At 45.3% G+C, this 72,089-nt stretch overlaps 2 gene segments (V, D, J or C); both read right to left on the reverse strand.

The window, feature by feature from the left end:
- Nucleotides 1–7,280: 7,280 nt before the first annotated feature.
- On the reverse strand, nt 7,281–9,291 carry LOC123816359. The segment is given in 4 exon segments: nt 7,281–7,331; nt 7,418–7,486; nt 8,788–9,098; nt 9,185–9,291. Coding segments are annotated over 4 exon segments (477 nt in total).
- Nucleotides 9,292–26,736: 17,445 nt separating this feature from the next.
- Nucleotides 26,737–45,737, reverse strand: LOC123816360. The segment is given in 3 exon segments: nt 26,737–26,766; nt 45,166–45,476; nt 45,579–45,737. Coding segments are annotated over 3 exon segments (387 nt in total).
- Nucleotides 45,738–72,089: the final 26,352 nt, after the last annotated feature.

The raw sequence follows: 72,089 nt of genomic DNA on the forward strand, positions 1-72,089 counted from the left end.
GTAAGATGCAGAGTTTGTTGGAGGGAAGGGGAGTACTGGGCAGCTGAGGGCAAAGAATGAAAATCTGGAACAACTGTAACAGCATCATCAACAAAATACATTTTCAAAAAAAGTGGAAAAATAAGAGTAAGGAAAGAGAAAACATGAGATATGAAAAAGAGGGAAAATAAAAAAAAACGACAAAATGAAAAATAGAGAGATACTAAAAGATGGATAAAGACACATGGGTGGATCCTCCACACAGACTGATGAGCCTGCTGTGATCCCCCTGGGTGAGCTGTTTGTGCAGTCCACTGCATCTTGCTCCACTGTCACCCAAACTTGACCACTTGTCCAGTCCTGGGCCTCCATAGAGATTCTCTGTTGCAAGCCAATGCCAGATGCTGTCCTCACATGGCCCTGGGCAAGCTGTCAGGGTGGGGTTTCTAGTAGGCCAGTGGATGGGGCCTCTCTAGCCCAAAGCTTAGGTCTGCCTTAGTCTCGCCTTTTGAGTGCCCCACCCTGAATACCTCTCTCTTTGCCCTCAGAACTGGGGTCAATGGGTTGCCCAGTATGGACAGAGGTGGTTCAAACAGTCTTGGGGGTGGTTCTCTAGTGCAGCAGCACTTTCTCTCCATCCAGTGGCTGCAGGAGGCTGAACGTGATGGAGACCCAGGCTCTGATTTCCGAGAATGCAGCTGCAGAGCCCAGAACATGACCAACTGACTCCAGGACAGAAGCCCGCCTGGGATACGTGGTCTGAAAATCCCAGCTCTCTGTTGCCTGCTAAAGGGGATCCAAAAAAAAATCAGGCCCACTTGGCACTACAGTCTCTCCAAATCCCCCAGGGCCCCAAAGGTCAAACGCCACCTCCCTGCCATCTAACAGGCAGGGCTGGTCTAAATATCAGCCCAAGCTTTACCCCTTCACCTTGGAAGACCACAAGACTGGGGTGGACCTAGCAATCCAACATGTGGGGACAGGGCTCCTCACAGGAGTAGGTGCACAGCACAGGTCCTCTTCCTCAAACCTCACAGTCTAGATTACCTGATGTTCTCTGCCACAGTCCTTCCAGAAAATAGAGGAACCCCCAAAGTCATTACTGGGTATAACCAAGCCGATGCCTTCTCTGATTTGGAACTGCCTCCCAGGAGTCACAGATCCTGGCCTTGTAACAATGAGGTCACTGCCTCCCTGGGATGCTATGCTCTGAGTCTCCCAGGTGGACCAAATCCCCACAGGTTCCAAAGCCAGACGTTGAGTGGGCTCCCTTCTTTATCTCTGTTGCTGTGGATTGGGGACCCCTGCATGTATGAGACCCCCTGACTGTCAGGCAAGCAAACTCCCTTCCACAATATCTCTTGGGGTATTCAGTCACTGCATCTGCATTGCAGGGGTATCACCCTCTTTTTTTCTTTTTTTTTTTACTTCCAATCTTCTTCTGTTCTCCTACTTTTAAATTTCAGAGCAGCTGCACTTCAACTGTTTTTTTCATTCTGATTGCTCTGAAGTTTATCTGCAGGTTCTGTCTGGGCTGGGGGGAAGTGGACAGAGCTTCTCACTACTCTGCAGCCATCTTGGAATCTCTTCAAGCTTTTTTATCAGGTAACACCTTTATAACATGAAATGCAACCTTTTAACCAAGTTGTGCTTTCCCTCCCTTCCAGCTTCCCTAATATTGGGGCAGCGAGGATGGGATTGTGAAGGTGTGAGAGGGTAAATGCTCAAATCATGTCTGCTCACTGTGTGAACAAGTGTATGTCCACAGCAGTAATGGCCCTGCATGTCAGCCCCACTGAAATTTCCCAGGGGCATGGGCCTTGAATGATGCTCAGTCATCTAAGGAGACACAGTGACCTCCTGTTAACAGGACAGGATCCAGGCAGCTGGTGGGACACACTCAGGGCACAGATGACAGCATTGTTCACACTTCCCTTTTCTCTGGTCCCTGAGAGTCCTCGATCCACATTGTCCCATTGCAACATGAAATAATGAGCAGAAACTGGGCATTTAAAGATCATTACAGTGTTGTGTTTGTACCTCTAACTTGGCCATCATGAACTCCATTATTTGTAGGATTTTTTTTTCTTTGTACTTGTTGCATTAAATATGATGAGTCCTTATCTTGAAGCCTTGTCTTGAAACCATGGTTGTGCTTTGATTGCATTTCTGGTTTATATGGGGCCTCTCATGGTGAATTTTGTGGAAAATGTGACTGAATGGCAATGTGATTACACTCCTGAACATTCTGATGCCCTCAGGGTCAGAGGGGAGACTGAGGGAGGTCCAAAAATGGGCTAAGAATGATGCTCAAATATAGGCACACCTCACTGCCCTCTCAGACAACAGCCCAATGGCTCACCTCATGTTTCAGAATCTTGGAAAGAGTAAGATGGTCCTACATTTGGTTACACACTCAATTTATATGAAGAAGGAATTACTTTCATTATAAAGAGTTAATCAAAAGTAACATGTTTCACAAATGCATCATTTGATATTACACAAACTTGGAGTGATGATAGACATAAGGCACAATGCTTCACCCTGCAGTTTGCAACCCCCACATGTGCACACACACATACACATGGACTCATGCCCAGTTCATTCACATGTGCACTTTAGCTCCTGCTGTATCCAAGGAATGTAGGAGTGTCATATGCCACAGTGCAAAGGAAATCCACACATATATTAAACACTTCTCCAAAAGAAAACCTTCATGTAATTATTGAAATTAAATGGAAGTTCACTGTAAGTTCATGTCATGTGTGAACAGTAATCATTTTACTTCTTTTCTGATTTGGGTACATTTTATTCAATTTTCTGCCAAAGTGCCCCTACTAGGAATTCTGTGCTGTGCTGAATGCCAGTGGTGCCAGTGGGCATGTTTGACTTGCTCCTGATCTTAGAGAAAAAGTTTCCATTATTTTCACCACGGAAAATGATGTTACCTATTGGCTTTTATACATGGCCTTTATTATATGGAGCAGTTTCCTTCTGTCTTTAGTGTGTTTGTTTTTCTTCCTAGGGATGTGTGCTACATTTTGTCAATTTTTTCTTTCATTTATTAACCACGTGATGTTGAAATGGCGGTATCATCAACAAATGGTAATGGGTTCATTGTATAACCACATGAAAGGAATAAAACAAAACCCTATCATATACCATATATAAAAAATTAACTCAGAGTGGATTAAAGACTTGAATATACAACTAAAAGTATAAAACCCCTAAAAGAAAACACAGAAGAAAACTTGATAGCTTTGTATTTATCAACAATTTAATAAATATGACATAAAATGCAATAAACCAAAAAAAAATAGGAACAATTAGACTTAACTTAAACTCAACATCATATGTGCATGGAAATAACATCATCAACAAGAGAAAAGGCAACCTGTGCAATGGGGGGAATGTTTTCAAGTTATATATCTAATCATGCACTCACATCCAGAATTTAAAATGTAACTCTACAACTTAACATAAAAATCCATATGAAACAGCGAAAATGAACATAAACAAGAGATTAGAAAGGATGGCACGGACATGCTGTCAACAGACAGCATGTACACTAAGCATGAGAATGTGAACTGGTGCAGTTAAAGGAAAGTGATATGGAATTTCCTTAAAAGATAAAAACAGGTGTGCCGTATGACACAGAAATTCCACCCCTGGATGTGCATCAAATGGAACAAAATCACTATATCAACAAGTTATCTGTAGGTGCATATGTGCTTTAGTAGCACATACAAAAGCCATAGGTAAAGAAAGTATGTATAATGGACTATCATTCACTATAAACAGAAGAAAATTGTGCCATTAGTGACAACACAAATAGACCTTGTGGGAATAATGGTCCACAGAGAAGTTAGACACAGAAAAACAAATACTGGGTGATCTCTCTTGCATGAGGATTCTAAAAGAAATCATCACAAATGCCATATTTGTGTCACCAGAGGTAAGGTTTGGAAAGTGAGATAGTCAGATGTTGATGATCTGAAGGCACAAACTTCCAGTCACAGGATAAGTGAGCCCTTGGGATGGACTGGGCAGCAGGATGACTAGATTTTTACAATGCTGTGCATTATATGTGCATTTTGCTAAACAGAATAGATCCTGAAAGTTTTCAGCACAAAGAAACTCCCATTTTCTTTATTTTTCTTCAGCTTTCTTCTCTTCCCTTCCTTTGTGTTGCCCTGTATCTATATGGAATAATAGTTATTAACTCTATTTTTGTGGGAATAATTTCAAATTTTATGTAATCCAGTTACTATATTGTACACCTTAAACATATACAGGGTGGACTAATTATATTTCCACACAACTGAAAGGAAAGTGAGGTGAAAAATGAAAGAGGCATTTCTCAAAGCTGACATACAAATGGGCAACACACATCTGAAAAGATGGTGGACATTAGTGTTAATTAGAGACATGCAAGTGGAAACCACAATGGGATGTTACCTCACATCCATTAGGAAGTTTATAATGAAGAGAAACCAAACAACATAACATGTGTTGGCAAGAATATGGGAAATAGGAGCTCTTCTGCACCCACTAGGAAAAACTGTATGAAGGCTTTTCAAACATTGAAAATAGAGGTGTCATATGGTGCAGCGATTGGACTCCAGGGTGTACATCTAGAGTAATGCCACAGAGAAAGTTAGACAACCATGATCATAGCAGCAGATTCAGAACAGACAATAGGTGGAAGCAACCTAAATGTCCCATAAAGGATGAAGGGATGATCAGAATGTGGTTCATACACACACTGGAGTATCATACAACATTGAGAATGGGAAACCCTGTCAGATGCTTCAGTGTGGATGGACCTTGAGGACTTTCTGATGAGAGAAATGAGACAGTCACAAGAAGACTGGTCTGTATGATTCCACTTACACAAGTTGTCTATCCAGAGTAGGCAGGTTTATTGAAATGGAAAGTAGGATGGCAAGTGCCAGAGGTGGGAGGGGTAACTGGATTTATGTGTGTAAAGTGTCACATTTGCAAGATGAAAGGGTTCTCCACCATGTTGTATGTCAAAGAGAATACACTTAACATAACTGAAGAGTATATTTCACATAAGAAAATGGTATATTTTTCTATTTTCTACCACAACTAAGAATTTTAAAATTAGAAATTAGAAATTAGAAAATTGGACTTCACAATTGTTATGTTGTCCCCACTATATCTGGTTTTTGAGACCTGGCCACTCTCTGTAACAGGTCAGTCCCATCTCAGACAGCACCAGCACACTGCATTTACACTGCACTGTGGTGAGGTTTCTGTTTCTGTCCTCACTTACCTTCTCTCCTTTGCTAAGAAGCAGAGACTGGAGCAGAGAGGGAAGGACACTTGGGGCCACCAGGCAGAGCACAGGGCTCTCCCACATTTTAGCCCAGAGTAAGCTCCCCTGGACATTTCTTTACAACTTTGGTCCCCATCAGTGTGACCATTATTTAATTGTGCACCTTCCTAACTTTATCAATAGGTGAAAATGCAGTTTCGCCATGCTGAACTGTGGTTATGGAAATAAAGAAACTATACTTCTGTATAATGACACGAGAGTCTGAGGTGTGTTTGCTGTGCTGTTTCCTGAGATTAAAGGTGAGTTTGGATAACCTTTCTGAATTGGCCCCTGAAATCATTGTCACAAATGTACAAAGTTGCTCATAATTATGCTTTTCAGATATAGATCTACTTCTGTATTTTCAGAACCACACCACTTCCAAACACATAATTTCATTTATAGTAATTTCTACTATAGGAGGTAAACATAAAATAAAAACTAAGGTCATGAATTAAGTTCACATTGTAGCAATTGTAGCAGGAGAACCATCAGCCCTAGGCATTATGTAGACTGGGCTTTAGTGAGTGGGAAAACCCTGACACATTTTAGAGGAAAGGGTGTGCAACGGCATGAACAGTTTGTGTCACAGCTTGTGTGTGAATGCATGCCATTTTCAATAACGAGTGTATGACTGTGTTATTTCATGTGACTGTGTGACTGACTGGGTTGTGATTGTGTGTGTTACTGTGTGTGACAGTGTGTGGCTCTGTGTGTACAGGTCAAGTACAAAGAGAACAGGAAGGATGCTGGTCACTCTGCTAGCAGATATGTTCACTCTGTGCACATTTTGTTTGACACTGAAGTGTTCAATATGAAATTTATTTACAGTTGGAACCAAGTCATCTGTTTCTTTCTATTAATGCTTTTGATTACTCATGTGCCCTGTCTGACCATTGTGATCATGGATGGGACCTGTTGAATATCAGGGCCAGGGAGGTCAGGTCCCCTGCACTGTTCTTAGGATCCAACACGATCCCAGTGAAAAAACCACCCACAGTGAAGCTTGAAACCCTTGGATCCAGGAGGGAATCTTGCAGGAGATCGATGGTACACATCCCAGTCCTAAGAGTCCCACACCCCACAGTGGTGTTAGCACTGCTTCCTGCAGGGAGAGGGTCTCTTCCTAAGGATGGATGTGAGATGTACTAAGATCCTGTGTTTGGAGCACTGAGCTGGCAGCCCTTTCAGGGATCCATATGGATCCCGAGATGATGGGTCAGGCCCACCATGTCTGAGCCTGATGAGGCCTGACAGCAGATGGAGGGTCCATGGGAACTGGAGTCAGAACAGGTGGGGGCACACCTGGGGTTCAGACACCATGTGCAGTCATGTCCACCTGTCAGATAGGTGCAGAGCTGCACACAGACAAATCACCATCAGGATGCCTGCAGAGTTCAGATTCAGGGAGGGAAATTTAAAAAGACACCAAGGAGCAGCATGTATACTAAGATGTGTCATCAAGCATATTTTTCAGCAGCTGAGCAGTTAGTTGAAAATTAGGAAATGCTATCAAGAAACATTATGCCTTCACTTTTCCATAAAAGCCATGTCAGTACGAAGAGTATAAAAACACTTAGAAACACACATGAAACTATGCATACAAGAAGGTACTCCTCACACAATCAAGAACAGATAAAATTGCTCTTGAAGGTAAATCAAACAGTAACACTGACCCACACACAGATGCACATGTTAACTAACACACTCACACACCTAGAAACAGACACACATAAATAGGATGAGAGGGAAGGTCTATGTGAAGACATTTTTTGAACATGGAGAGGAATTGCAGGCTACTTGAAGAATCCTTTTCCAAGCATTTCTCTGCACCTGCTCACCTGATGGGCCCCAGGCACCCACTGTCATGAGCAACCCCTGGAACCCAAACCCATTCCTGACCCTAAAGAAAGACTTTGGTGTCTAGACTGGCACTGTCTCACTCCATGTGTATGGTACACTACTTTATGACCATGTCCTTGGTGATCTTGGAGATCAGCTTCAGGGAGAGCTGGATCCAGGACATGTCCCTGGGTCAAGATTCTGCTCTATAGGGAAAGTTGTGGTGTGCACTACCCCTGGTCCCATGTGCCCTACTCTGGTAGCCATGCTCTGGGATTCACCAGTCCTGATGCTGACTTGTGCAGCTGACTCCTGACAGGACACCTGGGAAAAAGGGGCACCTTGAGTAAGGGACACCTCACCTTTTAGCCTTTTTACACACATTACCTAAAACTCTCAAAAGTCAGTTCCTGTGAAGGAGAAGATCTGTAAGCATGTTGTGTTAATGACACACTATTGTCCTTGTGCTCACACTCAGCTGACAGAAAGGAAAACACAATCTTTCAAGCGGGTTGTGCTCTCCCTGGGGCCTGATTCTCATTGACATGTGGGAAGGTCTTTGATCTGTGAGCTGTGGGAGACTCAGAACATATATTAAGTCATGCATGGACACATACACCACACACAGACATGTGTCAACACTTTAACATGTGTGTGCACACACATGCACAGAACCACACTTTTCAACACAACTTCAAGCACCTCAGGAAGGATGCCTGTCCCCAGGTCCCTGAGGTGTAGGTGAGACCATGATCCTCAGGGAACCAGAATGGCTGAACCTGGACCCTAGAAAACATCCAGATTTCAGCTGCTGGGACTGGTGAGTGTTCCCTTCTATGACAGGACTCTGCAGAGTGATTAAGTTAGGGATGGCTGAGTTAGAGGTGTTGACCTGGGGATTATCATGAATTCTCCAGTTGGGACATAAATGGAATCATGTGACCTTTTCAAAAGGAAACCAAAGAACATCAGAGTAACAATACTGTGATTGTTGAAACAGAGTTGGGGTGCATTTGCACATCCACCCAGTAAATGAGGGGCAAGAGGGTAACAGGTGGCAGGGAGGACAGGGACCTGAGGGGTGGAGGTGCTGGGGGAAGGTCAGGACCCCTGTAGGATGAGGGGAGCCTGCCAGAAGGAAGGAAATGTGTGAGGACATTGTGTGCATGCCGGGGAACCGAGAGCCTGAGCTCAGCACCCAGGGGCCTGGACAGGGTCTGGACCCCACTTTGTGGGAAATGGTTCCAACCACGTGGAAGACGAGAGCACTCAGGGTGGTTCACTGTCAAGGAAGATAAAGGACACACAGGAGTGTGGTGAAGGAAAGGTCCCAGGTACAGCTGAAATCTCATCTGCAAACAGACAGCATCACTTCTTCCTTTGCTGTCTGCAGTGAGAGTGGGAAATGAGAGCCACACAGAAGGAAGAAGTGTCCCTGGATGCAGCTGAGAGTTTTGAGAGGAAATCCCTGCCCCCAAGCCAAAGCCCCTTCCTTCCTGCCCAGACCCACAGCTGCCCCTGCATTTGTTCTCTGTGGTTGGTATGATCTGAGCACCCCCTGCAGCCCAGCCCTCCTGGCTCCCCTAAGGAGGTTTGTGTCTGGGCTCATGCTGACTTCCCCTCACTGTGTCTCTTGCACAGTAATACACGGCCGTGTCCTCGGCTCTCAGGCTGCTCAGCTCCATGTAGGCTGTGCTCGTGGACTTGTCTGCAGTTATGGTGAGTCTGCCCTGGAACTTCTGCGCATAGTTTGTGCCACCGTTGTTAGGGTAAATTCTCCCCATCCACTCAAGGCCTTGACCTGGGGCCTGCCGCACCCAGCTCATATAGTAGCTAGCAAAAGTGTACCCAGAAGCCTTGCAGGAGACCTTCACTGAGGTCCCAGGCTTCCTCACCTCAGCCCCAGACTGCACCAGCTGCACCTGGGAGTGGACACCTGTGGAAAGGAGGCAGGAAGGGATGAAAATATCTCTTGACAATCCCTGGTCCCCTCCTCAACCCAGGAGCAAAGGAGCCACTTACCTGTAGCCACTGCCACCAGGAAGAGGGCTCTCCAGCTCCAGTCCATGGTGAGGGGCTGTGCAGTCAGGACTTCTTAAGGGGAGAGTGTGGCTGTGGGTGATGCTCTCAGGATACAGACAGACCCACATTTAACCCAGTCTACCTCTTCTCATTTGCATATTCATGAGGCACAGTGTTTCATAGCTGAAGACTTTACCCCACCTGAGAGAACTAGAGGATACAGGGTCCATGCTCAGTGGAAGACTCAGGGTCCAAGTCCCAGTCACTGTTGTAAAATGTGTGTCCCTGTCAGGTCACTGATCTCTGGGGAGTCATCACTTCTCACACTGAGGAACAAGCCCCCACAGCACATGATCCTCATTAAGAACCCACCTTCCAGTGACACAGAGACCTCCTGGACCAGTTCTGGACTCAATGCCTGAATGTCCTTCCTTGAACAGTGTGTCCCCCAAATGCTGCACCCAGTGAGTGAATGAAACCACACCCCTCCCCAGCTCCTTCCAATTCAGATATAAGGAAACTATAGAAATATCCTTATCGAGTGTGGTCCTCATGTTTTATTTGGTTGGATAAATTCTCTGTAGGAATTGGATGTTAATAGTCACCTCATGTGTGAAATATTTTTAAAGATTTTATTTATTCATTTTCAGAGAGGGAAGGGAGGGAGAAAGAGAGAGAGAAAAACATCAACGTGTGGTTGCTGGGAGTCATGGTCTGCAACCCAGGCATGTACCCTCATTGGGAACCGAACCTGCGACACTTTGGTTCACAGCCCACGCTCAATCCACTGAGCTATGCCAGCCAATCATTTGTGAAATATTTTAGATGATTTACTGAAAAGAGGAAGACTGAGACCCTCACTGGAAGTCTTGCCCGAGCTCTCTCTGCACCTGCTCCTGGACAGCAGCCCACAGCGCCTCTTCTTCTCCCTGATGCCCGGACTGTACTCTCAAAGGGAGGGTCCTGTCTGGGCTCATAGGACATGGGATTCTCATCATCTCTAGTCCAGAGTAAAAGGCTTAATCTGACTTTAGGCTGCTCCCTCAGGGACACAAGGTGATTTGACATCTCTGGCCACTGAATTGTCTGCACTAAATCCCAATGACTGGACAGAGAAACCCATAGCCAGGGCTCCTTGAAGCCACCAAGGAGCTTCTTCCTTGGAGCTACATGATGCCCTGACTCAGCCAACTCCCCGGAGCCCTGAACATCAATGGGACTTGGGGTCTCTTATGTCCTCAGGTTCCTGTCTTTGCAGGTCTGATATGAGGATCCCAGCATGTGGCCCTAATCATACTGCCCATCTCCTGCTCAATAAATCACACACACACACACACACACACACACACACACACACACACACACACACACTGTGATAATGTTCATGGTACTGAACCCCAGATCTCCCTTCTCCACACCTCCTGGCACATGCACATGACCCAACCCTGAGCTTAATCTTGTGAGTGACCTGATTTGACAACAGACCAAGAGAAAACACATGTGATGTGAAGACGTGAGATTGCTTGCTCTTGTGAGTTCCTGTTCTCCCTGCACGTGGGACCTGCAGAGTCTGTGGTGAGAAGGGTCCTGGCTTGCCCTAGGGAGGGTCAGATCCAGGGAACTTTGTCCAGTCAGTGTAGGCAACACTGACCCAACATTCCGGGGGGCATCACTGAACTATAGCTCACAGGTCCCCATTCTGAAAGGGTGCAGCCGGGAGACACGAGTCCTGGTCAGAGTAACTGTGGTGCAAGGACTGGTTTGTTTTTGACTTTGCCCCATGTCTTTAGCTCCCCCTGCAGTTCAGCCTTCTTGTTTTTGCACAGGGAGGTGTGTATCTGAGCTCACCCTGACTTTATTTCTCTGAGTCTCTCGCTGAGTAGTACAGGGAGGTGTCTGTCTGCACATTGACAATGTTCTGAATCATCCCTTTAGATGGAGCATCTGTCCGTCACCTAAAGTGTCTCCTGACTTTAGATTCTCCCCAATAAGACCTACCCCCTCCAGCCCTATTTTGTTGAGCCTCTAACATGGATTTAGTATAAAGTCAGTGAATGAACCATAATTTGCCGTATATAATGCACACATTTTTGCCCAAAATTTTTGAGGAAAAAAGAGGGCTGTGCACTATACATGGGTGATAGAAAACCCTTATCTATATAAACATTTTAATTCTTTTATTTGTGCTTATCCATTAAAATAGTAATTCTAGAAATGAATAAAATATCTATATGCAGCTTTGGCTGGCATAGCTCAGGGGATTGATCGTGGGCTGTGAACCAAAGTGCCCCAGGTTCCATTCCCAGTCAAGGTACACGCCTGGTTGGCAGGCCATGACCCCCAGCAACCGCACATTGATGTCTCTCTCTCTCTCTCTATCTCCCTCCCTTCCCTCTCTAAAAATAAATAAATAAAATCTTTTAAAAAATATCTATATGCAAAATAATACTCAGACATATGATAATCAGTTGTGTTTCTAAATATACCAAAATAAAAATGGAAGTAAAATATTGAAATGAAAGTTTTATTCCTGAAAATTTTGGACCAAAACATAGGTGCACAGTATACCCAGCAACATATGGTAAATTACACCATTTACACAAAAATCTCAGTGATGCTGAGGTACAGGAAAAGCTGCAAGGACACAGCCCAGACTGGGCACAACCCTGCCTAAAAATAAGGCTCAGTCCAAGGTCCAGGAATGCTGCTGTCCCAGCCCTCCACTCACACTCAAAAGGAGCTACAAGGATTTCAATCCTAGTGGAAATGCATAAGTTGTTTTTAAAATCACTACTAGGAGTGGAGATGGTCCTACTAGAACACGGATGGTGAAGAAGAATTTTCTCCAGAGATTATGCTGACAGTGGGAACAGCTAGACAACAGTTGAAGGAACACAACCTCCCTTCCACACCCCTGTGCAGCAAATGCATTCAAGACAAGTGCATTCAAGAGCACAGATTCCACACTGTCAGCCCCTGGTCACAGGTTTCCCTTTTCAGGAGAGAAGGTGTCAGCTTCCATCATTCAAGATCAAGCTGCTGGCTGGTGAGTTTGAGCTTCAGTCAGCTGCCGCCAAGTGACAGGACTAGCTCTGTCCAGTTGACCTCAGGCCTGAGATGGAGGCCTTGTCCTGGGCACAGCACCCTTGGGACCCAGGTTCACTGAATTCCTCATCCTGATTTGCTGGCAGGGCTCACCCACCAGAACAGGTGGGTCATGCAGGCAGGAGCTGCCAGGTATTGAGATCTGAGCACTCAGGCATTTGCTGAGTGTGGAGCACAGCCATCTTTGTCCCCACCAGCAGGTGAATAACCCACCTCTAAGTTTTGTCTAGAAAAAGGCTAAAGATCATCCATCAGGTAGAGTTCTAGATCATTCCCCATGGATGTTGATTCCCATGGACATTCCCATGGTCACTGGGTGAGGTGAAAGTCCATTGCAGGCGATGAGTAGTCAGTGGAGTGTGTGATCTGCTGGGACCTTGTGCTTGTGGGGGAACCAAAGACAGAGAGACCTGGATGAGACAGCTGCTGTCAGGACAACAGCAGACCTGGTGGTGGGTGCTGTGCATTCACAACCAGCCTGGAGGTGTTTGTTTCCCTGTGTGGAGCCCTCCATCCCTCTGGACCCTGCTGAGAATGAGGGAACCCTCATTACATGAAGTGCAGCTTCCCACCTGGTAACAGTGAGAAAGGGATGGAAATCCCAGCCTCCCACTGTCCTCCTAGGATGGCCCTGTGAGCACCAGGACACATCCCCTTTGTTCTCTGAGCCTGGAGCATTCCGGGTTGAGTGATCACTGAGATCTACCTTTATTCTGCCCACATCAGCTGATCATTATTTTCACTGCTGAGTAGAAATCCACTCATGGATGTTCCCTAGTTTGCTAATTGTACAATTAGAAGGACTTTTGGGATATTTTGGCTTCTACTAGCACAGATAAAGGGGCCATATATATCCTTATGTGTTACTATTAACATAGAATTTATAGTGGTTCAAACACTTTTCTGTGACATTTTAAGTATAATTTCATAAGAAAATGTGATAAAATTTTTTAAGACAGGAAAAAATATAGGAACTTGGTGAAGAAGAGTTCTATGGACCCTCATGATATTTCCCCTTGTCTATTGTCTGCAGTGAAATCTTCAGAAATCAAATTAACAGAGAAGAAGGCTGTGTGTCTGGATGCAGCTGAGTGTTTCCAGAGGAAATCCCTACTACCAAGAGGAAGCCCCTTCCTTCCCAACCAGGCCCACACCTGCCCCTGGGGCTATTCTCTGTGGTTAGTGAGAGAAGGGCTCCCCCTGTCATCCTGACCAGTCCCTGCAACCAAGCTTTCCTGTCTCCCACAGGGAGATTTGTGCCTGGGCTCACACTGACTTTTCCTCACTGTGTTTCTCACACAGGAATACACAGCTCGGCCCTCAACTGTGAGAGGCAAATAAACTTGCCTCTTGTAGGTGTCCCTGGTGATGCTGAGCCTGGATTTTAGCATTGGGTTGTACTCTGTACTTCCACAGCTCCATATAGCACAGACCCACTCCAGCCCCTTCTCTGGAGCCTGGAGGGTGCATTGCATGTGACAGCTTTTAAAAGAGAACCCAGAGACAGCGCAGGAGAGGGAGAAGGTCTGCGAGGTTTTCATCACTCCTACTCCTGAAGCTACACATGGGGCAAGACACCTGGGGACAAGGTACATCAGTCCTTGTCAATCAGGTACACTCACCACTATGCTATAGACCTATGCCTGAAATCTGAGACACTCACCCAAGAGGGCTGTCACCAGGCACAGGAAGAGACGCAGCAGTTTCATCTTCTTCTGGAGCACAACTCTGTCTTCCCAGAGACCTCAACCCCATGTGAGGAGAGAGCTGTGAGCACCCACACCCCAGGGGAGGATTTACCCTGGAGCTGAGAGAGACATTCACATGTGGGGCAGCCTTTCCTGTAAAGTGGGGAGGGATTTAAGTCAGGTACCCTCGTCATTGTGCAATCTCTGTAGGGACATCACTTGTGATCTCACTCACCATGTGCATCAGGGACAGGGGATCCCCTGGTTTATGAGATGCATTGGAATGGGATTAAAGGACGGCCTCAACTTTCCAAGCATAAGAAGAAAGGATGGACCAGATGAGAAGGTGATACTCAAATTTTCACACACTTTTCAAACTGAAATGAAATATTTCAATAAGCATTCTTCAGATGCTTATTAAATATGAAAACTATAATATACCCATAATGTCCAAATATGTGTATCATAATATAAAAAATAGTATGTACTTTGCCATATAAAAATAATGCAGAATCATTTTCAAAGTCACATTTCTCTTCATTCATCACTGTTTCTTGACCTGAGAAGCTACCTCCAAAGCACAGACAGGTGGGATGTTATTGAACACGATTGCTCTACTCAGTTAAACTATCATTTAGCATCAAACTTCAGACAAAGTGCTTTCCAATCAGGTACCATGTCCATGGATTGGAAGAATTAACATCATCAAAACATCTGTACCAGCAAAAGCAATTTATAGATTCAACACAATCCCTAAAAAGTACCAATGACATTTTCACAGATATAGAAAAACATTTCAAATGTTTATATGTAACCATAAATGACCCTGCATAGCTGCAGTGATTTTCAGAAAGAAGAATAAAGCAGGAGGAGTCACAATACCTGATACCAAACTATATTACAAGGCCATTGTAATCACAACAGCCTGGTGTTGGCACAAGAACAGACACATAGACCAATGGAACAGAACAGAGAGCCCAGAAATAAACCCAAGTCTCAATGGCCAATTAATATTTGACAAAGGGAGCAGAAGTATAAAATGGAGTAAAAATAACCTCTTCAGCAAATGTTGTTGGGAGATCTGGACAGCTACATGCAAAAAAAAAGTCAATTACCAGCTTACACCATAAACAGAAATAAATTCAAGGTGGATAAAAGACTTCAATATAAGTTGTGACACCATAAATGCCCTAGAGGAAAACATTAGCAGTCAAATGTCAGACATTCCATGCAGCAATATTTTCACTGATAAGTTCCCTAGAGCAAGGGACATAAAGGAAAGAATAAACAAATGGGACCTCATCAAATTACAAAGTGTCTGCATGGCTCAAAGAAACAACATTAAAATGAAAAAAGAATGCACCATAAGGGAAAACATATTTGGCAATGATTCCTCGGACAAGGGTCTGATTTTCAAAACATATAAAGAACTCACAAGACTTCACTCCAGGAAGAAAAAAAAAGGCAAAAGACTTGAACATCCACTTCTGCAAAGAGGACATACAGGGCTCAGATACATATGAAAATACACTCAGCATCACTGGCCATCAGAAAAATGTAAAGTAAAACCACAAGGAGATACCACTTCACACCAGTGAGAATGGTCATCATAAACAAAACAACAAACAATTGTCATAGAGGATGTAGAGAAAAGGCAAGCCTACTGCACTGTTGGTGGGAATGCAGACTGGTGCAGCCACTGTGGACAACAGTATGGAATTTCCTCAGAAAGCTTAAAATGGAACTGACTTTTGACCTGGCAATTCCACTGCTGGGATTATATTCTAAGAACCCTGAAACACCAATCCAAAAGAACCTAGGCGTCCCAATGTTCATAGCAACACAATTTACAATGGTCAAGTGTTGGAATCAAGCTAAGTGCCCATTAGTAAATGAATGGATCAAAAACCTGTGGGACATTTATCCAGTGGAATACTCACAGCAGAAAGAAACAAAGACTTCCTACACTTTGCAACAGCATGGATGGAACTGGAGAGCATCATGCTAACTGAAATGAGCCAGATGGTGAGAGACAAATGCCATATGAACTCAGCTTTGAGTGGAACCTAATCACCAAAATGAATAAGCAAGCAAAGTATAGGGAGAGGCATTGAACTTAAGAACAAACTGACAGTAACCAGAGGGGAGGTGGGAGGGGATAGTGGGGGTGGAGGAAGCGGAAATGATTTTCAGGAACATCTATAAAGGAAACATTGAGAAAACCAAGGGGGTGGAAGCAGGGGACAGAGGTGGGAATGGCTGGGGTTGGGGCAAGTGGTGGTGGGTAAATGCAGACAACTCTAAATGAAAAACAATAAAATAAAAAAGGAAGAAAAACAAGAATTTAAGTTGACTAATGTTCAATGTACTGCCACAAAAAAAGCACTTCCATAACATCCCCTCCCCCCAAAATGAATGAAGTTCATTATCACTAAGCCATTATTTTATGAAATGCTAAGGGACTTATTTAAGAAAAACTTTTCCAGCTGGCAGGATGTGTGGAAGATGGTTGAAGAGGTGAGGGGTGTAACTACAAATAGGTAGTTACAGAGTACCCACATGGATGTAAAGCATGGTTCAGGAAATGGATTAGCCAAAGAACTTACAGTCATGATCCATGCACATGAACAATGGTGCAGGGATACTTGATGGAGTGGGGATACTGTGTACAGGTGGCAAAGGGGGGAAGTGGAAAACCGTAACATCATAATGAATAAAATATAATTTACAAAAAACAGTGGACTCCATGGAAACCAAAGCCTCCAGAAGAAGCCCTGACCACTGACACATGAAAAGTGGTGGCGTAAAGGGAGGAAGACAGAGCTCCTGTCCCAGCTGAGTTAATTGATTATGAGCATGAAGCAATAGCCCATAACACAGTACAGGAGGACCCCTGTAGCTGCTGTCCTTTCTGGCAGGTTGGGTGCACCAGAAACTATGGGAATGACAAAGAGCTAGACAAGAGTCCTAATGGGCACACATTCAAATGGCATCCCCGTGGGACTCAGGTGTCAGGATTGCCAAACACTGAATTTAAAATGACTCTGAATATTTGATAGGAGCTGTTAGGAAGAGGTAGGAAGACATCAGGATCATGAAAGTAACTTCAGGTGAGTGATGGAAGCTAGAGTAAATTATTTAATTGACAAGAGGACAAAACTACCTCAAAAATGAACACAACAATGAGCAGGGTCATGAGCTGTCCCCTGGGTTTCAGGACCTCAGATAAATGTCCCCGTAAGAAATCACCTCACCCTGGCAGGATGGCTTTTCCAAAATGACACAGAACAAAAGTGAAATAAATCAATTGCTAGTGACAATGTGGAGAAACAGATCCCTCCCACTCTCTTGATGAGAAAGAAATGAGAATGAACTTATAATTTCCATTTTGCATTTGTGTAATTTTGCCATTGTATAGTGCGTTCCTCGTGTACTATATTATATAGAAAATTTCTTTTACAATTAGAAAAACAGCCAAAATAATTGTGTTTAAGTTTTCAATTTTTAGGCAAATAGACACAAACAAGACTACTTTCTATAATCAGTGACACAGTTAATAAGAACTTGAGTTCTAGTTTTCCTGTCATTAATGAGTTACAATTAGAAACCATTTACTTTCAAGTAAAGACATACAGTGCTAGAACATCTAATAAAGGATCAAATCACTAAGTGCTTACTGAATGCTTCATTCTGGCCCAAAAACTTATTGTTGGATCCTTACAGAGACCCTAAAGATACTAACTCAGGTGGTGTTGACAAGGACGGCCTCCTTGACCAAACCTCAGTCAGCCTTCCCTAGGCCCTCTTCTCAACCATGTTTTGACCTTGGGCTACAGTGTCCATTCTTGTTACACCTGCATTGTCCACTTTTAGCAAGAATCCTGTCTAGAGAGAATTGTCCCTCCATGTTATCTGATCAGCTTGACCTGTCTTTAGCAAGAATCCTGTCAAAATGTTTCAGCAAGAATCACTTTCCCTTGCAATCTCCTTTTAGTAATTTCCATCCACTGACCCCTGCAACCTTCCCCTTGCTTTCAAATACCCACTTTCACTGTTGTATTCAAAATTGAGCCCAGTTCTCTGTTAAGGTCCCTTTTCCTGGACTACAATAGTTCATGATTAAAATCCATCATATAGTAAACAGCATATTTGTTTTTCTATTGCTTTTTTAATACTGCAGGATCAAGCCATGTAGCTTCTAGGTGTTCATTCAATAATAAAAACCATGACTTTGGAAGAGGTACTTGCACTGCCCTTTTTGTTCCAGCATTATTCATGGCAGCCAATGCATAAAAACCACCTCAGTGTCCATCAGTGGATGAGTGGATGAACATGTGCTATGAAATTACAGCTGAGTGTTACTCAGCCTTAAAACAGGAAATCCTACCATAAGCCACCATGTGGCTGAAACTAGGTGACATCATGCTCTGTGAAATAAAGCCATAATGGAAAGGAAAATGTTGCATGATTCCACTTACACTATGAATTTAAATTAGATTTCATTTTCAGCAGCATCTGAAGGCACTCAATACCAAGATGTTGTGAAAGGTAATTTCAGGAGATGCAGAATCAGTGAATTTTTTGCTGCCCTGGAATCCCACGCCAGTGGGAGAACCAAAGACGGAGGATCCTAGAGGAGACAACTTCTGTCAGGACAATGTAAGAACTAGTGATGGATGCTGCATGTTCATAGGAATCTGGAGGTGTTCAGTTCTGTGTGTGGAGCCATCCATCCCTCAGGACCCTCATGAGAGTGAGGGAACCATCAGTCTGCACAGAGTACAGCTTCCCACGTGGGAACAGGGATGAAGGGACAGAAAGCCCAGCCACCCACTGTCATAAATTGATTGTACACTCCAAAAATCATTCAGAGAGCCTTCCCTCCCTGTGTCTGTTGGATCAAACTTTATATAAAACTGGTCAGTCAGAATGGTTTGGCTTAATTTTCACCACCAGCATCTGTGACTCTGTGGGCAAATGACATAGTTCTAACCAACAATACAAGACACTGGTGCATCAGAGGTAAATTTCAGAATCCTCCTTTCTATCATGTTTCATCCATTTTCATGGCTGCCCTTGACCTGAGAAAATGCTGTCACCTCATCCACATGAGATGGGTGACACCTTGGCATGAAGCCATGTGTTGTGGGGATCAGTGTGCAGAACTGGAAGGAGATACTCTCAGGTACATGGATGGTGGCATTAAGCAAGCCTGGCACCAACACTTCCCAGGACTCTTGTTCTTTATGTTGTGATTTTTCTTCTCATGTAGCAAGTTCAAGTTGTCTAATGTCACTTTTCTTGGCAATAGCCTCACATAGTCACTAAAATGATGGGTTGGCCAAATATTATTTTTTTTCCTGTAAGATAGTTCTAGTAGTGCTTATCTTGCTTTATCTTCATTTAATATAACTTTGTTTGATTTTTGTGACATCTGTCATATTCAGCACATGTTCAAAAAAGTTATCAGAATGGGCAAATTTTTTGGTAGCCATTTTTATTTGAAGATGGAAAAATACACAACAGTTTGGCATATTATGAGTCATTATATCAAGAAAGATAAAATCACAACTTAAGTGCAAAAACATTTTATCACTGTATGTGGGTTATGCTGTGAGTAATGAAACATCTCACAAGTGGTTTGCGATGTTTCATGGTGGAGATTTCTCACTGGACAATGTTCCATGGTCAGGTAAACCCATTAAAGTTGATGGTGATGTAACTGACACACCACATAACAATCAAGATCATATTACAGGTGATAACCAGCATACTCAAAATGTACAAATCCATAAGGGCATTGGTGAAATTGAAAAATGAGGTTTTTGGCCAGCACACGGATTTTAAAATTAGTCCATCACCTCTACTCAGCCATACAAAGTGAAATCTTTCCTTCTGTGACAATGTGGATGGACCTAGAGAGTATTATGCTGAGTGAAGTAAGTCAGAGAAAGATACACAAATACAATGTGATCTCAATTACATGCAGAATCTAAAGAACAAAATGAATAAACCTGCAATATGAAAGCAGGCACATAGACACCAAGACCATACTGGGGATTTCTAGGTGGAAAGAGTTGGGAGTCTAGGAGAAAAAAGTAAAGAGATAAAAAATTACAAACTGGAAGTTGCAGAATACAAACAGGGATGTAAAGTACAGTAAAGTCAATAAAATTAATAATAGTGTAAAAATAACTGAGTGGTGTCAGTGGGTGTTGGGTGTATTGGGCCATCACATCACACATTGTATTAATGTCTGACCACTCTGCTGTAGGCTAGAAGCTCATATAAAGTGAAATATAGAATATTAACAGGAATTGAAAAGAAGAAAAGGAAAATTATCCCAAATTCCAGGGAGGCTAAAGCAAGGGTGTGGGGCTGAGTGCAACAGGCAGGAGACAGGGCTGAGTTCCATGACTGTGCTCACACATTTCATCTTTACTGGGGAAATTCAGAATGTCTTGTAGGTGCCTTAGTGACTACCATTGATAACCTCAACCTAGTATTATTCACCTCTGGTTCATACCAGGGCTCCGTTGGGTCCTCTCTGCTCTTCAATTCACTCACCATGTTTGTCAGGGGTAGGGGGTCACCTGGTTTATTAGATGCAATGGAGTGAGATAAAGGGATGGCCTGACCCTTGTGAGCATAAAAATAAATGGTAGACTACATGAGTAGGAGACACTTAGATTCTTGTGCATTTTACAAACAAATTTAAAACATCCCCTTGTTAAAATAGTTTCTGAATCCCAAATCTCTAGTATACCTATAATTATCAAAAATTTACATATATTCACACAAATATCTACTTTGGTAGAAATAATAAAGGAAAATCATACTAAATACCCTGATGACTCATTTCTGAACTTTTATAAGATGCTGGTGAGTTTGCTTGCTGTAGAGTTATTGCTGTTGCTAATTTCTAACATTGGTCCATTCAGCACAGTTTAATTCACAGAGATATTCCACATGCACATTTCTTCATGCTCTTCAGCTCAGCATAAATGCCCTGTGCAACCTCGTCCATGTGTTGACTCACAGAGCAAGGTTCATCCCCTTCATCATCCTCCCAAGGCTGAGGGCAGTGGGCACTGAAAGGGCTGTTCTTTGTGCTTTTAAGACAGAATTCCCGCCCAATGTTTGTCTGTGCACTGAGAGCTCATCACCATCATGAGAGCATGGCAAAAGGGTATGAAAAAAATGTAGAGAATTTTAACTTCCCTGAACACCCTCTGTGCTCAAGATCTTCCCCCTCTTCCCTCAATGGCTTGCCGACTGTGACATCAAGTGACATAGATGCACACAGCACAGTAATGGTTTTTCAGTAAGGGGTTACTCTGATCCAAATGCCATGCTGTACTTATTATGTACAATCTTTCAGAACTTTGAAAACATGGCAAGCTTAGTTAAAATGATCAAACCTAAGTGAACCTTCAAAACTCCATGGCCAATGCTCCTTCTGAGTGGTGTTACTGCCCATGCCTTCAAGCACACATCGGCTATTTCCATGTGACATGGTAACTGGAGGACCAGACATTTATGGATATTACCTCCAGTGAATCCTGGGCCTGGCTCCATGCCGATGTGGTAAATACTGAAATGGTTCATGGACTATATCTACTTCTAATGCTGCCTTCCTGCTGCATATGTTTAAGAGCCTCCTATGACCTTCACCCAAAGAATCTGTCTGTGGAAGAGAAATACTGGATAAAAACTGTCCTTGAACATCACTGGAAGGAAATCCATGCTGTACTTTTTACAACAAATATGACAGCAAATCTCCAGGAATTTAGCCCTTGTGATCATGTTACACTACAATCCTAATTCACCCTGGGTGTGGTAATAAACTACTGTGCACTGGGCCATTGCCAACAACAGACAAGTATTTCTCACAGATCTTCAGGTGCAAAATCCAAGAATAGATGCTGGCACATTTGATGTCTAGTAAGAACCCAGTTCCTAAACATCAGTTTGCTTGCTGTTATGTCAGAGGGTGGGCAGGGAAAAGGAAGTTTCTCTGTCCTCTGTTATAAAGACCTTGATCCCATTCATCAGGTCTCTACCCCAGGATCAAAACTTGCCCCAAGGCCCCACCTCCCTAATATCACCCCATGGGCCTCTGGTGTTAATATTTGAGTTTTCAAGTGACATCAACACCAGCTCATAGCAATAACAAATGAATCAAATCATGACTCCACCCAGATGGGTGGCTACTCCAGTAGAGCTACCCAAATGGAGGTTCCCCATAATCCAGTGGAAGGTTCTCACCTTTGGGAGCAGAACAGGGACCAATGTCCTTCAGAAAAGAACTGAGGACCTTGTAGAGTGGACAGCTCTGACCCTAGACTTTGAAATATTATGTCATATAAATTATTATTACTTTCCCTTATTTCTTAAAAATAACCATTATTGTCATTTTAAGGACTAAAGTAGTTTTCTAATGATAAGTGTAGGCAATTCTGCATTCTCTCTCCTGTTTTCTAGGTGTTCAGTGGAACAAGTAGTCAGGCTGTAGTTTTTGATGTTTGATGCTGACATGTTAAAGTTCACCCCTGTCTGTCCTCCTGTGCACACACATGGGGAATCTGAAGTGAAAGTGGGGAATCTCCCTAGTTTGTTGCAGGTGGGGATAGAAAACACACAGATCCCTCCCATGAACAGGACTCTTTTTGACCATGTCATGGATGAACAGCAAGTACCTGACTCAGGCTCTTTACCTGGTATGATCCCACCCTCCCTGAGTTCCTGAAAAGTCTGCTGTGCACTTAGCAGGCTCATCAATGAATTGAGAAACTTTTATATAGTCCCTCTGTGTGTGTGACACCATCACACTAGACATTCATGCCAAGGAATAGTGGGGGTTTCCTCTACCTCCATATCATGCCAATTCTTATTGGTGTTATGCACATGGAGTCAGCCTCCATCACCACCAGAGCTTTAGTCCTGGGCATTGGGTTCATACACCTCTGGTGCCTGCTGTCCAGCAAGCACATGCCCTGCTGCTGGTTGGCTTGGACTCTGGGAGAGGAGGAGCTGCTGCACTCTTGGGTGCTGCAAACCCTCTGGTTGGAATCAGCTGATGTGGGTCAGAGGGTTTCATGGTTCACTGATGATTCATTAGCAGAGCAGGAAGCACGTGTATGAGACTGACTTTGGAGCATGTGAGAATGTTTTCCTCTGATAACAGCAAGCCTCTGCAATTCAGATTCATAGGAGGTCAGCACAGAATCTTGAAGGGAGGGAGGCTTCGAGAGAGAAAATTCTGTGCGGAGCATCAACCCCACACCTGCCAGGAAACAAGCCCTTAAACTGCATCTGCAGCTGCTCCCAACCTGATCCCTGAGCTGAGTGTGACCTGAAAGTATCCACAGTTGGGAAAAGCTTATAATCATAATTTTATGTTTAGTAATATGTTTGTTTCAAGTTAGTTGTAAATAAGACCCTAATATAAAGGGCAATTTCTTCAGAGGCCCTGTTTTCAGTAACTCAAACACCTGTGACCACTTTTATATGAGTAACTATAGAGGCTGGGTGGGGCCCCTTGTTCCTTGTTCTGCGAGTGTTGCATTTATGTCCAAGGCTTTCCGTGCTAAGTGTCCATTAAGGCACTGAGGCCTGCAGCAGAGACCCCTCACAAATGACATCAGAGACAAGCACACTTTTTGTGCAGGAGATGAAAAACAAAGCAGCAGTACGCCTCTCTATGTTGCAGTGTCATCCAATTACTGAACAGATGATGTGAGAGAATCATGGCTGATCCACATTCTAAGATTCTGGCACTACAGGTCCATTGTCTTCAGAGGCAGCAGAGTGGGAAGGGCCACGTCCATAGGTTTCTCAGAGGCAAGGTCACTGTGCCCCTCAATGGAACCCTCTCCATCTCCAGCCTCCTTGAGATGGCTGGTCCCTGTAGCTTGAGGCTCCTGGGCTCCTGCTCTACATGGAAATTCTGCTATATTCAGGATACAATATTTTCAGACATAGTGTTTGAAAATATATTCTCCACTCTATGCTGATCTTTTCATTCCCTTAATAGTACCTGGGTGGGACAAAGGATTTTGATTTTGGCTACATTTTTTAAAAATATTTCATGTATTTATTTTTAGACAAAGGAGAAGGGAGGGAGAGAAGGAAAGAAACATTAAGTATTGTAGCCTTTTGTGCACCCCCTAGTGGGTACCTGGCCCATAATGCAGGGATATGTCCTTGCTGGGAATCAAACTGCCCACACTTTGGTTTGCAGGCCAGCACTCCATCCACTGAGCCACACCAGTCAGGGCTAATTTTAGCTATATTTAATTCATCAATATCTTACCCCAATGTTTCATCTCCATATTCACTAGACAGCTCACTCTCACCGAGATTAGGTCCTGTATTTCCCTGACATTTGTATGAAGAACACGGTTTCCCTGTGATTGTGGAGAGGAGTAGTGATGCTGATTCACAAACGATGAGAGTCATGTGCAGAGAAGCTCACTGCCCGACAGGTGCTCCACAGACACCAGGGAAACTTCCTTCAGAGTGAGGTCCCACTGGGTGCTCATCTCTTTGATCATAACTAAAAATGCAGGACAGGAATAGCTGGTCACTCTTACCCCACTTTCAGTTGTTTTTCAATTTGCTATTAAAAGGGATGAACATTTTCTCCAGAAGTCATTTTAAATCTGAAGCATCTCATCGAGCATATCTGCCATTGCCACGTCCTGCATCCATAGTCTCCTCTGCACTGATGCACACATGCAGCTTTGTGGGCAACAAGAGACCAGGCATCCGACAGTGGTCCCATGAGATCCTGGTGGGGCTCAAGTATCCCTCTCAGCTGGGACATCATCGCTGCTGCAGTGTGGTAGTGCCTCACGTTTCTCACAGGTGTGTGCACTACTGGTGGTCATATAAAACAACCTGCTGCACTTTGAGTCATGTTACAGCACAGCCTGTGCAGTCACAGTGGTGGCTGATCCATCCAGGTGTGGGGAATGACGCTGTGATGTTCACACAGGATGGGACTGTCCAACTCTGCATTTTTCAGACCCTATTCAGTCCCTGGCTGTGTCAGCCTTGCTGTAAATATAACCCCAATTGAAGCACAGTCCTTCATGAACACCCATTTATTTTGCTTTAATTAATCAAGATGTTCCTTGTACCTGAGCCCCTGCCTCTAAATTATTGGGAGGCCAGTTCCCCTGATTCTTGATGTTGAAAGTTTTATAATCCTGGCAGTCATATTATTATTGTGAAGTAAATCTTTGTTGTATCTTCTTTTTCAACTACTTATAAAATACACATATTTATTACATTCTTACATTTTGTGCTTTTCTGTGAAATTTTTAATGAATCCCTCAAATACAAAACTCACTACAACTTTGGGTGGGAAGTAATATATTGATTTTCTCCGTCTCTGATTTCTGGGTCAGTCCTAGTTCACACTGGCCTCCTCCGAGGTCACATGTAGCCTGTTCCTTTGACCTGGGTTGATCCCTCCAGCAATGACCCTGGGTCTTGTTCATTGTGGGTGTTGACATGTCTCTTCCAACTGGCACAAAGTCCTCAATTTTATCTGAAAATATAAAATGTGTGATGAGCTGGATTTCTGGAAATGCTTGAAAAGGGTTTCAGTGAGAATCTGCATCTTCCTTGGGTCATCAGTGTAAGTCCAGGCTCATGAACCCTCATCAAAGGGTCTCATCCTCACCATCCTCTGTTACCAATGGAAACACAAGCCAGGTCACAGAACCACAGTAGTCGGAGATGCAGAGGACGTGGGGGTGAGGTCAAGCACATCTCATGGATCTGTGCTTCGCTCACCCTGCACCATCCCATTGTCTATAGAGACCCCCAGTGCCAGGCAGGAATGGCCAGTGACTGAGGGTGCCATGGAGTGGAGGACAGTACAGCCCACACCAGGATGAGGCTGACCTTGTTCTCAGTTCCCCACTCAGGAGGGGCCCACTGTCAATGCCACATCCCTCACTGAGGGTTGCACCCTCTCTGTGCTGCTGAAATGAGGCCCTGAGTGTGGAGGGCCAAGCAGGATAATGCGTGCCAAGGGAGCTGGAAGCAGGCCTCGGGTTCAGCACAGCGGCCCTAGCCCACAGAAGACTGCCTGGTAGGTTGTTGTAAGAAAAGAATGACTTGGCTGCTTGCTATATCACTGTACCAAGATGGAGCAGCAAATGTGCTTAAAAATAAAATGTATCTAGGCTTGGGATTTGTCTTTCTCATGCTCTACTTCAAAGCTGGCTCAAGGAATACAGACTGACTTCACCTTTAAACAGTTCCCTCCTCTGCATCCCAGAGAAGGGACTTCACCTGGCCCTGCTTTCACTCTCTCCCTTTATTTCTTAATCCTCATTGCCTTCCCTCGGGACCTGACCGATCTAGCTGTGCTGGTCGCAGCACTGAGGGAGCCAAGACCACAGGGAATGTGAGTTGTGTGAGCAGAAGTGGGAAGAGCTCATGTCCAATGGGTAACATCTGGATTACGTTGGATCATACCAACAAAGAGCAAATTCTTCAGTTCAACATGAAGGATTCCTACCCACTTTTATTTGTCTAACCTGTCAGTAACAGTGTTTCATTTTATTCTTATTCACAAACAAAAATGTTGTCAGGTAACCTTGCTCTGGACTGCTCAGTGTCCCGTTGCCTGTACAAGATGGGCTAACAGCACAGTCCACCCTCTCAATCCAGTATGAACTCTGACATAAAGGTTGAAATACATAGTTCACTGAGCCTTCCTTGCTTAGGAAAACCTGCTTCTCACTCCAGCAGGGCCAGGCCCACTGCACCCTGCAGGAAAAGAGAAGGCGAGGTGATGTGAGGAGACTTGTCTTGTCCTACCTTCACACTCCTCCATGCCTCCTTCCTCAACCCCCTGCTCAGTGACAGAGTCTGTGAAGTGGAAATGTCCTTTGATCCCTCGTGGTGAGTGTGAGAACACGTTCATGATTCCTGTACTCCAGTCCTCACACATTTATCTTCTCATGTGCACAAAACACATCTTTCAACATGTCATTTCAATTCCCTTCAACCAAGACTATGAAGATTGTATGGGGCACAGTGAGTCCATATGACATGGTGCATTTTGCTCATTGTCAGATCCTATGGGCAGAAAAGTGTCTCCCTCAGCAGGAGGAAATGAAAGTCAGCTGTCCATGTGGTGCTATGTCTGCATTGAATTCCTATCCCAGGCCTTGAGCCGTGGCACCTGTCACATCATCTGTGAAGCACAGAAGTGAGAAAGCATCTGTTCCTTTTAGGACTCACTCACAGCCTCCTGGGATCACAAGGGATGGCTGGACCTGCCCATGGTAAGCCATGAGGCCTGTTCCCCTAGGGCATGAGTCTGATGGCCAGCTGCTGTCTCTGTTATGGCTATCACACAGTGGATTCTGTCACTTGGCTACTACAAGGATGTAAGAGGAATATATGGGCTTGAGCCTATCACACCTTGCACAAGCTCCCCCTGACAATTCACCACAGGGCCCCAGGTGGCCACTTCAACAGGGGCACCAAGAAGACTCTTTGATGGCTCCTGTTTCTTGGGGGTTTCTTCCAATGGGCTATGGCAGGCCTTACTCCATGTGCTCCTTATACCTCAGGGTATTCTGTAAGCTTGGGATCCACTTGTTCATCTTTATAGTACCTAGGTTTCCAGTACCATCCTCTTGACCTACGGCCAGGACACTGGGAAACACCCATGTGACCCTCAGACCCGGGCACTGTGACTGTTCATTCCACTCAGGGAAAACAGCATGTGATTCAGCTGACTGGATTGATTTGTTCTTACCTTATGCCCCAGTATATTCCATCACTTACAGCTGTGGCTTGCCATACAAGAGCCTTTCCATCCATCTAAATGTGTTAATGTTACAGAACACAACAAGGGGGGCCTGGGACAATATACTATTATTGAAAGAAGGCCCCGGGTCCGTTATGTCCGCCGCCAGAGGAAAGACATCTCTCAATGCCAGAGATTTGTGAAAAGGAAAGGAAATGTTTATTTAATGCTATACAAACTTAAAGTAGTGACCTAATGTCTTTATCAAAAACCTTAAAGTCCCTTAAAACACCCACAAACACACACAGTCCTTCCTTCCTTCCCCCTTTGCCCAGTCCAGAGTACTGTATCTCAGGAAAGGAAATAGAAGTCCATGGCTCAGGCAGTCCTCTGGTTCTTAGTTAGTACTCCATCTCGACTGGGAGACCTCCCTGGGTTCCCAGCACCCTCGGCTGAGTCGCCAGGATCTCTGCTAAAACCAGGTGGTGGTTCCCCTTCTAAAGCTGTGGGGGTCCCCGCCCTGTCCAGGCCTCGTGGTTCTCCTTCTCTCAGGGATGCGGGAGTCTTCACTCTGCTAAAGATGCATGGTTCTCCTTCCTCAAGCAGCACGGTTCTCCTCCAATGGCTGAGGTCCTCCCTATTCCACTAAAGCTGCATGGTTCTCTCTCCTAAAGCAGCATGGTTCTCTTTCTCAGGGCTGCACATGGTTCTCCCTCAATGGCTGACATCCTGCCTATTCTGCTAAAGCCACATGGTTCTCTCTCTGGGATGCGCATGGTTCTCCCTCCTAATGCAGCACGGTTCTCCCCCCTCTCAGGGATGCGGGAGTCTACACTCTGCTAAAGACGCATGGTTCTCTCTCTCTGGGATGCGGAGTCTTCACTCTGCTAAAGCTGTGTGGCTCTCTCTACAATGGTCATGATCCTCCCTGCACCTCCACAGCCACATGGTTCTCCTTCAGAGCTGTGGGAAGGGAGAGTCCTCACTCTGCTAAAGCTGCATGGTTCTCTCCTCAATGGCCACCAAGTCTGGGTTTTAAATCCCCGTGGCCAATCTTCCTCTGCAACCCCATTTCCGACTCCTCCCACACTCGGCTTCACATGCCAGAATTCATATCCTTCCAGCTTTACTGGGCTGCCATCATGAGTCTGGGCAGGTGTGGCCCCGTGTCCTGGAGCCAATCTTCTCCGAGCTCCCACGCAGGGGCTGTAGCTTGGGGGATCTGTCCCCAGTCATGTCTTGGTGGGGAAGTTACTTCCATTCCCCTGGCTCAGAGATGATCACAGCTATTTAACATATCTAAGGGACCAGCCAAAGGCTACAGATATGTTAAATGACCACACCAGAGGGTAGCTGCAAGGCTGTTGCTATGCAAAACAGCTCTCAATGGCCCTGCTCCATTTGTCCCTTCCCCCAACCCACACCCTGGGTGGGGAGGGGGATGGAGACATCTTAAAATCTCCTGGACACCTTATGTTCTTGACCCCTTTTCAAATGCCTATTTGGGGTCCCCCCTCTTGGCTGCACCCTGTAACATTACCTGTGATACAAGCAGTGGCTTTTATATATTAATTTATGTGTGTGTGTGTGTGTGTGTGTGTGTGTGTGTGTGAGTGTGTGTGTGTGTGTGTGTGTGTGTGTGTATGCATGTATGTACCTATGTATTTTTAGAGAGAGGGGAAGGGAAGGAGAAAGAGAAGGGAAGAAATATGCAGGTGTGGTTGCATCTTGTGTGTCCCCACCAGAGATTTTGCCTGAAACTAAGACATGTGCCCTGACTGGGAATCAAAACAGTAACCCTTTGGTTTTCAGGCTGATGCTCAACCAACCAAGCCAGATCAGCCTGGGCAAACAAGCAGCACCTTCATGATCATTTGGCAGATGTTCAAGAACCAGTAGCCACGTGACAACAGGAGACAACAGAACCCTGTTGGGGACCTCCCTGCCTGGTATCAGAAGCTGTAACCCCCTCCAAGGCTAAGGCTGAGGGAGTGGACTTGGACCATAAGCCAGAAAGGAGACAAAAGCTAATCTCCCTGGCAGGAGCGCTGCTTCTTCTGCTTCATTAATAACTGAACCCCTAAGCTTGGTTGGTTAGCCAATGATGGGTAAGATTCCCCAAGGGGGGAATGACCTAAGACAGGCACAATCACATGGGAGGCCCCCAAGAAAGAACTTTGGGGACCACAGCAAAAGGGGGTGATGGACCCTCGCTCCTCGGCTTTGTTATAGCCTGAGTCCTCATCATCTGGGAGAAAATCTCCTTATCTCTTGGTTGCTTTAGTTCCCTTGCTCCACTTAAGCCTGAAACAATGATAGGGATGTGCAGCTCTTAGCTGAAAAGGGTGGGTTCCCTGGGTGATCAGGCCTAAGAAAGAATATGTAAATTCCTGTAAAACCTTCTTTGTTTAGAATGCTCTCAGTTGAATGAGAAGGGTCCAAGGAAGAAGTAAGTTTGTTCCTTAAAGTTTTACAACTCTTTGACCCTGACTCAAAATAGGCCCTCAGAGTTCCTTGTTATCTATTGTTTGATCCTTACTTCCTGGCAATGAGTAATGAGCTTTTCCTGAATTCTTATGCAAATGAAACCAATAAAAAGCCTCTCCAGAGGCAGATGGGGCACTAGCCCCACCAGAGAGAGTGGCCATTTTGTTCCTACTTCCCCACAGGACCTGGTTGTCTCTGTGTATGGTTTTCTTGCATGTTGACAAGCCATCCACAGCATTCCATGGTCACTGCCTGTTGGTGATTGCATCAGAACCCCATGTTCTCCTGGGTCAACCATGGAGGAAGAGATCTCACAGATCAAGAACATGAACAGCTGCCCTTTGCACTCATCAAGTGGTATACCACAGTGCAAATCATCCCCATTTTAATACAGAGCCATTGTAGTGACAGATGTCCTTAAGGAAGTGCTTGCCTTTCTACTCAGAACTTGATGAATATTTTAGGTTCAAAATTACTTTATGTTCTTCAGTCATACGGGATTCTCCATGCTAGCTAGTATTCTCTACCAGGCATTCCTGCACCACCACATTGGGGAGTTTCTCTTCTAAAATCCCAGCACTTTCTGAGAGTGGACTCATGTACCTTCTTCACATGGTCCAGTCTAAATGAGGCAAAGTGTAGATGCATACTCAGTCATGTCCAAGTGTGGACATTAGTGGCTAAACACACTGATAAGGGCATCAGAGATGAGATTTCAGACACCACTGGTCATTGCTCAGGCTTCTTTTTAAAGGGGTTAGTCATGGAGGAGCTATGTTGATGTTCCATGTGTGGGCTCCTTGTCCTCCAAATCCAGCAGCCTGGCAGGTACTGACTTCTTTCTTAATTCCAGGGACAGACATGAGCATCTATTTTGTTTTTACTCTTGAGAGAGTGTCACAGGTGACTCCGAACTGTGATCAATGAGAAAGTACCATTTCCACAGGACCTTGGACCTGTGCTGGATTTATGAAGCATGCATCAGTTACGTGGACTCCCATGTCATTTAAGTCACTGCATGTTTATCCTGTGTGCTGATCTTTCCATCACGATGTATTATCACACTTGGGACCTGCATCAAGCAAGCATCCTTCTAACAAATTTTCGCCCTAATATATTGAATCAAGTCAGTATCTATTGGTTCAAGATTGGACTTCACAAACTTTCCACTTGAAAGGATATTGCCATTTAGTTTTGTCCAAGATCAAAATGTAGGAAAAAAAATAACATTTGCAAGATCACTCACTGTGTGTCTTGGGTGTCCCCTGTTGTCAGGAGCACACCCTGCATCTCAGCCCTTCTTTCTCCCTAGGGGAGGTTTTTATCAAGGCTCATAGTGACTTCCTCTCACTGTGTATCTCTTGCACAGTAATAAACGGCTGTGTCCTCAGTTTTCAGGCTGTTCATTTGCAGGTACAGCATGTTTTTTCCATTGTTCCACCTCCAGAGGGAGGTGGTGAATCGACCCTTCACAGAGTCAGCATAGTATGTAGTACCACCATTATTATTAATAACTGATACCCATTCCAGCCCCTTTCCTGGAGCGTGGTGGACCCAGTGCATCCAGTAGCTACTGAAGGTGAATCCAGAAGCCATGCAGGAGACTCTCAGAGACCCTCCAGGCTTCACCAAGCCTCCCCAGACTCCACCAGCTGCACATCACACTGGACTCCTGCAAACACAAAGATATGGTCAGAAACCTTCCTCAGGTCCACTGTTTCTCTCAGTCATATCACCTCACATACCCAGTGTCTGTCATTCTCCATAAATTACCTCTCAGAATTGCAACAAGGAAAACCCAGCTAACCCCAAACTCCATAGTGAGAGGTCTGTGTCCTGTCCTGAGCAGGGACTGGGGACACCTGGGATTCCTGTGCTGGGCTCCTGTTCCAGAGCTGCAGGGTCAGGGCTGGGCTGCTTTTCAAGAGCAGAGCAGCCCTATTTACATGCCTTCCTACTATATAGGGAGTTCTGGGTTACACTGGTGACATAGAGGACGATGTTCCATGTGTGAGTTGTCCCAGGACACATGTCTGTTAAGAATTCCTCCCAAGCCTTGGACATTTTGGAGAGTCGACCTGTTACCAAGAGGTTGTGGGTTTGTTCCCAGGTCTGGGCACACATAACTCCTGTTCAGGATGGAAACAGGAAGTACCAATCAATTGGTCTCTCTATTTTCTTTCTTTTTCTATCTCCCTTCCTTTTTCCCTTTGTTTCTCTCTAAATGGAATGAAAAAAAAGTCTACTATTGAGGATAAAAATAATAAAATAATAAATAAAATAATTGCATCCTATATTTTGAGCTTAGCCCTCCCCACTGAGCCAGCTGCTCCAGCAGACAGGTATGTGACTTACAAGAGTAAATTGCCATGAATGGAGAGGGATGTAAAATGAGAGATGCCTTTGAGAGTCACCAGCAATGAACACAGAAAGAGAATTTCACCCTCACAAACATAGAGAGAAATAAAAGTACAGGAGATTCGTGTTCAGGAAACTCGAAGTTTCATCATTACCATTTCTTCTACAAAGTAAGCACAGTATGGACTAGAACAGGGTGTGACATGAGAGCTTGTGGACCTTGTGTTGAAAGGGATTGTGTATGTGTGTATGATTGGGAGACAGAAGTGTGAAGTCCACAGCGAAGCAGGCTGTGCTCCTGGGTCATGTTCCTTCAGTGAATATGCAGCAGTCTTACTGAGTCGTATTTTGTTTCCATTATCTGGACTCTGTGGTGAAACCAGGTTCTAACACTGGGGACACTGAGGAAACTCGGACCTGAGTAGATCTGCTTAGGTGAAGATGTAGGTAGAGATTGTGAAGTAAGTATGTTAAAATTAAAGACATTTCATTATGAAAAACTTGATGCCAAGCTCTTATGTAAAATAAGAGAACCTAAATAAAATTATAATTGATATGATAAACACCATTTTTTACACTGATTACAGAGAGAATAAATCATTTAAACAATCTTCCCTTTCTGGAGCAGGTGGATCTAACTTTCTACAAAACTGGTCAGCTGAGGACCTTCATCCTAACTTTCAGCATCTGGATCTGTGGCTGTGAAGACATGTGATGCATTTCTAATCAGGAATACAGGACATAGGTTTGTCCCTGGTTCATCACAAGTAAATTTCAGGAGATTTGTCTCCTCCCTCTTTCACTTCATTTGTGTCTGTTCATGCATCTCAAAACTGCTGTCACATCATCGACACCCACTGGGTGTCACCTGGACATGAAGTCCCATGTGCATGGATTAGGGTGCACAACTGGGAAGAAACAATCCCAGGTACATGGATGGTGGGATTCAGCAAGCCTGGCTTCAACACTCCCACGGTTCTTGTTCTTTATATGGTCATTTTCATCCTCATATAGCAAGTTCAAGTTGTGTTATGTTACTTTCTTAGAAATACTCTCACATAGTCATCTAGTTATTAGTACATTGGTTTGTCCAAAAAGTTCATTTGGTTTTTCAGTACCATGGCTGTAGTAACTATCATTTGTCTTAACGTCATTTGTTTATTTTTTTTATTTTTTTTAAATTTTATTTGAATTGTTGTTCATGAACAGCTTTTTGTCTTTTACTCCTATTTGAAACATTTTTTTTTAGAATGTATGATTTTCAGGAACAACTATAAAGGGCAAATCCAAGGGCTGATGGAAGCAAGGGAGGTTGGTGGGGATGGCTGGGGTGGTGGGGAGTGGTGGGGAGAAATGCAGAAAATTGTAATTGAACAATAACATAAAATGATCTGTCCATGGTGCACTTAACTTTCATCTTTGGGGGCATATGTGCCTTCCTAGCTGCCTTCCTCTTCACAGTGCCCACCAACATTGAAACCGTGAAGATCACTACAGTTGAGGAAGTGGCAGCTGATGAAAATTAAGCAGCTTTCTGACCCAAGTGAAACTACATGGAACACAGAAGAAATATCAGTAAAAAATCACCACAACCAGCTGTGGGGCAGATGTCCACATTCTCCATATGCACAGGGTCCCTGCCGTACATTATGGGGGATTGAGAGGTGTGGGTGTTTTCCCAGCAGATCTCAGAAATGAAGCTTGAAAACCCCATGATGGTTTCTCTAAAATTTTGTAAGACTTTCAGAGTGGTGCCTGGGCCCAAGACTCTGGTCTGGAGAGGGGACAAAAGTTCCAGCTGGTCTGGACCTGTGACACCTAGCCCCAGGATTAGGGATAGTTGCCACAGATTCTTTTACCTGTGGCAGTTACCACAGCCACGTCCTGACAGGTCCCCAAAGTCCTGTTCCCAAGCACTGAGGGCACCTTCAGACTGTGGGGAGTTGCTCCTTCTCTAACCCACTGGGTTCAGGATGAAGGTGTGCTCCTCCCAGACAAACCGTCATGCTCCCCATGGGAGTGGGCATGGGGATGAGGTAAGAGCAGGGCCCACTGCCCACCTAGTGACACCTGATCCACCCCAGAGAGCCCATGTTCACATGCCGAGGCTGTGATCCTTCAGAGGCATATAGTCTGAAAGGAGGGACTGTGACCATCAGCGTGCCAGGCCCTCTGAGGGGGCCCACACACAGTCATGCCCTCCTCCTCACCTGCACCTTGCAGAGAAGGCCAGAGCCCCTGCAGCCTGAGCCACCTGAGTGCCTGACACTGTCCTCACAACAGGACTGGGGGGCTGGGAGAGCCAGTCTCCATCAGTGTCTAAAGGGGTTCCAACAAAATAATAGTTTCCAGTGCAATGTGATATTAATATTTTTTAAAAGTATAGTTTGTGTTAATATCTATTTTAATTTTTCTAATTTTTAAATGTCATCACTAATGTATTTTCTCATTACCATTATTCCCCTTACACCACCATCCTCCCAGCAATCACTTCACTGTTTCCCATGTCTACAAGTCCTTTTCAAAATTGCACATTTCCTGCACCTCACACTGGACACTTGGAAACACAAAGATGTGGGTCAGGAACTGATGTGTGTACACAGTTTCTCTCAGTCATCTCCATTCACATACTCAGGGTCTCTCCTTCTCCATAGATTACCTCTTAAAACTCTAACAATCAAAACCCAGCTGAGTCCAGACTCCATGGTAAGTTTTCTCTGTTTGCTGCTGACCAGGGACTGGGGACACCTGGGAGTCCTGGGCTCGGCTCCTGTCCCAGAGCTACAGGGTCAGGGCTGGGCTGATTTTCATGAGCAAAGGGGCCCTATTTGCATGTCCTCCTACTATATATGGGGCTCTGGGGTTGGGCAGTGACATGAAGGGCATGATCTCAAAATGTGACATTTCCAAGGGCACATGTCTCTTAAGATTTATCCCTGCCCTGCCTTGCACTGTTTGGCTCAGTTACTTGGAGTGTCATCCTGTAACCAAGATAATTTGCTTTTCATCTCACAATCGAGTGCATATGATTCCTGGTCTGGGTGTGTACAGGAAGCAACTGATTTCTCTCTCTCTGTCTTTGTCTCCATCTCGCTCTCTCTCTCTTCTTTTCCCCTTGTTTTCTTTCAATAAAAGCAATGAAATATGTCTTTTGGTGAAGAGAAAAAATAAGAATAAAAATAAAATAATTATTTCCTACATTTTTTCCTGTGCCCTCTCCAGTGATCCAGCTGCAAAAAGAGATGGGCACAGAACCTAGGAGAGTGAAGTGTCATAAGCAGAGAGGGGTTTAAAATGAGAGATGTCTTTCAGAGTCACCAGTAATGAACTCACCAAGAGAATCCAACCCTCATGTCGAGATGAGATTTGAGTTCAGGAGACAGGGATTTTTCTCCTGAAACCATTTCTGATACAAACTGATCAGAGTAGGAACTAAAAACAGTGTCACCATAGAGCACATGGATCCAGAGTTGGAGGAGGTGGCTCCTCTGTGTGGATCATTGGGAGACAGAAGCATGAACTCTACAGAGAAGCAGACAGTGCTCCCTGATCATGTTCCTTCAGTGGAGTTCAGTGCTGAATGTGCAGCAGCTTTACTGCCTCATTTTTTCCTACACTCTGTGGTGAAAGCAGGTATCAATATTAGAGACAGAGAAGAAACTCACTCATGACCAGATCTGGTTAGGAGATGATGTAGGTAGAGATTGCGGAGTATGTATGTTTAAATTTCAGAAATTTAATTATGTAAAATATTGATTAAAATCCTTGATAGAAAATAACAGATAAGTAAAATGTCATTGATAAGAATGTTATTTTCTTTATTAATTCATTAAAGAGTGAAAAATCATTCAAGTAACCCCCCATTACTGGAGCTGGTGGATCTAAATTTGTATAAACTGTTCATCCTTGGAGGCCCAGCCTTAGGTTCACTGTCAGCATCTGTGTTTGTGCACATGTGATGTATCTGTAATCAGGGAGCAGGAGAGGGAGTAGGTTTGGGCCCCCTGGTGTGTCAATAGTTCATTTCAGAAGAACCATTTTTTCTCTATCACAGTCCCTATCCATGTCTGCACGGAGGTCTTGGTAGTGCTGCCTCCATGGCTGTGCACGATGGGCATCCACTGAACTTGAACCCAATGCAATGAGTGTATCAATGTGTGAATGGGAAAAGGAACTCCATCCATGGGGACACATTAACATGAATGGTGAGTGAAGCTCATCTGACCTGACACACATTCAGGACTCTCATCCCTCCGTGCTGTGATTTCCCTCATTGTTTAATCAGTTTGGTTTCTCACCCTGCTTCTGAAAGAGCCACACATAATATCTGGACTCACTCAGATAACAAAGAAGTGCCTTGAAAATTTATCCATGTTTCAGGTTCCAGGGGAGGCCCACAACTCTGTGTTGTGCATCTCAGACAGACAGGTAGGTGTCATCACAACATTCCAACATTGGGCTCACAATTATTTAGTCTCCATCAGGGGAAATGCAGCACAATCCTTCAATTTATTCAAGACTCGCATGGAGAATCTGAACCTGAAAGCATTTGATGATGGATCACACATCAATATTAATCCTGGAGGTTGGTGACCAGGACTAGTGTAATAGTCCAACCTTAGTCAGCATCCATTCCTCCACCTGATGTAAAAGCAGACCAGACTTCACAGGGCACTGCAGGTGCTGGATGCCATCAACTAGGACAAGAACATGAAAGATACACAGGTCTGAATAGTAGTGCATGGTTTCTATTCTTTACAACAAAGTAGGTTCTCCTGTCTCTGAGAAACCCCATCACTTGAGCAACTGAGGAACTTTGAAAGCATTCATCTGTCCTGGAGATTGGAATAATGTGATGGTGGAACTCAGTACAAAGCATAGTATGGAAGCTAAGAAAACAGTGTAATAACTCATTGTGCCAAACTACCACATGTAACCTGGGTAATCATCCCATCTGAGCCCGGAGGATATATGTAAAGAAATTCAAAGCAGTTGCTATGAAATGTCAGTATTTAGCTCATGATTTTACTTATAAAAATATGGAAGACTTTATAGCTGTTTATGTTACTCAGATATTTGATGTCTGAAGAAAGTTTTTTTTTGAATCAGATCATTTCAAACAAATCCTGTTAACCACCCCCCCCCTATTAAACTGCACATGTGGGATAGGCACACGGGTTTCATCTGCAATCAGCACTGCAGTGACAACTTCCAAAGACAGCGGAGGTTGTTTCCTGCACCTGTGTTCACAGAAACAGCAAATCCTCAGCAGCTGTGAAGATATGACCTGTCCAGAGACCAGGCCTCAAGGGCCCTTTGAAGCATTTGGATGGTTTCATCCAGCTTCACTGTCCTTGGGGCGTGAATATGTTGCATTTCTTGTGCAGGTGTTTCTGTGGTGCCTGGAGGTCATTCCCTGACAAATCCTACTGCCTGTTCAGCTGATAGAAACTGCTTGAGTTTGCATTTTCCCACTTGTACATTCAGGGAAGGAGGTGCTCACAGTACAGCATCCTCACACACCATCTCTGTGCAAGGTGGCCAGAGCTCCTACACTCACAGTCACCACCACTCACAATCTCTGCTAAGACAGAAAACAGCATTTTTACATAAAACTTAATTAAAGCCTCAGAAACCATGAACACTTGAGTCCCAAACTCCTCCCACTACCACTGGTGGCTCAATATTCTCCTCCAAGGACACATCAGTTGTCCTCTGTGACATGGGAAGTGGGAGAACCATGAAGTCAGTGACTTTCACTCACAGCTGGCCTCTGCCCTACTGCATGAGGACAGGATGGTATTATGACAATGGCCTCTATTTTATTCCAACTCCTGAATCTGGTTAGGTTCAGCTGGTTTGATGTGTTATTTGAATTGGTGGCAAGAGTCTCTGAAAGAGACTCTTCCTATTGCTCACCTGAGAATGATGTGTTTTCAACACATTTTCTACCTGAAAGACATCACGGATGACACACAATCGAGAACCCAGATAATTTTGCTGAGGGAAACTGTTAAGGAAGAAGAGACCAGCAGAAAACCAGCCCAAACCTTCAGCTGCACCTGCTCCTGGTACAGGGAAGGTACCCAGACTGCCCCCCTAGTGGTCAAAGCTCCTGTCACAGGAGGGTGTGTGTCTGGGCTCACTCTAACTTCCCTACACCATGTGCCTTGCACAGTAATACACAGTTGTGTGCTCATCTCTCAGGCTGCCCAGCTCCATGCAGGCTGTGCTCAGGGATGTGTCTGTGGTCCAGGTGACTCTGCCCTGCATGATCTGTGCATAGATTGCAGGACTGTATTAAGGGTTAACTTGCCCCATTCATCCAGCTATTTCCCTTGGGCCTGCCACACACAGTGCATACAGCATACCTGGTGAAGGTGTGTCCAGAAGCCTTGCAGGAGACCTTCACTGATGTCACAGGTGTCCTCACCTCAGCACCTAAAGATTACATTTTCTGCAATCTGTTACTTACCCTGAGTTTAAGAAAGACCAAAAACAACAATCAGAGATATATTGCCTGTTATGACCATCATAATAAAGCTCTTCCACAATTCTTAAAAAAAGAAAGAAAACCACGGGCTGAACCTGACAGTGGACACTTATGAACAGCATTCAGGGGTTAGATAAAATCTCACTTCACTGTCCCTGGTCACCTCCTCAAACCTGGAACTTCAAAGCCCCTCACCTCTGGCAACTGCTACCAGGAAGAGGACTCCCCAGATCCAATCCAGGGTGAGGGACTGTACCATCAGGAATGTTATGGATGACAGTGTTTGTGGATTATGCTCAGGACACAGACCTACATTTAACCTAGTCTACCTCTTCTCATTTACCTATGCACAGGGAAGAGTTTTTCATAGCTGAAGACATGACCCCACCTGAGAGAAAGTGGAATACACAGGGGCAATCCTCCAAGGGAGTCTGAGGGCCCAAGTCCTACACAGTGTTGTAGGATATGTGCCCCCTGCTAGGCCTCTGAGCTCTGTGTAGATACAGCTCCTCCCACTAAAAAACAAGCTCCTGCAGAACATGCTCCTCATTGTGAACCCAATGTTGAGAGACATGGAGAGCTCCCAGTTCTGGGCTTTAATGCCTGACTATCTTATTCCTGGATCAGTGTGTCTCCAAAATTCTCCACCTCCTGAGTTAATAAAACCATCCCTGTTCACAGTTTCTCATAGTACAGATATAAAGAAGCCCTGCAGATACCATTGACTGTGGTTCTCATGTGCCAGGGAGTTTGGTGAAAGCCCAGATAGGATATTTACAGTCACCATATGTCCAAATCTTCTTATAGAGGTGTTCATGAAAAGAAAATGCCACAGGTCCTCACAGGAAATAAGAAATCCCTTCCCTGCTCCCCCTGCACCTGCTCCTGGGGCAGCGGCTGTGAGCTTGTGAGACCTGCCCACACCCTGGTGCCAGCTTTGCATTATGCTGGGGAGGTTCCTGTCAGGAATTACAGAGCATGAACTTCTCAGCATCTCTAGTCCAGAATTCAAGGTTGTGCACTGTCTTCCAGGAGCTCACTCAGGGACACTGTGTGCTTTCATTCTGTGGACATAGAGAACTAACTTTAGTAAATCCCACTGACTCTGCAGAACAGCATAGTCAGGACTCTGTGAAGCCACCAGGAAGCCCCTTCCCTGGACCTGACAGATGCACTGACACAACCAACACTCCTGAGTCCTGAATCTCTTGGGGGCTTTGGGAGCCTCTAATGTCCTCAGGTTCCTCTGGTGGAAGGTCCCATCTGAGTGTCCCTGCATGTGGTCCAAATACCACTGCACTTCTACTTCTCAATGAATGACAAATACACACTGTGATGATTTTCATAGAATGCACTTCAGGTCTCCCTTCTCTGCTTTACCTAACACTTGGGTGGTGGCTACAGTGGATTCTAGGCCAGGATGTATCTTCCTAGGTGAGGCCATCTCTTTGTGTGACACCCAAGTATTCTTTTCTATTCTTGGTGCTCCATCCATTTGGTTCTCTTCCCCTCTGACCATATACCCCATGGACCTGAGACTCCACATCCCATGTGAAGACAGACTCACTGCTCAGTGACCCACAGCTGAACCTCTCAGTCCCTGCAGGAATCACCATCTCCTCCTGCACCTGGGTTTCTTCTTCAACCTGCATGGACTTGCCCACACTGGTCAAGGCATCAGGGGTAGAATTCAGACATCACTGCTCATTGCTCAGATTCCCTTTCAAAAGAGAAAGTCTCTAGGGCTGGTCATGGAGGAGCTGTGGGGATGTTCCCCATGTGGGCTCTGAGTTTTCTGCCATGCCTGAAGGACTGAGTTCTCACTTAGTCACAGAGACAGACGAGAAGATGTGTTTCAGACTTTGTATCTGACACAGGTGGTTGCTGTGGAGAAGACTTAGAAAATTCCCATTTTTTAGGACCATGAGTCAATGCTGTGTTTCTCAAGCATGTGTCACTTATGGGTGTCACCAAGTCATTTACATCAGTGCATATTTATCCTCTATGTCAATTTTGATCTCATAATATACAATCACATGGAACCTGCATGAAGCAAGCATTCTTTCTAAGCAAATGTTCACAGTAGTCTAATGAATCAGACAAATCTCTATCATTTCAGTAAATGTCCATCATGAGCTTTTCCACAGGAAGGCGATATGCAGTTGGTAATTGTGCAAAATCAGGTTGGAGGATAATCCCTTGCAAGATCAATCACTAAGGATCCTGGCTGAGGACCAGGGTGCCCAGGGAGGAAGAAAACCTCTGTCCCAGCTCTGAAATCCAGCACACAGGCAGGAAGGGGTTAATTTCCCCTCTTCAGTTTGTTTCAGTCAGTACCTTGGTGGAGTATAGGGTGCCCACCTGCATAGGGAAAACAGTCTGCTTTTCTGAGCCATCATCTCAAAGGTAAGTTCACCTGTAAACATGCTTGGACAAACCCATGCATATCTATGAATAGCCAAATGGATGGGCACCTAGTGATCTAGTCAAACTAACACAAAACAAACAGTCAGAACAGAGCTTTTAGGAGAAGAATCCCAAGGCAGAGATAATATGCATCTGCCCAATGCATGTAGGTAGAGGTGAACCAACTACTTTAGACTCATTATGGTGAATGCTTTCTTAGGTACCTACATGTTGAATGTCAGGTGAAGAGAGAGCACCCTGCCAGAGATGAGGCAAAATCTTAATTAATCTCCTTGTGTCCTGTGCCTGCAGAACATGTGGGCCCTGAGTGCCCCCTCTTGTTTGCTGCCCCACCTGTAAGCAGGTTTTTGTGTGGACTCACACTGACTTCCCCTCACTGTGTCTCTAGCACAGTAATACAGAGCAGAGTCCTCAGCTCTCAGGCTGTTCATTTGCACATGGGCAGTGCTTTGGGAATCATCTCTTGAGATGGTGAATCTGCCTTTCACAGACACAGTATATTATGTTGTGTGACTGTTAGCTTTGTTTCTGATGACCCCTACCCACTATAGTCCCTTTCCTGGAGCCTGGTGGATCCAGCTTATATAGTAGTCACTGAACATGAATCTGGAACCTTCTCAGGACAGTCTCAGAGACCCTCCAGGCTGCCTCAGGTCCCCACCTGACTCCACCTACCACACCTTACATTGGACATCTGTGGGCAAAAGAATTTGCATTAGCAGGGGACACACACACACACACACACACACACACACACACACACACACACAGAATGCCCCAGGTTCTCTGTTACCATGTAAAAGGATCAGGGCAAGACCCATGTCAGCTCAAACTTCATGGTGCTTCCTTATGGGTTATTGGCTTCAGTGATAGCTAACTGCAGAGACCCAGGGGTTGGGACTGATATCACTGAGGTGCAGGGACAGCCACAAATCTAGTTTTATCTGCACGTGGTGATGCCCATTTGCATGCAATTCTACCCTTAGTGACAGAGAAGTCAAGATCCTTGGTGATGGTCCCCACTTGACTAGAGGGAAAAGCACACTTGTTGTGACAGTGGAGAGTTTTAGGAGAGTCTGGTTAATCTGAGTGCTGAAGAGTCATTTTTGTCATTGCTAAGTTCTACCACCTGGCAGTTTAACACAATTTAATTTAAAGCAATATTCCACATGCACAGTGTTTCATGCTACTCAGCTCAGCATAAATTCTTTGTATGACATTGTCCATGTGTCGACACAGAGATGTTCATCCCCATCCTCAGTCTCCCTGGCTGAGGTCAGTGGGCACTACTATTGCTTCTCTCTTGATCTTTCAAGGCAGAATTCCTGCCCATTGTGCATCTGTGCACCCAGAGTCCATCTTTGTGGGGAGAGAGAGTGGGAAGAAGGAACAAACACAGGTGGAGCCTTTCACCTGCCCTGGACACCCTCTGGGCTCAGCCTCTTCACCCTCTCCCCCAATCTCTCAATAACTGTCACATCAAGTGACTGAGGCACAAAAAGCACATTATTAATTATTCAGTAAGGGGTTACTATAATCAAATGCCATGTTGTCATTATTATATACAATCTCTGGGAAGATTGAAAAATGACATGCTTAGTTAAAATCATGAAAACTACATAAATCTGCAGTGCCATTTGGTCAATGCTACACCCAAGTGGCATTCATGCCCTCACCTCCAAGCACACATCAGCCTTGTCCCTGTGACCTGGTGACTAGAAGAAACATGCATTTATGGATTTTACCTCCAGTGAAATGTGGACCTCCATCCATGCTGATGTTGTAAGTATTGAAAGGGTTCATGCATTACACCCACTTCTAGTGCTGCCTTCTCACTACATCTGTTCAATGGTCCCACATGATTTTAGACCAGGGAATTTCTGTTATAAAAAACACCAGAGAAAAACCACCCTTGAATATCACTGGAAGGACACTGATGCTATACTTTTACCAACACGTGTGGCAGCAAATCTCCAGGGAGGCAGCCCCTGTGGTCATGCCACTCTACAATCCTAATACATTCCTGGTCTGTAACAATCTACTGTGAACTGGGTCTTTGGCCCACAACAGAAATTATTTTATCAATAATCTGGTGGTGGGAAATGCAGTAACAGCTGCTGGCAGATAGATGTCAGTTACAGAACAGATTCCTACACAACTGTTTGCTCATTCTAATCTCAGAGGGTGGCTGGGGCAAGGGAGCTTCCCTTGTCCTCTGTTACAATGGAATTGACCCCATTCATAACAGCTCCACCCCCAAACCATCACTTGTCCCAAGGACCCATGTCCTAACACCATCACCTGAGCTTCAGGTTTTAATAATTTGGCAGTTTTGAAGTGACACCAACACCAGCTAATACGAACAACAATAGGACCAAATCATGACTCCACCCAACTGGAAGGCTGCTTCAGTAGAGCTCCCCAAACTGAGGATCCTCATAAATCTCTGGACACTTCTCATCTGTGTCAGCAGAAAATGGACCCAGGCCCTTCAAAACAAGCTGATATCCCTGTAGAGTGGACAGGTTCCACCCTACACTGTGAGCAAAGATGTTCACATAATTTATTATTGTTTTCCCTTATTGCATATATATAACCATTATTCTCATTTTCAATGGACTAAAATTATTTTCTAACTGTAACTATAGGTGGCTCTGTGTTCTCACTCCCACTTCCTAGGTGTTCTGTGAAATAAGGAGCCAGGCTGTAGTGTTTGATGTCTGAGGCTGACATGTTGAGGTTCACCCTTCTCTCTCCTCCTGCACACACATGGGAAATCTGACATGAAAGTCGGGATTGGCCCTATTTTGATGCAGGTGAAAGATGGAAACCACACAAACCTATCCTGTGAGTAGGGCCCTGATCAAGTGTGAATGATAACACCTGGACCAGATCCCTTATCTGACATGATGCAGCCACTCCTGACCTGCTGAAAAGTCCACCCTCCTCTCAATAGACTCCTCAATGAAGGGACAAACATTTCCATAGTCCCTCTGTGTGTGTGATATCATCATTCTGGACATCCACACCATGGTATGGTGGGGGTCCCTCTATGTCCACATCATGTAAACTGCTGTTGATGCCATGGATGTGGAATTAAGTCAAAGACCATCATCCCCAGATTTTTTTTTCCCTCTGGGACTTGGTTCCTACCACTCTGGTTCCCCTGTCCAGTATGCATGTGTCCTGTTACTGGTCAGCTTGGACTCTCAGCTGTGTGGGGATGGGCTGCTTGTGGTTTCCAGCAGAGCCTCTGATTGGATGCAGCTTATTTGGGTCAGGGGGTTTGATGATTCATTGATGTTTCATTAGAATAAGAGAAAAAAAATGTGTGTGACTATCTGACTTTGGAGCATGTGAGAATGGTTTCCTCCTGTGACAACAAGCCTATGTAACTCAGATACTGTATGGGTCAGCACAGAAGCATGAAGGGAGGGGGGCTCCCAGGGGAAAACTGCTGTGTGGAGAGTTAACTCCACACCTGCCAGGAATCCAGCCCTTAAACTGCATCTGCAGCTGCTCCCAAACTGATGACTGTGCTCAGTGTGACCTGAGCGCCCCCTGGTGTCCTGAGGGCCCCAGCCACCTAACCCTCTGGTCTCCAGGGAAGTTTTTGTCTGGGCTCACAATGACGTCCCCTCACTGTGTCTGTGGCACAGTAATACATGGCCGTGTCCTCGGCTTTCAGGTTGTTCATTTGCAGGTAAAGTGTGTTCTTGCCATTGTCTCTGGAGATGGTGAATCGGCCCTTCACAGAGTTGGCGTAGTATGTGCTACTACCACTACTACTAATTACTGAGACCCACTCCAGCCCCTTCCCTGGAGCCTGGGGGACCCAGCTCATTGCAAACCTACTGAAGGTGAACCCAGAGGCCAGGCAGGAGAGTTTGAGGGAACCCCCAGGCTTCGCCAAGCCTCCCCCAGACTCCACCAGCTGCACATCACACTGGACACCTGCAAACACAAAAATGTCAGGTCAGGAAACTCTCACCCTGCACTGTTTCTCTCAGCCATATCCAGTCTCATATTCAGTGTCTCTCATTCTCCATAACTTACCTCTTAGAATAGCAACAAGGAAAATCCAGCTGAGCCCAAACTCCATGGTGAGTGGTTTGTGTTCTGTCCTGACCAGGGACTATGAACACCTGAGAATCCTGGGCTGGGCTCCTGTCCCAGAGCTGCTGGGTCAGGGCTGGGCTGCTTTTCATGCTCAGAGAAGCCCCATTTGCATGCCTTCCTGCTATATATGGAGCCCTGGTGTTGGACGCTGACATGAACTACATGGTCCCAGAGTGTGACATGTCAAAGGATAGAGAAGGTACATGACTAGGAGAGTAAATTCTCATAAAAGAAAGGGATTTAAAATAAGTGATGTCTTTGAAAGTCACCAGTAATGAACATACCAAGAGGATTAAAAATGCTCATGAGCAGAGGGAGAATCAAAGAGCAGGAGGTTGTTGTTCAGGTCACAGGAAGTTAGAATTGACCCTGTTTCCCCTGCAAAGCAATCACAGTATGAACTAAGAACAGAGCATGACCCTAGAGCATGTGGACCCAGTTTTGCAGGAGGTGGAGCATCTGTGTGGGTCATTGGAGGCAGAAGTGTGAACTCTACACAGAAGCAGACAGTGCTCCCAGGTCATGTTCATACAATGGAATGTGGTGCTAAATGTGCAGCAGCCTCACCATCTCCTCTTGTTTTTATTCATCAGACTCTGCAGTAAAACCAGATTCTAATATTTGGACATAGAAGAAACTCAGTCATGACCAGATCTGCTTTGTTGAAGATGTAGGTAGAAATTGGGTAGTAAGCATGTTGATATTTTAGTTATTTGATTATGGAAACATTGATGTAAACCACTAATAGAAAATAACTGATGTAAATGAAATCATAGTTGACATAAAGAATGTTATTTTTATTTATCCATTGATTACAAAATGAATAAATCATTCAAAAACACTTCCCATTACTGGAGCTGTTGAATCTAACTTTATGTTAAAACTGTTCATCATTGCTGGCTCAGCCTGATGCTCACTCTCAGGGTCTGTGTTTACATGCACATGTGAAGTAGCTGTAATCAGAGAGCAGGAGATGGAGTGGATTAGGCCCCCTGGTTCTTCTATAGTTAATTTCAGAAGTGTCATCTCCTCTTTTTCTCTCTGTCCCTATTCATGTATGCATGAGACCCATGGGAAACTGTCACTATGGTCATACCTGATAGGTGTCCACTGAACTTGAACCCAATGCACTGAATATATCAATGTGCAATGTGGGAAAATGGACTCCATGCAAGGGGGTGAATTACTAAGGATGGTAAATGAACCTCATTTCAGCTGACACACTCGCTCTGACCTCCAGACTCTGCAAGAATAAATGTGTATAGATGGCAGTGCCACGTGTGTGATCAGTTCAGTTGTCATAGGAACATAGTGCAGGTTGGATGTGGGACAGCCATTGTAAAGGGTGCCCCCACACTGATCTCCACCATGTGATGACATTAATAGTGGCCAAGGGACAGGGACACTCACACAGCTGTGGTCTCAGGTGAGGATACTTCTTGGGATCTCACCTTGAGGGAGGACTGAAGGAATACTGAGATGTCACAGACTGATCCGGAACCTGGAACACCTGCCAACCCTCCACTTTGCTGCAAAAATGTCATCTGTTTGATGTTCGGTCAGAGGCAAGAACAGAAATTTCTTCTTGACTTAAAAGTACTTTCATTTTCTGAAACATGTTACATTGTTTAGACATAGGATAGTGTCTTAGAACTTTCTAGGAGACACTGCAGTCCAATCCCAAAGCTGATCACATCACAATTCCCAGATGACACCTCCATGAACACTCCTCATTCCTAGGACAAGGAGGCTCCCAATGTGCCCCCTGCACAATCACAGTAAATAACAGGGGTCCTCTCAGGAGCATCTTCCCAGACACTTCCTTGCAGTGCATCTGGCTCCCCGAGTATCTGAGGTGCATGTGGCAGCATCAGTCCTGGTCTCAGATCCTGACTGTGTGGGAGGAAGTCAGGAGGCTCATCACCCTCCTCAGCCCACACCAGCTGCCCCATCCTTCAGGGGTTTTGACACACTCAGGATATGGGTCATCAAACTCTGTCTCTTGCACAGGAATGCACAGCCATCTTGTCATTGCTCAGGCTACTCAGCTCTCTGTAGGCTGTGCTTGGGGAATTGTCTGCAACCACCGTGACTCTGCTGTAGACCTTCTGTGTGTACTTTGTTTCATTATCTTCAGTATCAGTTTTCCCATTCTACTCAAGCCCTTGTTCTGAGGTCTGTCATACCCAGTGCATACAATATTTGGTGAAGGTGTATCCAGAAGCCCTAGAGAGGACCTTCACTGACGATCTAGGCTTCCTCAGCTCAGCCCCCAACTATACCATTTGCATCTGGGTGTAAATGCCTGTGGAGAGGATGCAAGAGTGGGTGGAAATACCCCTCAACCATACCAGGTCCCCTCCTCAAACCAAGTTCTGGGGAGTCCTTTTCCTTTAGCCACTGCCCCCAGGAAGAGGGCTCTCCAGCTCTAGTCCATGGTGAGGGGTTGTGCTGTCAGAACTTCTGTAGGGGAGTGTGTGATTGTGGGTGATGTTATCAGGGCACAGCCAGACCCACATTAACCTAGTCTACCTCTTCTCATTTGCATATGCATGTGGGAGAATGTTTCATAGATGAAGCCCTTCCCACTTTAGAGGGGTCAGGACTTCAGCAGAGGACACAGAGACAATGCTGAGTGGCAGTCTGATGGACCAAATCCTAAACCACCTGTGAGGACGTGTCCCCTGGCAGGTCCCTGAGCTCTTTGCTGATATAGTTTCTCCCAATGAGGAACCGGACCGCACAGGGCATGCTTCTCATTCTGAATCTACCTTTCAGTGACACAGAAACCCCCTGGAAAACTCTGGCCTTGATACCCGAATGCTGTATTACTAGACCAGTGTGTCTTCAAAATTTCCACATTAGTTAAATAATTCCTATGTTTATTTCCTTAGAATTCAGATATAAAGAAAACATAAAAATACCCTTATTGACTGTGGTTCTCATGTCTTATCGAGTTTGGTAAATGCTCTGATTGAATAGGGTATGTACAGTCTCCCGATGTCCAAGTCTTACTTTAGATGCTTTTATGGGAAGAGGAAGATGCAGGCCCCCAGAGAAAAAATTTCTCCCCAGCTCCCTCTGCAGCTGATCCTGAAGCAGTCACCAAGATATTATGGGCCCCGAGTGCCCCCTACTGCCCAGGCTGCACACGGCAGGAGATGGTTTTTCTGGACTCCCAGGGCTGTATGATATCTCAGTGTCTCTAGTGCAAAATTAGAGGCTAAGCCCTGACTTCAGGAAGTTTTCTCTGGGACCCCATGTGCTTGGACATATCCACACAGAAAACTGGCCTTACGAAACCCCAGTGCCTCTGCAGGGAATCAAACCAGGGCTCTATGAGCCACCAGGGAACCCCCTTTCCAGGAGCTGCTTGATGCACTGACTCAGCAACACCCCTGAGTCCAGAAGCTCTCAGGGGCTTTGAGGGACCCCGATGTCCTCAGGTTTCTCTGTTCTCAGGTCACATCTGTATATTCTTGCATGTAGCCCTAATTCCATTACACTTCTACTGCTGTTGATCAATAAAGAACACATACAATGTAGTGAGTTTCATGGTAATGACCCCAGGTCTCCCTGCTCCCCTGCTCCTAGCACAGTGGCAGGATCCCCACTCTCACATGAACCACATGAGCGATGTGATTTAATGACAGAACAAAAGCAAATGCGATTAACATGAAGGCTGGAAACTTCCTGACCTTGTTGTCTCCTGTTTTCCCAGCTCCTGGGACTTGCAGAGGCCATCACGAGAAGCTCTTGGCTTGTCATCCAGAGGGTCAGACCCAAGTTACCCTTTTCCACTTAGTGTAGCCAACATCCACCTGACTTCTGTGTGTGTGGGGGGGTCATTCTGATGGGTCAGCTCACAGGTGCCCATTGCAGAGCACACAGCCAGGAGCCCCAGTGGTAGTACCATGGGGGACATTGGATGGACGGACGTCTTCTCAGCAAGAGAAGTAGCTGCTGGTTCAGCAACACAGGGGCCAGGAAAGTGGTCCTGGTGTGTCAGAGTCTGTGGAGCAATGTCAATGTAGTTTTCCACTGTCCCCATGGTGTCCTGAGCACTGTCTGAAGCCCACAGCTCCCATTTTCCTCAGAGAGGTTTATATTTGGGTTCATGTTGATTATCCCTCTCTGTGTCCCTTGCACAGTAATACACAGCTGTGTCCTCAGTGGTCACAGAGCTCAGCTGCAGAGAGAACTGGTTCATGAACATGTCTCTAGAGATGGAGGTGTGGCTCATGAGAGACAGGCTGTGGAAGGCCACTCTTCATGTGTGGGCCCAGTTCCCACTTGGAAATGCACAGGACCCATGCCCATGGAGAGGTTCTCCTGTGTGGAATCAGTCCTGCAATGTACCTAGGCCACTGTGAGTCTTGCTTTTTCTGCTAAAAACTTCCCCACCCTTAATTGAGGACATTTAATGCAAATCAAGTAATTTTACTTCCTAAAAAACATGGGAAACCTTCCAAGGATGAGTGTAACCCATCCAAATACTTTTGCCTTTTCATTCGCAAGTGTCCCTCTTCTGTGATGTGATTAGCAGCATTGGCCCCTTTGTTTTCTGTGTAAGTTAACCACCTAAAGTGAGCCTGTGCATAGTAAATGAGGACATTTACTTCTTGTCATATGTCCAGTAAGACAATAAAAGTTCATTGGAGCACGGGCAGAGTCTTTTGCTCCCTTGGAGAGAAAAGCCATGATGTCCGTTTTCCTCCACTGGATCTGGTAATCCATGTGAATGTCTCATTTCATCCATAATGATGTGGACCCCACAAGCCAGGGTCCGCATCAGCTGGCACCCACTAACAGGCACCCAGGGATACAAGTTGTGGTCATTATGGACAACACACCAACAAGGTGGGAGTAAGCACACATCAGCTCAGGTGAGGGCCGAAGACCCCAAGTGCTTTTCGGGAATGTTGTAAAGGTGTGTTGAATGTCAGAGGGAAAGTGTCTTTCATCCTAGGCCATTCTTCTCTTGTGACCACTTTGAAAACATTTCTTTAAAGATTTCTGTAAATCCTCAACCATGGAGAACAGGCTCTCTAAGGAACAAGAGCAATGCTTTGAGCTATTTCAGCAGTTATGGGGTCGTTAAATGTTTATGGAAGTATGGAAGAGAAGGGACCAGTGTGCACTAGCTAGGCCTTTCTTGTGGTTTGTGCTGGCTGCAGTCTCATGGCCCACCCGGTGAGCTCGTCTGCAGAGCTGGTGTGTGCACACGCATGCTCAGAGCATGGCTGAAGTCGCCCAGGTGTGCATGCTTTCAGCGAATCAAGTGGGGGCATTGTCTCTCTGCAGGGATGGGCAGTGGTGCAGAGGAGAAGACCGGTTTCCCTAGCCTCCCTTCCTCCCCAATTTACACCGGGGAAGACTTTCAGCCCAGCACCAGGTGCAGTCCCAGACACCCCAGCATGTGCCTGTAGCCCCAGCTACTTGGGAGGCTGAGGCAGGAGGATCACTTGAGCCCAGGAGTTCTGGGCTGCTGTGCGCTATGCCAGTTGGGCGTCCACACTAAATTCAGCATCAATATGGTGACTTCCCAGGAGTGGGGGGGTGGCACCAGGTTGCTTATGGAGGGGTGAACCGGCACATGTCAGAAACAGAGCAGGAACAAATGTCAGAAACCAATACATTTACCTTTTTTTTTTTGAAAGGAAGCTTTTTCTTTCTTTTTTTTTAAAGATTTTATTTATTTATTTTTAGAGAGGGAAGGGAGAGAGATAGAGATAGAGATAGAGATAGAGATAGAGATAGAGAGATAGATAGATAGATAGAGAGAGAGAGAGAGAGAGAGAGAGAGAGAGAGAGAGAGAGACATCAATGTGCGGTTGCTGGGGGTTATGGCCTGCAACCCAGGAATGCACCCTGGCTGGGAATCGAACCTGGGACACTTTGGTTCCCAGCCCACACTCAATCCACTGATCTACGCCAGCCAGGACACCTTTTTTTTTTAATTCAAGTTTTTAATTCAACTTGAATTGAAAAGGTAAATGTATTTGTCAGTAGAGAAAATACTGTTTCTGAAAGTTGTGAATGTATTCATAAATTTGTCAATCTAAAGCATGCTATAAGTGGGATAAGGGGTGTGATGTGTTAAACAAAATATTAAGAATTCTCCATGTTTATGCCAGAGATGTGGCCCTTTATTGTAAAAATGAAATTTATCTGTACTGTTGTAGCATCCAGCAAACTCGAGAACAAATATCGGAGACTTTCAGGGTGTCAAAGATGTTACTTTATTGGACAAGTTTAACCTGCTCAGGGGCGAACTCTCAAAGTGTCCAGCGACACAGTGCCCACAAGGAGCTGCAAACGAGAGCCGCGCCAAGCGCTTACAACTACGTCCTTATATAGGGGCCAGGAAGCAAGCGTTATACACAAGCAGGTGTGGCAGTTAGCAATTTGATTACAAAGACTGCGCTCGGGAATTTCAAACCAAGCATTCTTTCATAAGGCTGGAAGGCAGGATGTTTGTTCATTAACCTAGTAATCTCCTAGCTCTAGCTAGCTAGATTCATATTTTCTCATTAAAACTACAAAGCATTGCTTATCTAGCCTACCCAGGGGAGAGCATCTGCTAGACACAGGATGTTTGCTTAGCTGCACTTTGTCTCTTTTATCATTTCTTTTTAGCTACAATGTGGTTCTTGTCTATTAAGGTTAAATTTAATTCTTAATTTCCTTGTTTCCAACATTGTCTCCAAGAGAGAACTAGCCCTTCTCCCTGGAAGACAAAGTACCATATTTTAACTCAGTACCTGTAAACACCGATTGTTTCCTTGGGGAAGAGCTGGCTATTCTCCTGGAGGGAACAGTTAGTCAATCAAGTCACAAAAGGCCCTTGGCACATAAACATTTTTGACTAAAACATAATTTTTCAGAGCACTCCCCCATCTTTCCTACTTTCCTTGAAAACTCTGAACCTAAGAACTACCAAGTCTTGATAATAACAGGGAAATTGCTTCTTCTCTGCAATTGCATTGCAGCTTTCAGAAACAGGAGGGTGCCTGTCTAAGCTAAGCAACTTATTAAAGAATGTCCTGAAGCCCTGGCTGGCATAGCTCAGTGGATTGAGCGTGGGCTGGGAACCAAAGTGTCCCAGGTTCGATTCCCAGCCAGGGTACATTCCTGGGTTGCAGGCCATAACCCCCAGCAACCGCACATTGATGGTGCTCTCTCTCTCTCTCTCTCTCTCTCTCTCTCTCTCTCTCTCCCTCTCTCTCTCTCTCTCGCTCACTTCCCTCTCTAAAAATAAGTAAATAAAATCTTTAAAAAAAAAGAATGTCCTGATTGCCAAGCCCTTAGCAAGGCACCCCCATCTACAGGGGTTAATCCTCAAGGACTACGTTCTCAAATATGTCGGCAAACAGATGTCACTCATTAACACTCCCTTTGGAAAATTCAAATACACTCATATTTCTATTGATACTCTGATGACCTACATGCATCTGCTTTAACAGGAGAATCTGCTGAAAATATGGAAGCCCATTGGCTTGAAGCCTTCAGTCATTCAGGACAGCCTCGGCAAATTAAAACAGATTATAGGCCTAGATACCTTGCCCATTCTACTCAGGTGTTTCTTCAGCACTGGAATATCCACCATAAAGCAGGAATACCGTACAATCCAACAGGTCGTGCAATTGTAGAGCAGGCTCATCATACATTTAAAAATCTTCTTCAAAAACCAAAAAAGGGGGGAGTCATGAGTCCTTCCCCCCAAAATCTAATTTTGTTAGCCATGTTTACCTATAATTTTCTAAATTGTGATGGATCACTCTGTACTGCATTGAGAAACATTTTCAGAAGAAAGAGCCAAAGTCATCTTATCACTGGGAGATGGCTCCTAGCAAGGCCCTGTAGATCTCTTAACTTTAGGAAGAGGGTATGCTGTGTTTCCATCCCTACAGGTCCTGTCTGGATACCAGTCAAAAGGGTAAAGCCTTATCATGAGCAGGACAGGCACCAAGCTCCGCTACCTGGAGCCGAGAACCAATCGACTGACAGACCAGATGGCCCAGATGACCCTGAACAATCAGAAGGAAAATGAACACTCACACCATCCCTCACAGGCCTGGGTGTGCAATGGAGGAGGATGGAGCCTTCCCCAATGATGGAGGCCAAGGCTCAAGCTCCTCCTGCAGAGGACAACAACCCCTTGGTGCCCTATAAGGGTCAATGGTTGAACCCTAAAAACTGGATTTATGGCTTTGGGTCATGGCAGCCTTTGGATGCCCCTTTGTCTTAATCCTTATTTGAGCTTTAAGATATATATACACATATATATATATGTATATATATATATATATATATATATATATATATATATATATATAGAGAGAGAGAGAGAGAGAGAGAGAGAGAGAGAGAGAGAGAGAGAGAGAGAGAGAGAGAGAGAGAGAGAGAGAGAGAGAGAGAGAGAGAGAGAGAGAGACGGAGAGAGAGAGAGACGGAGAGAGAGAGGGAGAGATTGTTTTCTTAAGATTGCATTCAGGAACAGCAAATACTAGGTTTCACAGCCTTAATAGCTACAATAGCATTTACGAACAAAAAAGTGGGGAGATCAGATGTTGAGAACCACCCTGCCTGGTTTCAGGATCTGTAACCCATCATGACTAAGGCTGAGTGAGAGACCTTGGGACTATAAGCCACTGGGGAGACAAAGCTTATCTCCCTGACAGGAGCACTGCCTCTGCCCTTCCCACTTTACTTCACCCAGCCTGGCCCCCATTGCTTGGTGGGTTAGCCAATGATGGGTAAGATTCCTTAAGGGAGGATGGATCTAAGAGAGGAATGATCACATGGAAAGGCCCTCAGGGAAGGAGTTGGGGGGATATTGAAAAAGGGGTTGATGGGCCCTTGCTCCTCATCTTTGACATAGCCTGAGTCTTCATTGCGTCTGCAAGAAGTCTTCTAATCTCTTGGTTGCCTTACTTCTCTTGCTACACCTAAGCCTGAAACAATGCTGGTGGTGAGTGCAGCCTTCTGCTGGAAAGGGTAGTTTTCCCGGGACAATCAGACCTAAGAAAGACAGCATAAAATCCTATGAAACCTACTTTGCCAGCACCCTCAATTTAAATGACAAGGGTCCAAACCTGAAATGAGTTGGTTTCCCTAGAATTTTATGGCCCTTTAGCTATCTGACCCTGATTCAAAATAGGCCCTCAGAGTCCTTTGAATGTTATCCATTTGATCATTACTGCCTGACAATGGACAATGGGCTTAATCTGAGAGAATGGGTCTTTGGAACCGCTGGTTGCTTACTGTTTGTAATAATGTTCTGTGTATATTAACACATTTGCTAATTAATTTCCCAGAGTCCTGTGGGAGACCAGCAAGCAGCAAGCTTTGTGGGATCTATAGTGGCCCTAACAAAAAACAAAAGGGGGAAATGTGGAAGGCTGCTCTGAGTGGTGTGGGCCCAGCTCCCGCACAGAGATGCACAGGACCCACGTCCACGGACAGGTTCTCCCATGGGGAATCAGGCCTGCATGTTTCTACACCTCTTTGAGACTTGCTTTTTGCTAAAACTCCCTCACCTGAATTGAGGACATTTACTGCAAAGCAACTTCCTAAAATCCATGGTAAATGTTCCAAGGGTGAAGGTAAATGGTTCAACCTCTTTTGCCTTTTCTTTTGCAAATATCCCTCTTCTGTGATGTGATTAGCAGCATTGGTTCCTTTGTTTCCTGTGAAAGGTAACCACCTAAAGCAAACCTGTGCATAGTTAAAGAGCACCTCCATGTCATGTGCCCAGTAATGCAATAAAAGCTCATTGGAGCAAGGGCGGAGGCTTTTGCTCCCCTGGAGAGAAAAGCCATTCCCTCCCTTTTCCTCCAATGGGTTCCGTAATTTGTGTAAATGTCTCATTTCATCCATAATAAAGCAGATCCCAGGAGCCAGGGTCCACATGACAGGCTATAGTAAGTGTTCCCATTAGAACATGTATACCCAATCCACTCTAGTCCCTTCCCTGGGATTACTGGTGGATCCACCCAGCAGAAACCACTGGTGATGGAGTAACCAGAGACAGTGCAGGTGAAGGAGAGGGTCTGTGAGAGCTTCACCAGTTCTGGGCCTGACCCCTGCAGCTGTACCAGGGACAGGACACTTGAGGACAAGGAGCATCAGTCCCTGTCACTTGTGCAGTCACCACAACCCATAGGCCTACTTCTGACATCTGAGATACTAACCCAGTGGGCCTGTCCCCAGGCACAGGAAAAGACCCAGCACTCTCGTCTTTTCTAGAGCACAGCCCTGCCTTCCCCAGAGAACTTAGCCCCCTGAAAGGAGATAGTTGTGAGCCCCCACAACCCAGGGGAGAATTTGAACTGGAAGTGAGAAAGAAATTTGCATGTGGGGGATGCTGTTCTCATAAGTGGGGAGGGACTGAAGTCACTGCCCCATGTCTTTCTGGACCCTAAACACAGTTCTTCTCTTGGAATAAAAGGTGTGGGTTGGGGCTGGGAGGTCAATTGGGTCAAGAACGATGTTTGAATCATGACAATAGACAGCCCTTCTTTCTATGTTTAAAAATTAAAGTCGGGCTCAATGAGCAATCTCAGTATTTTAATTTCATGGACTTTGGAAGTGCACATTAAAAGAGATTAACATTATTCCCAAACATCTGCCTAAGTCCAAAAAATGACATGAAGTAGACACATTAGTGCTAATTGGAAAACCATAATTTTATATAAAATAGCATTTGATCTAAATTTTAATGTAACAATAAGAGTAAAATAAATTACAAAAAAAAGCAAACAAACACACAAACAGTATTTCTCTTCAACTGGCTGAGCCCCCTGGGCCTGAAGATGGCAGTGCAGGTTCATCGTCTGTCTTAGCCCAGCTCCAGGGAATGGGCCACACCGGTCAGGTCCTGCTGCCATGAGCACAGCCCTGGCCCTTCAGCTGAGACAGGTGCTGCACATGTTGTGTCCTTCCTTTTGTCTCAGCACAGGACAGTACAGTCAGCCCCTTCCAGCAGATGAGCCACTCAGGAGGCCTCTCACGTTCCTAGACCACATGAGACCCTGAAGTCCTGGAGGCATCTTCTCGCAGAGAGACAGAGGCACTGACTCTGGCCAGCAGGTGTTCTAACGTGTGAGTGAATGATGGGTCCTGCTCCCTGATCATAGAGGTTCAGTATGTGAACTGCCACCCTTGTATTCACCTGCGACCCTGGGTGGGGGTGAATGTGGGGACTGATGTACTGGAAAGGGGACTGGGAACTCATGACGGGCCAAGGTGATGGGTCGATGGAAAACAAAGTACAGAGTGCATATATTTTTCATTACATCACTAAGCTGAGGTGAAACACAGGATGGGATTTAACAACCTGGTAAATGCTTAAAACCAGGGTTGCTTTCCACAGTTTCTCTCACCCTCCACACACAGAACATTCCCAGTGCTGCCCCCATTATTTAACAGTACACAGAGACCTGGGGCATATCTGACGGACTGAATACATCCCTGGACCAGTTGTGAGATTTCCTCAGGGGAAAAAAGTCTCAGATTTCTTCTTTGTTGACAAGGAACTGAGAGTGACAGGTTGGTTCAGCCACATAGGGCTGAGATGACATACATGGCAGAGATGACATGACTCTGTTGGGAATACTTGGGGGAACCAGTGAGGAGTTCATGGCACCAGGCAGCTGTGGCCAGCATGAAGGGAAAGGAGGTGGATACCAAGGTATAGCATCTTATCCAAAGGAGAGAAAATCTTATCCAGGAAGAAACACACCTGTGCCCCAGGGGACACTTGTACTTTCTAACCCTTTCCTTTCCTCTGCCCAAAGTGGAGGAGGAGAACTGATTCCCTGTCCATGGTCCTGGCCGCCCAGTGATGTGTGTGCTGAACTGCCCCAGAGAGCCCTCACACTGGATATGTCTTCCCCAGTCACCTGTTCCTATGGTGTTTCTCTGAGATGCATTTAACGGGATCACTTGGGTGTCTCTGTGTCCCAGTTTTCCCGGAGCTTTGGGGACCATGAGACACAGATCAGTGGAACCTATTGAAGGCCTTGTCATTTTTGTCACTCCCATGCTACATGACCTCAGAGGGCCATATTAGTTACCATAAAGTAAAAATTCTTGGTGACAACATGTCTCCTGAGAAGGGAACGCCCATTATGGGAAGCAGGGTCCTGTGTGAGATGTGCATTATGGAGGTCGTGGGTTCCCACCATCAAGCATCCTGGCTGCACCATAGAGAGTGTTGACCCTAAAGACATTCCACCCACATTGCACCCCCCTCAAAGAGACACTCAGGTCCTTGTAGTGTGCTGCCCCTAAGAGCATGTCTCACCCTCTGCCCTTGACCCCACACATCCACCTTACACACTGCTCTCATCTCAGGGACCCTGTGGTTCAGAATCCTGGACCAGGCTCCCCTGTTCCCAGATTCTATTTCCTCGGACATACCATGGAACAGACACTCTCTTCCTCAGGTCCTTACCCAAAAGTGAGCTCCTGAGAGCAGCCTTGCATACCTGACCCCACAGCAGTCCAGACTCCATTCCAACCCTACAGATTCAGGAATCCCCACCTGTCCTGGAAAACATGTGCACACCTCTCATTCATGCTGGTGTGACATTTGTGGTAAAACATACACTCACTCACATTCACTGTGTCAATCCATATAAAATGAACACGTTAATATTAATACACTCACTCCATTTGCAACCGTTATCACCATCCAGACCCAGAAATGCTCACTTTCCCAAACTCAGTCCCCATTACATAATACCCCCCGTTTCCTGTCCCCACCACCGCCACACTTCCAGTATTCTGTCTCCATGCCCATGACCACTACTTCTCTCACAGACATGGATACATACAGCTGTTGTGATTCTGAGAAAGATCTATTTCTCTAGGTGTTGTGTCTGCAAGGGTCTTCAATGTTCTTGCCTCTGTGCACTTTTTATTTCTTTTCCTTTAAGCAGGAATGATGCTTTGTGTTGAGGATGGAGCACATCTTGCTTATTCCATTTCCTATCCATCTCTCCAATTTCACAAGAATTCTGTTGACTGGAAACAAATAGTCTTGCCATTTTCCTGACAAGGAAGGAGGGAGCACAGGACAGGGAAGGAGGATGACAAACTCAGGTAAAAACACTCAACTGAGGATCACATGAAATGGACAGGAAGCACCCTAACCAGAGCCTGTGCTGAGTTAGGACAATCAGTGACAATGTTCATAGTGCACTTGTGGTCCTCTGACATGTTTTCCTGTCCATCCTGGAAAGAGTAAGTTGAAGAGAAAGGGGTGTGTCTGGTAAGGACAAGGTGGATGGGACCCTGGGTCTGAAAGGGACCAGGTCCACCTCCAGAAAACACCTTCCTCAGCTTGGACTTCCTGGAACAGGGCACATCCTATCCCTTCCCTGTGGATCAGATGAAATAACAGAATGTGACAGAAAGAAGGTCAGGGGAAATTGAGGAGTGACAGTGATGTGACGGTCACAAAAGAGTATCCATGCTAGTTCCACTACAAGCATGGCTCATCTGCGATGCAGGAGGAGCCAGTGTGCCCTGAGTGCTGGAAGCATGACCACAGCTCATGGGGACACTCCAGTACCAAGGCCATCATAGAAGAAAGTCACACTGGCCCTCTGCAGGCCTTCATGATTCATGCACGACCCCCACACTAGGGACGACAACCTACTTCATCCATTCCGCTGATTTTAAACACCCTCATGGAAACGTGCAGATAAAGTGGGAGCACCAACTTCCTCTGAAATGGACCTCTTAAATTAAGTGTCATATAACTCCCATATACAATCCCCCTCAACAGACTCAGGCTCCCTTCTCCCCACATTATACTCAAAAGTGTCTTCAAAATCTACCACTAGGAGACTTATCTTCTGAATGAGGTATCCAGGGAAATGGTTGACAAATCTCACAGATGAGACCTTAACATGTGTGTCAATGACAAAGGCCACAGTAAAAATCTGGAGAAGCCCCTGCATTCACACATCACACCTCACGGAGAAAATATGAACTCCAGAGCTGCGAGAATGGCTTGAGTGCAGGACATCTAACTCAGGACTTTCAGACCCTTGCAAATCTGCAAACTTTGGTAGAAAACAGCGGACCCATGACCTTTGATACAATGAGAAAAGTCTCAGACAGTGGAAAGTGCCACTCAAGTTGTCCCACAAAGACCACTCTGTATTCCCTGACATGCTCCTTTCTGCTGTCCCATAATCCCGGATTGCTGTCGACCTGAATGAATGACTGTTGCGCGTGGGTCACCGGCCAGCAGTGACCACGGAATGCTGTGGATGGCTCGACGATAAACACTCGAGAAAAAACACACATGCACAGAGACAGACCGGTTTCTGTGGGGAAGTAGGGATGAAATGGCCACCCCCCCCAGTGGGGAGCGCGGCGATTTACAGTCCATACCTGCTTTTATTGGGATCATTCTGCATAATAATTCAGGTAAAGTACAGTACTCACTAGGGGGAAGTAAGGAACCATAGAAAACAAAGAACTCTGCCGGTCTATTGAGTTGGGGTCAAAGAGACCCTTCTCATTCAACTGAGAGCATTCTAAACAAAGAAGGTTTCACAGTAATTTACATGTTCTTTCTTAGGCCTGATCACCCCGGGGAATCCACACACCTCAGTACAGAGCTGCACCACCCTGTCAGTGTTCCAGGCTTAGGTGGAGCAAGGGAACTAAGGCAATTGGGAGACAAGGAGGTTTTTTCCCAGACGCTGATAACTCAAGCTATGTCAAAGCCGAGGAGTGAGGGTCCATCACCCCCTTTTGCTGCAGACCCCCAAGTCCTTCTTTTGGGGGGCCTCCCAAAGTGATTGTGCCTGTCTTAGGTCGATCCCCCCATGGGGAATCTTACCCGTCTTTGGCTAACCGACCAAGCTTTTTGGGGTCCAGTCATGAATAAAGCAGCAGAAGCAGCATTCCTGCCAGGGAGATAAGCTTTTGTCTCCTTGCTGGCTTACGGTTCCAAGGGCGTTCCCTTAGCCTTAGCCTAGGTGAGGGTTTCAGCTTCTGATACTAGTCAGGGTGGTTCCCAACAGATGACTACTTCCCTTTCCCTTATCACTGCAATTTTTAGGTGGATTCAGGAGTCTGAACTCAGGTTTTGATGCTGGACATTGGGAGTTTTGAGCATTACACGCTTTATCCACATCTGCCCTCATATGAACACATTGGCAAGAAAGCCTGGGGTATCACTGCTTTACACCTGGTGAGATAGTTGTTCCAGTCAAGCCCCTGCTCAACACAAGAACCTTCACCAGCCCTCATCCTAGACAACAACACACCCTGAGACAATTTCTTGGCCTGGCTCTCAGAAGCCAGATCTCTCTTCCTAGAGAAGCATGTCTGGCCCTCCTGAGACTATAGTAATTCCAGAATTGAGCTCCATCCACTGGCATGGTGTATGGGCATCATCAGACTCAACAACTGAAGCTACCTGGGTGAGAACATTCTGGGTGTTCACAGGGGCCACAGCCACAGGCAATGCATCCAGTGGCCTGGGTCAATGACCACCACCACCAAGCCTCTCTTCTCCTTCAGGATTGACCACTGCTCTGCCAGCTGATGGCAGATGAGTCCTGGAAGCTGCTGTTTGCTGCTTAATAGCCTCTCCTGTTGTTACAGAACAGACAAGGGGGGACTGGGACAATATACTATTATTGAAAGAAGGCCCCGGGTCCGTTATGTCCGCCGCCTGAGGAAAGACATCTCTCAATGCCAGAGATTCATGAAAAGGAAAGGAAATGTTTATTTAATGCTATACAGACTTCAAGTAGTGACCTAATGTCTTCATCAAAAATCCTAAAGTCCCTTAAAACACCCACAAACAGACACAGTCCTTCCTTCCTTCCCCCCTTTGCCCAGTCCAGAGTACCGTATCTCAGGAAAGGAAAACGAAGTCCATGGCTCAGACAGTCCTCTGGTTCTTCGTTAGTCCTCCATCTCGACTGGGAGACCTCCCTGGGTTCCCAGCACCCTCGGCTGAGTCGCCTGGGTCTCTGCTAAAACCAGGTGGTGGTACCCCCTTCTAAAGCTGTGGGGGTGCCCACTCTGTCCAGGCCTTGTAGTTCTCCCTCTCAGGGCTGCAGGAAGGGGAGAGTCCCCACTCTGCCAAAGCTGCGTGGTTCTCTTTTCTATGGCTGCGGGAAGGGAGAGTCCTCACTCTGCCAAAGCCGCATGGTTCTCTCTCCTATGGCTGCGGGAAGGGGAGAGTCCCCACTCTGCCAAAGCCGCGTGGTTCTCTTTTCTAATGGCCACCAAGTCTGGGTTTTAAATCCCCGCGGCCAATCTTCCTCTGCAGCCTCATTTCCGACTCCTCCCACACTCAGCTTCACTTGCCAGAATTCATATCCTTCCAGCTTTACTGGGCTGCCATCATGAGTCTGGGCAGGTGTGGCCCCGTGTCCTGGAGCCAATCTTCTCCGAGCTCCCACGCAGGCGCTGTAGCTTGGGGTATCTGCCCCCAGTCAAGTCTTGGTGGGGAAGTTACTTCCATTCCCCTGGCTCAGAGGTGATCTCAGCTATTTAACATATCTAAGGGACCAGCCAAAGGCTATAGATATGTTAAATGACCACGCCAGAGGGTAGCTGCAAGGATGTTGCTATGCAAAACAGATCTCAATGGCCCTGCTCCATTTGCCCCTTCCCTCAACCCACACCCTGGGTGGGGGGTTGGAGACATCTTAAAATCTCCTGGACACCTTAAGTTCTGGACCCCATTTCAAATGCCCACTTGGGGTCCCCCACTTGGCTGCACCCTGTAACACTGTCAGTGTCCACATACTGACTCAGGAGTAAATGTAGAAGCAGATGCAGGATGAAGTAGAAATACAAGATTAACACAGGAACCCAGGGCCCACACTGACACCCCTCTCTGTGTTCCTCACACAGTGATACCCAGCCATGTCCTTGGTATTCATGGAGCTCAGCTGCAGGGGACACTGGTTCCTGGATATGTCAGCAATGTTGGAGATGTGGTCCTGGGAAATTGGGCTGTACCTTGTGCCCCCTGTCCAGCACTCAGTCCACTCTGACCCCTTCCCTGGAGGATGGTCAATCCAGTCTAGTAGTTAATTCTATGATTGAGCCCCAAGACACAGTGGAGTTGAGGACAAAACAGACTTTTCAATGGCTTCACCAGTGCTGGCCCCACTTCCTGAAGCTGCACCTAGAACAGGACACTTGGGGACAAGGGGACACCAGTTCCTGACAATCACATACAATCACCAACATTCAAGACACCTGTGTCTGTCATCTAAGACACTCAACCTGTGGGAGCTGTCACCAGACACAGGAGAAGATCAAGCAGCCTCTTCTTCTAAAGCACAGTCCTACCTTCCCCAGAGACCTCAGCCTTGTGTGAGGAGAGAGCTATGAGCCCCCACAGACCAGAGGAGGTTTTACCTGGAGCTGGGAGAGAAATTTGTATGTAGGGGACTCTCCTCTCATAAACTGGGCAGGGACTGAGTCAGCATCCCTACTCAGCATCTCTTCTCCTGACCACATAACCTGTGTAACCTGTGATGAGAGGGCACTTGGGTCCTGAGGTGCACTGCAAAGAGATCAAAGGTACCCCATCTTTCTGAGTGTAAGGGGAAATTTAGAATCTCATTGATTTTCTTGTAAATATTATAAAAGATTAGCTTTATATCCATACACTTTCTAAAACACTAAAACATGAAAATATCCATGATTTGGAAAAGTTTATAATCATACTTTTAAAGTTTAGTAATATGTTTCATTTCAAGGTAGTTATAAATACAATCCAAACATATAGAACCGTTTTTCCCAAGTCCCCATTTTCTCTAACTCAAACACATATCCCCATGATTATGTGAGTAACTACAAAGCATGGGCAGGTGGGAGCCCCTTAATTTTTTGCTGTGTGAGTCTTGTGTTTGTGCCCTAGGTTCTCTGTGCTAACTCTCCCTTAAGGCACCATGGCCTACAGCAGAGAACCCTCAAAAATCACATCAGACAGAAGCACACATTTATACACAGCAGAGAAAAAACAAAGCAGCCACTAGACCTCTCTATAATGAAGTGTTGTACAAATATTGAAGAGATGATGTGAGCAGAGTCCTGATGGACCCACATTCTCAGATTTTGGTTCTAGTGATTTATTGTGTTCAGAGGCAGGAGAGTAGGCAGGGGTGTGTCCCATAGCTGTGCTCAGAGGGAAGTTCACTGTGAATCTCAAAGGAACCCTCTCCATCTCCAGCCCTCCCATGAGAGGGCTGGGCACTGTGGCCAGAGGGCCCTGGACTCTTACATTACATGGAATGTCCTTCATAGTCAGGGTGCAATATTTTGCGCATGTATCATTAGAAAATATTCTCTGTAGTCTATGTTTGCCTTTTCATTTTCCCTTTTCAGTACCTTGGTGGGACAAAGGGATTTTAATTTTAGCTACATTTAATTCATCAATATCTTATCTCAATATTTCATCTCAAACTTCACCAGAGAGCTCACTGTCACAGAGACTATATCCCTGTATTTCCCTGACATTTTGATGAAGAACTCTGTGGTCCTGTGATTGCGTAGAGTAGCAGCACTGCTGCTTTACAAATGGTGAGAGTCACATGCAGAGAAGCAGCTACCTGTCTGGCAGATGCTCCACAGAGTCCAGGCAGGACTTCTCCCAGAGTGAGGACCCACAGGACGTCCACCCCAGTGATCATAACAACAAATTCTAGAGGGGATGGGCCAGTCACTATATTCCAATTTTATGGATCTTTCAGGTGGTATTGAAAAGGATGAGCATTTTGGTCCAGAAATGCTTTTACATCAGAAGCATCACATTAAATACATCAGCTCTTGCCAGAATCTATGATCACACTTTCCTGTGCAGTCACATGCACATAGGGTTCTGCATGAACACCAGGCCACGTACATGACAATGTCCCTGTACAGTCCTAATGGGGCTCAAATATCCCTATCACTTCAGGGCATCATCAGTGCTCTAATATTGTAGTGCCTCACATGGCTCACAGGCTCTTTGCATTGACTGCTGTGCCAATGAAACTACTGCACTGCCAGTCTTGTAAAAGCACAGCCCCTGGGGATCACAGTGGTGGCTGACCCATCCCAGGTGTGTGCAGTTACACTGAGACATTCTCACAAGACAAGTCATGCACAGTGATGCATTTCTCAGGACCCTATCTGTCCCTACCTGTGCAGAAATGTAAAACAGTTTGTGACATCAGCCTTGCTGTAAATATAACCTTGTATAAAGACAGACACTCATGATCCCACATTTCTTCTGAGTTAAGTAATCATAATGTTCCTTGTATTTGAGCACCTGCCTCTAAATTATAGAGAATCTCAGAGACCCTGAATCTTGATGTCAAATATTTTATAATTCTCACACTTTTATTGCTATTGTGTAGTAAACATGTGTTATATCTCCTGTTTCAACTACTTTGTAAATACACATATTAACTATTTTCTTACATTTTGTACTTTTCTGTGAATGTTTTTAAAAGCATCTTTCAATTCTGAAGCTAATTAAAATTTGGATAGGGAAGCAACGTGTTGACTTCTTCAGTTCTGTGCTTTCTCTGTGAGTCCCAGTACAACCAGATCTCCTGTGAGGCCACATGCACTCTGTCCCCATTGACCTGTGTCCATCCCTCCAGCAATGCCACTCTGTCCTGTTCACTGTGAGTTTTGACATATCTCCTCCAAATTGTACAGAGTGATCAATTATATGTGAAAATAACATGTGTGAAGAGATGGATTTCTGGAGGTCCCTTGAATAGGGATTCAGACAGAATCTGCATCTTTCTTGAGTCATCACCATAAATCCAAGGCACAGACATCCTGGTCTAAGTGCTAATCCTCTGTCTTCTCTTACCAATGGAAATACAAGCCATGTCACAGAAACTCGGGAAGCAGAGACTCTGTGGACCTGGGTGTGAGGTCAGACCACATCCTGTGTGCCTGCACTTCATGCTCACCCTGTGCCATCCCATCACCTGTAGAGACCCTCGCTGCTGGGCTGAAATGGCCACAGCCTGAGGATCCATGGAGTGGAGGGAAACACTCTCCACCCCAAGACATTTCAGAACTTGTTCTCTGTTCTCTATCAGGAGGGACCCCAGTGTCAATGTTACACATCTGACTGAGGCTGCACCTTCTCCACCCGGGTGAGTCAAGGCCCTGAGGGAAATCAAGAGCCAATCAAATGTAACTTGTGTGAGCAGAAGAGGGCAGAGCTCATCTTCACTGTGTAACATCTGGGCAACCCTGGGACATGTGGATAAAGAGCAAATATTTTGGTTCAACAAGAACGATTTCTACCAACTTTTCTTTTTCTAACCTGTAAATAGCAATTTTCCATTTTACACTTATTCCCACACTGAAAATATTGTTAGGTAATCTTGCTCTGCACTTTTTCTGTGTCCCCTTCGACTATATTAGATGGGTTAAATGCACAGTGTATCCCTCTCAATCCAGTGTGAACTCTGACATGAAAATGAAATATGTAGCTCTCTGTCGTTTGGCTGCTAAGAGAAACATGCTTCTCACCTCTATAGGGCCACACACACTGCATCTTGTGGGAAAAGAGAAAGCGAGTACATATGGGGAGACTTGTGGTATGTTACCTAAATGCTCCCACACTCCTCCATCCCCAACTCCCAGGGCAGTGGTGGAGTCTGTGCACTAGAAACATCCTTCTGTTGAGTGTGAGCACACACTCATGATTCCTGTAAAGCAACCTGTACACATTTTTATCTTCATGTGCACACAACACGTTTCAATAGATCATTTCAGTTCCCATCAAAAGAGAACTCTGAAGATGGTATGGAGCACAGGAAGTCCACCTGGTGTGGTTCCTTTTTGCTCATTGTAAGATGCTCTGGGTAGAACAGTGTGTCCCTCAATGTGAGATAATGTAAGTCAGCTGTCCATGTGGTGTGGCATCTGCATTGAATTCTTTCCCTAGTTCTCCAGCAGTGGCAACTGCCATGGGGTCTGTGAAGCCCAGAACAGAGCAAGCACCTGTTTCTTGTGGGGACACATTCACAGCTTCCTTGGGCTAAGGGATGTGGCTTCACATACTCACAGTGCACTGTGGTGGCCATTTCCCTAGGGACATCAGTCACAATACCACATTCCATCTCAGCCTGGCAGACAGTACAGTGTTTGATGGCACTTGGCTACTCTGTAGGTGCAGAGGGAATACTGGATTAGAGCTCATCATGGCCTTTCACAAGCTCCCTGTGCCCACTCACCACAGGGTCCCAGGTGTCCACTTCAACCAGGGCACCAGAAACTCCCTTTACTGGCTCTTGGCTCCTGGGAGCTTCTTCCAATGAGATATGACAGGCCTAACTCAATACGCCCCTTATATCCTTAGTGATTTCTGTAGTTCCTGTGTCTATGGCATCATCTCTATAGTAACCAGATTTCCACTTCCATCTTCCTGATCCATGGACACTGCACTGGATGGAGAACACCCACGTGTCCCTCACAACTAATCACTGTGACTGTACATGCCAATCATGGAAAAGGGCCCATGATTCAGCTGACTGAGCTGATTTGCTCTTACATTATGCCCCAGCATATTCCAACATTCACAGTGTGGTGTTCTTTCACACAAGAACCTACTCATCCACCTAAAAATGCTGCCTGTTACGCAAGCAGCATCTTAGTGGTCATTTGGGAAAAGCTCAAGGACAAGTATCCATGTTGCAACAGGAACCAACAGAGACCCATGTTCTCCAGAGTCAGTGTCGGAGGAAGAGAGGGTGCTGAAAAAGAATGTGAGGAGGAGCCTCTAGCGTTCATCACATCACAGCCCAGTGCAAATCATCCCCATTTTAGTTCAGAGCCATTCTTGGCACAGTTGTCCTTAGGGAATATCTTGTCTTTCAGATCCACAGCTTTATGGATATTTTAGGTTCAAAATTACTTTGTTTTTCAGTAACGGGGGCTGTTCATTCTAAATAGGCAGCATACAGTTGTCTATACTGAGTATTCCACACCCCTTTTTGAGGAATTTCTGTGTTAAAAATTTAGCACTTTACACAGGTGAACTCTGGAGCTTCATCACATGGTCCAGTCTGTGTCAGTGTAAGTTGTAGATACATCCTCAGTCATGTCCGAGTGTGAATATTGGTGGCCATACACATGGATCAGGGCATCACAGGTGAGAATTCAGACACCAGTGGTCATTACTCAGACTCCTGTTCAAACGGGTCTTCCCTGTGGTTGGTCATGGAGGATCTGTGTGATGTTCCATGTGTGGACTCCACATCATCCAGATCCAGCAGCCGAATAGGGACTGAGTTCTTGCTTAATTCCAAGGACAAACACAAACATCTGTTCAGTTTTCAGTGTCTAGGGAGTGTCACAGATGCCTCTTACCAAAGAGCACTGAGATAGTCCCCATTTCTATGGGACCCTGGACCTGTGCTGCATTTAACTACCATGTGTCATTTCTGTGTGCCACCACCTCATTAAAGTCACTGCATATTTATCTTCTATGTTGTTCATGTCATTATAATGTATCATCACACGTAGAACCTGCATCAAGCAAAAATCCTTCTAACATTCAAAGTAATCGAATGACTCATATACACATCTACAGTTTCAGTAAATAGGTGTCACAAACCTTCCCCCATGAAAACAAATTACCATGGCTTATTGACCAAGATCATGATAAAAATCCTTTGATAAGATCATTCACTGTGTGTCCTGAGAGCCCCCTGATGTCTTGGGAACTCTGTGCAGCCCAGCCCTTCTGTCTCCAGCAGGGAGGTTTTTGTCTGTGCTCACACTGACTGCCCAACACAGTGTTTGTAGTGCAATAATACAAGGTGTGCCCTTGGCTTTCAGGCTGTTCATTTTCAGGTTCAGCATGTTGGTGGCATTGTCTCTGGAGATGGTGAGTCAGCCCTTCACAGAGTCTGAATAGTACTTCTGACCTCCAACATTCCATATAATTGCCATCTACTCCATCCCCTTCCTGGGAGCCTGGCAGACCCAGTGCATTTTGGAGTTACTGAAGGTGAATCCAGAGGCTACAGAGGAGAGCCTCAGAGACCCCCAGGCTGCACTAAGCCTCTCCCAGACTCCACTAGTTGCACCTCATACTGGATGCTTGCCAACACAACTGCATCAGGTCAGGAAACTATTATATGCCGACTGTTTCCCCCATATCCACTCACATACTCAGTGTCTTTCATTCTCCACACATTACCCCTTAAAATAACAAGTAAAACCCAGCTGAGTCTAAACTCCATGGTGAGTGATCTGTGTTCTGTCCTGAGCAGGGACTGGGAACACCTGGGAATCCTGGGCCTGTCATGCGGAGACTCTGGCTCTTGGTACCCACCACATTGTGGATGAGATATGAGAAATTCATATAGACTACCAAGTCCTGTGAAGGAAAAGGGACAGCATGGCTTCTCTCTCAGGAGGAGAAAAAGCCTTGGCCCTTGACCTTACAGGCCCTTATTGCTTTTTCTGGGCACATTACATGATGGCTCTCATTAACTATGCACAGGTTCACTTTAGGTGGTTACCTTTCACGTAAAACAAAGGAGATGATGCTGTGAATCCCATCACAGAAGAAGGATGTTTGTGAATGCAAAGGACAAAGTGGTTCAACTGGTTACACACATCCTTGGAAGGTTTAGTGTGGATTTTAGGAAGTCACAGTGAGTACTTGCTGTCTCAATTCATAGTGAGGGAGTTTTAGCAAAAGCAAGTCTCATAGCAGTCTACGTACAATGCAGGCCTAATTCCTCACAGGAGAACCTATCCATGGTGTGGGTCCTATGCATGGGACCTTGCTTTCCACTGGGAGCTGGACCCACACCATGCACAAGTGTCCTATGCCCACACCCCCCAATGTTTTTACTTAGGACTGTTATAGATCCCACAAAAATTTACTACTTGCTAGTCTCTCACATGACCCTGGGAAAATAATTTGCAAATGTGTCAAAATACACAGAGCATTATTATAATCCACAAGTAACCAGTGGTTCCAAAGCCCCCCATTCTCAGATTAGGCCCATTGATCACTGTCAGGCAGTAATGAACAAATAGATAACATTCAAAGAACTCCAAGGGTTTATTTAGAGTCAGGGTCAGATACCTAAAGGGCCATAACATTTGGGGGTAACAAACTGATTTCACGCTTGGACCCTTATCAATTAAATTGAGGGCATCAGCAAAGTAGGTTTCATAGGATTTTATGTACTCTTTCTTAGGACTGATCTCACTGGGAAACCTACACTTTCCAGCACAGGGCCACACACACCACCAGCATTGTTTCAGGCTTATGTTGAGCAGTGGAAATAAGGCAGCCAAGAAATTAGGAGACTTATTACAGACAGAATGAGGACTCAGGATATGTCAAAGCTCAGGGGCTAGGGTTCATCACTGCCTTTTCCCCCAAGTCCTTCCCTGAGGGTCTCCTTGTGATTGTGCCTGTCTTAGGTCGTCCCTCCCTTGAGGAATCTTATCCAGTCATTGGCTAAATGATCATGCACTGGGGGCCAGGTGGGGTGAAATAAAGTGAGCAGAGGTGGTGCTCCTGCCAGCGAGATCAGTTTCATCTCTTCAGTGGCTTAGGGTCCCTAGGTCTCTCACTCAGCCTTAGCCATGGGGGGTTACAGCTTCTGAAACCAGGCAGGGCAGTTTGCAACATTTGATCTCCCCCTTTTTTGTTTGTGAATATAATTGTAGTTGTTAATCCTGTGAAACCAATTATTTACTGTTCCTTCAGGTAATCATATATATATATTCGAATATATATATATAGTAATGCATAAATAAAGATTAAGACAAGGAGGCATCCAAGGGCTGCCATGACCCAAACTCATAAATCCAGTCCATTGAACCAGTGTTTAGGTTTCAGCCATTGTAGATTATTGTCAAGGGTCTGGAATTCTTTTTGATTGATAAGGCCTTTGCTCGAGCACTAAGAGCCTTGATGACCCTCCATGTGGTGGCGACACACCTAAAGGGAACATTATGAGGAACTGATGGGTTTTTGTCCTCTGCAGGAGGTGCTTAAGCTCCAGCCCCTGACATTGGGGAAGGCCCCATCATCCTCCATTGGCAGACCCAGGCCCGTGAGTTACGGTGTGGATTTCCATCTTCATTCTCGTTGTTTGGGGTCAGCTGGGCCATCTGGTCTGTCAGTTAATCCATTCTTGGCTCCAGGTATCGGAGCTTGGCATCTGTCCCACTCATGATAAGGCTTTATACTCTTTTGGCTGGTAGCCAGACAGGACCTATAGGGATGGAAACACACACATCCCCTCTTCCCGAAGTTAAGAGGTCTACAGGGCCCCACCAAGAGCCATCTCCCTGTGAATCTCTATTTAAAACCTGAGGATAAGATGACTTGGACTTTTTCTACTGAAAGTGTTTCTCAATCGAAGTACAAAGTGATTCATCACAATTTAGAAAATTATATGTAAACATGGCTAACATAATCAAATTTGTGGGGGGAGGATTCATTACTCTCCCTTTTTCTGTTTTTAAGAAGATTTTTAAAAGTATGATGAGCCTGTTCTACAATTGCCTGACCTGTTGGATTCTAAGGTATTCCTGCATTATGTTGGATATTCCAGTGCTGAAAGAAGATCTGAGTAGAATGGGCAAGGTATACAGGGCCATTATCAGTTTTAATTTGCTGAGGTCGTCCTAAATGACTAAAGGCCTCAAGCCTATGGGCTCATATATTTTTAGCAAATTCTCCTGTTAAAGCAGATACATGCAGGGCCCCAGAGTAAATATCAATAGAAATATGAACATATTTGAAATTTCCAAAGGGAGTATTAATGAGTGACATCTGTTTGCCAAAATATTTGAGAACCTAGTCCTTGAGGATTAACTCCTGTAGATGGGGTGCCTTGCTAAGGGCTTGGCAATGAGGACATTCTTTAATAATTTGCTTAGCTTGGAAAGATAGCCCCCTGCTGTTTCTGCAAGCTGCAATGAATTTAAACTGCAACTTAATTACCCTGGTGTTCTCAGGACCTGGTGGTTCCTAGGTTCAGAGTTTTCAAGGGAAGTGGGGAAGATGGGGGGTGCTATGAAAAAATATGTTTTAGAAAAAATAGTTATGTGCCAAGGGCCTTTTGTGACTCGATTGACTAACTGTTCCCTCTGGAAGAATATGCAGTTCTTTCCCAAGGAAATGATCAGTGTTTACAGGTACTGAGGAAAAAAGTGGAACTTAGTCTTCCGTGGAGAAGGGCTAATTCTCCACAGGAGACAGTTCACATATATTTCATTTTTAGAAAAAAAGGCCATGACTCTGGCATAAACAAGGAGTATTCTTAATATTTCTTTAAAACATCACACCCCTCATCCCACTTATAGCATGCTTTAGATCGACAAATTTGTGAACACATTCATAACTTTCAGAAACAGTTTTTTTTTCTCTACTGGTAAATACATTTACTTTTTTTT

Source organism: Phyllostomus hastatus, unplaced genomic scaffold (assembly GCF_019186645.2).
Source record: "Phyllostomus hastatus isolate PE091 unplaced genomic scaffold, TTU_PhHast_1.1 phas_contig_2046, whole genome shotgun sequence".
In the NCBI taxonomy this organism is placed as follows: domain Eukaryota; kingdom Metazoa; phylum Chordata; class Mammalia; order Chiroptera; family Phyllostomidae; genus Phyllostomus; species Phyllostomus hastatus.